The sequence below is a fragment of the Nicotiana tomentosiformis genome, chromosome 11 (genome assembly GCF_000390325.3).
Source record: "Nicotiana tomentosiformis chromosome 11, ASM39032v3, whole genome shotgun sequence".
Lineage (NCBI taxonomy): Eukaryota > Viridiplantae > Streptophyta > Magnoliopsida > Solanales > Solanaceae > Nicotiana > Nicotiana tomentosiformis.
The window spans coordinates 1,925,090-1,997,178 of NC_090822.1; the positions used below are offsets into that span (position 1 = coordinate 1,925,090).

General features: G+C 36.1%; 4 protein-coding genes across 4 annotated transcripts; 2 read left to right on the plus strand and 2 right to left on the minus strand.

Moving 5' to 3' along the window:
- Positions 1-12,418: 12,418 nt before the first annotated feature.
- LOC104088477 (protein SUPPRESSOR OF MAX2 1-like) lies at positions 12,419-16,566 on the plus strand. Its single transcript, XM_009593150.4, has 3 exons — positions 12,419-13,843; positions 14,255-14,555; positions 14,648-16,566. Exons 1-3 carry the CDS (start codon positions 12,591-12,593, stop codon positions 16,253-16,255), a joined length of 3,162 nt encoding a protein of 1,053 aa, XP_009591445.1. The 5' UTR covers positions 12,419-12,590; the 3' UTR covers positions 16,256-16,566.
- A 10,246-nt stretch (positions 16,567-26,812) lies between these two features.
- LOC138900847 (secreted RxLR effector protein 161-like) lies at positions 26,813-28,691 on the plus strand. Its single transcript, XM_070188478.1, has 2 exons — positions 26,813-27,058; positions 28,341-28,691. Exons 1-2 carry the CDS (start codon positions 26,813-26,815, stop codon positions 28,689-28,691), a joined length of 597 nt encoding a protein of 198 aa, XP_070044579.1.
- A 24,197-nt stretch (positions 28,692-52,888) lies between these two features.
- LOC104086293 (zinc finger CCCH domain-containing protein 49-like) lies at positions 52,889-58,297 on the minus strand. The gene is made up of 5 exons (XM_009590528.4): positions 58,127-58,297; positions 57,911-58,036; positions 56,107-56,376; positions 55,161-55,384; positions 52,889-53,868 (listed from the first exon to the last, which is right to left on the minus strand). The coding sequence occupies exons 2-5, from the start codon at positions 58,013-58,015 to the stop codon at positions 53,037-53,039; spliced, it is 1,431 nt and encodes a 476-aa protein (XP_009588823.1). The 5' UTR covers positions 58,016-58,036; positions 58,127-58,297; the 3' UTR covers positions 52,889-53,036.
- A 4,287-nt stretch (positions 58,298-62,584) lies between these two features.
- On the minus strand, positions 62,585-64,429 carry LOC138900848 (uncharacterized). Its single transcript, XM_070188479.1, has 3 exons — positions 64,105-64,429; positions 63,439-63,633; positions 62,585-62,916 (listed from the first exon to the last, which is right to left on the minus strand). The coding sequence occupies exons 1-3, from the start codon at positions 64,427-64,429 to the stop codon at positions 62,585-62,587; spliced, it is 852 nt and encodes a 283-aa protein (XP_070044580.1).
- Positions 64,430-72,089: the final 7,660 nt, after the last annotated feature.

Consider the following 72,089-nt stretch of genomic DNA (forward strand, 5'->3'; position numbering starts at 1 on the left):
TACCACTACCTTTGCGTCACTAGTAGGAAGAGTAATGGCCTCCACCCACTTAGAAACATAGTCGACCGCTACCAAGATGTACCTGTGCCCATTAGAATATGGGAACGGTCCTATGAAATCAATCCCCCAAACATCAAAAAGCTCTACTGCCAAAATATTTTGCAAGGGCATCTCGTGCTTCCTCGTGATAGTTCCAGTTCTTTGGCATCTATCACAATTTTTAACAAAGGCATGTGCATTCTTAAATAATTTTGGCCAATAGAAACCTGATTGTAGTACTTTTTGGGCGGTTCTATCCCCGCCGTGATGACCTCCATATGGCGAAGCATGGCAGTCATGCAGTATAGCATTTATCTCTTCCTCAGGAACACACCTTCGCACCAACTGATCTGCGCACTGCCTATATAAGAATGGCTCATCCCACATGTAGAGCCTCACATCATGTAAGAATCTTCTTCTATTGTCAGGTTTCAATTCTAGTGGCGTCACCCCACTTGCAATAAAATTCACATAATCTGCATACCATGGGGCTTCACCTGAGGTGACTGCTAATAATTGCTCATCAGGAAATGTTTCTTTGATTGACCCTCCTTCAGCTACATGGTTCCGACTTTCTAATCTGGACAAGTGATCAGCCACTTGATTTTCTGTCCCTTTTCGATCTCGGATCTCTAAGTCAAATTCTTGCAAGAGGAGGACCCAACGAATCAGCCTCGGCTTGGCGTCTTTCTTTTCAAACAAGTATCTGATAGCTGAATGATCTATGTAGACGATGACTTTGGTTCCCACTAGATAGGATCTGAACTTGTCAAATGCCCACACCACTGCAAGCAACTCCTTTTCAGTAACTGTATAATTCATCTGAGCTGGATTCATAGTTTTGCTCGCATAATAAATGGAGTGAAAGATTTTATCCCTCCTTTGCCCCAAAACCGCTCTGATTGCTATGTCACTTGCATCGCACATCAACTCAAATGGTTGTGCCCAATCTGGGCCAATGATAATTGGTGCAGTCACCAATCTTCCTTTCAGCTCCTCAAATGCTTTCAGACATGCATTATCAAACTTGAAGGTGACATCTTTCTCTAGGAACCTGCATATCGGAGAAGACATTTTCGAGAAATCTTTAATGAATCGACGATAAAAACCTGCATGGCCCAAGAAACTGCGAATGCCTTTGACGGATGTCGGTGGGGGCAATTTTTCAATCGCCTCCACCTTTGCTTTATCCACCTGTAGACCATCTTTTGACACCTTGTGCCCCAAAACTATACTTTCACGTACCATGAAATGGCACTTTTCCCAGTTTAGCCCCAAGTTCGTCTCTTCACACCTAGCAAGCACTTTATCAAGGTTCATCAAACAACTATCAAAAGAACATCCAAACACAGAAAAATCATCCATGAACACTTCTACAAATCTTTCAACCATGTCAGTAAAAATAGCCATCATACACCTTTGAAAAGTCGCAGGTGCATTACAAAGACCAAAGGGCATTCTCTTGAACGCATACGTGCTATAAGGACACGTAAATATAGTTTTTTCTTGGTCCTCTGGGGCTATAGCAATATGATTATACCCCGAATAACCGTCCAGGAAATAGTAGTATTCCTGGCCAGCTTACCTATCAAGCATTTGGTCAATAAAGGGAAGGGGAAAGTGATCTTTCCGGGTGGCATTGTTCAATTTTCTATAATCTATGCAAATTCTCCATCCAGTGACAGTTCTTGTAGGAATTAAGTCATTATTTTCATTAACTACTACAGTCATCCCCCTTTCTTTGGCACACATTGAACGGGGCTTACATATTTGCTATCAGAGATTGGAAATACAATACCTACATCAAGCCACTTAATCACTTTTTTTCTTACCACTTCTTTCATGATTGGATTTAGTCGGCATTGATGCTTTACACTTGGCTTGTGTCCGTCCTCCATGAGGATTTTGTGCATGCAGAAAGCTGGACTAATGCCTTTAATGTCAGACATTGTCCACCCAATTGCTCGCTTGTGCTCACGTAGCACTCTCAATAGCTTTTCTTCCTGCAATTTAGACAAGTGAGAAGAAACAATAACAGGTAAAGTGTCAGAACTACCCAAATAAGCATATTGAAGGTGAGGGGGTAGAGGTTTAAGCTCTAGTTTTGGAGCTTCTTCAATTGACGGCTTTGGAGGATGCCCGCTAGGCTTATTCAGGGGCTCAAACGGGTGTATTCTTTGTATGTAAGTACATGATGTATCTAGGATATGCATCATCTCCTCAACCTCATCATCAATCGTCAAGCTATCGAACACTATGAGTGCTTTTTCTAGAGAGTTGTCTAGATATACACTTGTGTCAAGAAGTTGCTCGTCCGCCTCCACAACAGATATCATAGAGAGCTCCTCATAGTGGCGGGAAAGTTGGATTGCTTTGTAGACATTAAAGACTGCTTCCTCATTGTCCACCCTCATAATCATTTTTCCCTCTCTCACTTTAATTATTGCATCACCAGTAGCCAAGAGAGGTCGTCCCAATATGATTGGAACTTGTTCATCAGCCTCAAAATTTAGAATAATGAAGTCAGCTGGGAAGATAAATTTCCCAATTTGCAGCAGCACATCTTCAATCACTCCTTCCGGGTAGGCTATGGACCTATCAGCTAATTGCAACATCATAATGTTTGGTCTTGGAGCTCCCAAACCCAATTGCTTAAACAAGGACAGGGGCATTAGATTTATGCTTGCCCCCAAATCACAAAGAGCACGACCCACATCACTATTACCGATTCAGACTGGGATAGTGAAGCTGCCAGGATCCTTAAGCTTTTGGGGAAGCTTGTTTTTGACCCTTGAAGTGCACTCCTCAGTAAGTGCAACTGTCTCGAACTCAGTCAATTTTCTCTTGTGAGTCACTGTATCTTTTTTGTACTTAGCATACTTTGGAATTTCACGAAGTACATCCACCAATGGAATATTTAATTAAACCTGACTCAGCATAGAGAGAAATTTGTTGAACCTTTGATCGTCATTCTTTTTCTGCAATCTCTAGGGGAAAGGTGGTGGTGGCCTTATAGCCTCCACTGGCTCTGAACTTGCATCATTTTTCTTTGACTCGTGTATTGCCTTAGGGGTCAGCTCCCCCTCAGGTATAGGTTTGTCCTTTCTCTTCTTTGGCACTTCCTTTAGTTTCCTCCCATTTCTAAATGTAACTGCATTAACTTGAGGGTTCTTCTCTGTATCACTGGGAAGAGAGCATGTAGGTCTAGTATTTTGATTTGCTGCTAACTGCCCCATTTGCCTCTCAAGATTTCTGAAATCGGTCCTGAGATGTTGATTGTCTAGCAACAACTTTTTCAGCAAGTCATTCGTACTCTCTTCTATTTGTTGGGGTGGCTTCTGAGGATGATTAAAATTTCCTTGAGGCCTATACTGATTCTGATTCTGTTTATTTCCGCCCCATGAGAAGTTAGGATGATTCCTCCAATTTGGATTGTAAGTGTTCCCATATTGTGCATGTTGATTCATAGGACCTCTATTTTGTTGCCCCACATAGTATATAGATTCATGATTCGTGGGGCACATGTCACTCATATGACTGTCACCACATATTTCGCAACAAATAGACATCTGTTGTACATGTTGCGTTTGTTGTGTTGTCATTCGGTTCATCTGATTTGTCGGCTTTGCAATATCTGCTCTCATGGCTGAGAAGTCATCAAGCTCAATCAACCCGGCTGACTTCTGTTTAATTGCTCTTCTTGCATCCCCATCTCCTTGCCAATTATGATCATTAGCTGTGAAGTTGTTTAGCAAGAGTTGAATTTCACTGTACGGCCTCGCCATGCAACTACCCCCACAAGCTGAATCCAGATTCATCTTTGATGCCTCGTCTAGCCCATCAACAAAAGTGTGACCCAATACCTCATCAGTCTGACAATGATGCGGGCAGTCTCTGAGTAGCTTCTTGTATCTTTCCCAAGCTTGACGAAGTGTCTCGCCATCCCGTTGTTGGAACCCAAGAATTTGGCTCCTTGGCGATTTTGTCTTCTTAGTAAGGAAAAACTTGATTAGGAATTTCCTTGCTAAATCATCCCAAGTGTGGATTGAGTTTGCGGGATCCTTTTGCAACCATTCCTTATCTTCCCCCAACAGTGAAAAGGGAAATAATGTCAGCCTAACATAGTCCTTGAAAACGTTCGGATAATTGTAAGTGTCCATAATTTCCAAGAAGTTCTGAATGTGCCTCTGCGGGTCTTCATGAGATAGACCCACATATTGTCCTGTGGATTGAATCAGCTGTACCATGTACTGTTTGAGTTCAAAATGCCCCGTGATGTTAGGCTTCACGATAGCCTGAGTCATATTAGCAAGATTGGGCCTTGCGGCTTCTATCACCGGACGCTCTTCATTACCTGCCATCTCTATTGGTTGTGGTTGAACTACGATGTCCAACTCCATTTCTATTCTTGTTCTAGCTTCGACTTCCTTTCTCACTCTATGAAGTGTTCGCTCAATTTCTGGATCAAAAGGAAGTAGGTTGTTTGCACTTCTACTCCTCTGCATTCAAGAGAAGAGCCTGTGTTAACACAAACAAGGCAAACTGAAAATTATAACTTGAACAAATAAGTAATAAAAGCTTAACTCAGTCAAGTAGCTAATTTCTAGGTCCCCGACAACGGCGCCAAAAACTTTTTGGGACCAAACGCACACTCACACAAGTATACGTGGTCGTCAAGTAATAGAGTAATGAGTAGAGTATTGTTCCCACGAAGACCTATGATTAACTTTCGACTGATTCTAACTCAAATGCCTTATTGATTCCAAAGATTTCTCACAAAATAGATAATTTTCTAAATTACTACCTAAAGACTATCAAGTAATGAAATACTAGGAATCAACCACAACACTTAAATAGTTTTGAATAACAATCAATAGGATATAATATTCCAGGGTCACGGGTTATCTAACAATCATATTGCATTCTTAGTTTAAAATAACTAATTGATTTATCTGGATTGTTGATTGACAGGGTTGATATTACTCATAAAAATCTGTCAAGTTCTTACTCGCCTATTCAAGCTAACTTAATGCCTATATGTCTATGGAATTAAGATTAACAAGAACGCATTTACAATTCCTGTATTGCAACCGAGAAAGGCAATTAGGTATATTTCTATCCTAATTGCGAATCCGTTCCCCGATGTCCGGGTTCAAGAACTTGCTCTATTTAATTCTATATGCAATCTAGATTTCCACTTTCGAGTTCAACTCTAGATTCGTAGATAGTAATTCACTGTTAGCTACTCAACAAATTAATTAAAAACAGAATTAAATAAGCAACCCAATATGATAAAATCAACTTTGTCAAATTAAACTTCAAACATCAACATTCATGTATCGCCCATGACCCTAGAATAATAGGGTTCTTAGCCACTCATGTTCATGCAATCATCAAATAATTCACCAGAGTGCATAAGAATCAATAAAAGAAGGAAAAATAAGAACTCAAGATGAATTCTGTGGTTCCCCAGCTTTGTCGTGGCTTTTCCCCCCTTCCCAATATGTTAGATGACCTAAAGGAGGCGTTTTTGGCTTATATATTGCGTACAAAAGTCGTGGGCCAAAGTTCTCCTATTCCTAATCCAAATTGGCTTCAGGGATTGATGCTAAGGTGGATGCGACGCATCCACCTCGTCCTCCATTTCTCAGCTTCACATGTGAGGGTGGATGCGGCGCATCCACCTCGTCCTCTACTTCTCAGCTTTGCATGCGAGGGTGGATGCGACGCATCCAACCCTTGTTCCTCCATCTCAGCTTTGCCCAGGTGCGGATGCTATGGGCCGACTTCACTGCTAAGGATGCACGAAATCTGATTTTTTTCTAGATTGGATGCGACTCTCTTCCTCTACCTAGAGCACCTTTTCTTCATATTTTTGCACTCAAAACACCCTAATTCACCACACACAACTCAATTAGTCATAAAACCAATAATTAAACCATGTTGGGCATTTTAAAGATCAAATAACATCAAAAACGGTTAAAACATGAGTAAAGTAACATCAACACATATCGAAATATGCCAAATATCAGTAAGGTTGTTTGCTTTGTATCGAATTAAACCACATGTTTCAGCGCTTGTGTGCCCCCTTCAATTCATTTGAGTTTTATTTTTGGAGAGATAACTTTATCGTTGCTTCAGGACTCTCCTTCAAAAGTAAAGATATCGTATTAAAAAGTTGAGTTATTACCGTCTAATTTCAAATTTCTCTTAGTAACAATATCATCTCTTCGTTTAATTTACAACATTATCTAAAACATGGATTGCCTGAATAATGAAGTGTATAAACTATTTTCAAATAAAGAAAAAGGAAGAATTTCTCTGTTTTTTTTTGTTCTTTTTCCTTTTTTTCGGGGCGGTAGAAAAGGTGGGAAAAGGAATGAAAAGTCAGGAGTTCGAAAAACGCGTAAAAGGCAAGTGAAAGCGTGCGTTACCAAAAGGGAATATGATGATGATTTTTGTTTGTAAAGACTTCACAAAAAGTAGTGATCTTTTTATTTACATTTTCTTTTATTCTTACAAAAAGTTATGTAAAAAGTTAAGAATCCCAAAAAAGCTTACCATTTGTATCATTTGAGGGTACAATTTACTGCTTGAATATTAGCAAGGCCCACACCTACATAAGTACATATACTTTGTTTTACCTAGAGCCTTCCTTTTTCAAATTGACATTTTTTATTTTACAAAAATGATGCCCAGTCTTATGTCGCATTCAGGCAAAGTTTGAGAAAGTGTCGCACTCTGAAAGAGCATGATATAAGCAGCCTATTTGGATGCAAACATCAATACTTGATTTTACGGTTCGAACCCGTGACAAATAAATCACACAAAAATAATTTTACCGTTGTTATTAGGTTCCCCTTCCAAGTTGCTATTTTTTATAAATATATTATATTCGGTATACACCGACCCGACTAAACCAAATTTCCATAGAATAGAGTTTATTAAAGGAGAAAACACTCTATGCTGAGGAGTTCTCCATTCACGGAGTACAAATCCGAGACACTTGTAACTGCAAGCGTAGAATTTCATCCATCTCATCACACTCTTTAGTAATGGTGTCCTTATCTAAAGGGTATAATTGACACACCGAGTTAAAAAAATTATAATGTATAAATAGATAATTTTTTAATAATATTAAATGTTTTTGATTTTTTATATATTTACTTTTCATATTTTAACACGAAAATATTCTCCTCGGTGGTTCGTTTTCAAATTGATGCTTCTATTTTACACAAAGAAAAGGTTAGTTGAAAAAATAAAAAAGGCAAAAGTAAAAAAAGGGAACAAATTTTATTAAAAGGGTACATGAGAATCAACCAATGGTTTCTACTTTTCATGAAAATTCCTTTGTTCTCATGCTTAGCTTACAACTTTCCCAATGATATTGGACTATCCATGATCTTCTAGTGGATTTTATCTCATTAAATAATTCAATCTCAAATTTCTATGAAATTCCTCTGTTTGCTTTTATTGGAGTAATTTATATATAAAAACATAAAGTAATATGAGGAGATAAAAGTGGATGTAGGTAAGTAGCTCACTTAGAATCATTAATTTATTTTGTTCCATTCTATAATCTTGATAATCAAATTGTTATTATCTGTATTAACCTCCAAATAATTAATACTTGGCATATTTATGACCTTATCTATAGATGTAAGTTTTGAAGCATAATTTCAAGACCTTAATTGTATAGGTATGTAATATGACATAAATTCAAACACCTAATTTAAAGTTAGATTACCAAAAAGTCAAATGTAATAGTGATAATCATGAACTTTCTTTAAGATATAAATAAATGAAAGTTAGTTAGGAGCAATAAAGGTACTTGAAAGCTCTATTCCAAGAAAAAAAAGAGAAAGGAATAACTTGTTGCTTAGTACGCCAAAAAGATGATAAATCCTTACACGTAGGGTGTTTTTTTATATTAATTTTATAAATATAATATGATTTGATATAAATATAATAATAATTATTAAATTATTTTTAATTAATATATATTTTATCTTAATTTATTATTTTACGATAATAAATTAATCTAATTTGATATAAATATCATTAGTGGATAAAAACTTACCAAAAAAATAAGGTAGGCTTAACAAGCCTCTTAGCTATTTAATTAAGGGATGTTTACCAAAAATGAAAGTCTAAAATAGACTAATGCAAACGAAATAAATGATAGAGAAAAGATGTTGAGTAAGAGTTAAGAGATTACTAATTGAAGGCATTTGTCGTTTTCTAGCAAATAAGGTTTTCTCCTAGCAATTTTGTTTTTTGAAATTCTTATTTTTGTATTTAAATGGCACCATTAGAAGAATATAACATTAATTTTATAATAATAACTATAAGCCATATACTATCACATGAAATGAAAATTAATTTATCTACCATATAAATCTATTTTCTCTTTATTTGTAATTTTGTTGTATTTTTTGGCTTACTATTTTCGAGGGCACTTTCCTATTTTAATGTCAATAATAAAGACTTTAAGTCAGAAAATACCTTATAGGAAAATATTTTTTGGCATGTTTACATAAATCTAATTATTTTTGTCCAAAGTCCCTCTCTTTCTGTCTATATATAAAATAACTATAAATAATTTACTGTAAATTCAATTAAAGAAAAGAGCAGCTCGATATACAAAATATTTTGTATTAATACAGAGTCTGAGGAAGGAGCGCACTCAAAAAATATGATATAGAGAGCTTATATTAATACAAGTGTTAGTAACTATTTTTACTGATCGAACCCGCGACCTATAAATTAAATTGAGTTAGCTATAAAAATACCTTTTAAAACCGTACATTAAAGGCATTTATTGAATTTTAAGAAGAGAGGTGGTCCCCGGAGTGGTTGGGGATGTAAAAGATAAAAGTGAAAAAGGAGTAAAGTATGAATATAGCCCGTGCGATGCCTTTTTGCAGCAGTTGCGTGTGAAAAGCAGAAAATTGGTTTAAAGGTAAACACGAGTTAGTGAATCTCCACCTTACCTCACGCTTCTACAACTTTCGTGTAACTCACTCTCTTCATTTGGTCTTGAAGACTTGACCTTAATTTTTTGTTTCTCACCTGGTATCCTCGCTAAGACCCGATTAAATTCAGATTCACAATTAAGAGTCCCATATTGAAGATAAAATATTGCCTAACAAAAGCGATTTTGTATCCAGAACTCGAATTCGAGACATTTGGTTAAAGGATAAAAGACCTTTGTTATTTTATTATTCATTTGGTTTATTATTTTAAATATAATGATATTCCTGGTTATTATAAGAGATTTTATTAATAATAAAATAAAAAATTTAAAATTTAAAGAAGTTAGAAGCAGAAAAATATAATATTTTTTTGAAACATATTAAAAATAAAAGACTATCGTATAATTTTTTTTGAAGTACTACTATTTAAAAAGAGAGGAAGGGGGAGGAGGTAAATTATAACATACTTTCTAAAATTATTATAAGCATACATCAAACGAATCACAATTTAATGCGGAGGGAAGACTTTGTCTTAGATATGAGATAGCTATAGAAATAAAATCTTAAAATAGAATTATTTTGCATTAAATGGAGGAACCCACTAAAATTAAGAGCAAAAAAGTTTGTGCATTGTAATATTTATTAAATGATTTTTAAGGGGTGCGGCTCCACTTTCTCATCTTCAGAAAAAGAACAAACTAAAAATCAAGTTATAATAATTTTAAACAAAAAAGGAAAAAGAAGAAGGAAATTGTAAAGTAGATACACGCGCCAGAAAAGTGTTTGGGATACTTGTGTATGAATCAATAGTAAAGAAGCAACTAATTGCAAAACAAATGAGGGAACTAAAAAGGCAGTCAATCTAGTCATAGTGAATGAAAAAGGAAGAAGAAAAAGCTTTTTAGAGATAATAAAAAAGCAATCTTAGCTACTCATGAATCTCCTCATCTCACTCTTTAAAAAGGTTTCAACTTTTAGTTACTATTATTTTATTTCTTGCTTCTTTCTTTCTCTCTCCCCCATTATCTATTTGAAAATAATACAATGACATAAGATTGTTTTGTTTATTAGTGAAAAACAATAAAAAATAATAATGAAGCCATTAAAGGTGCTTCTTAGTGGTCAACAAAATGAATCAAGGATCATAAAGTTTCTAACTTCACGTCTTTGTGCCGGGAGTCTTTCAGAAATAATTTTTTTATCTTCATGAGATAGGAATAAGGTATGTGTATACACCATCCTCTACAAACTTCACTTGTGAGATTACGAATCAGCTGAACCTTATTCAGGATTGATCTTTCTTAATTGAGAGTCTTATCGTTATTGAGGAAGCATCTAATTTCTAACTTCGAGGGTTTAGTGCCAAGACCAACGAATGTCTCCTAGCAAACTTTTCCACTATACCCCAAAGAACCAAGCGACAATGTTGTTCTTGTGTTCAAATCCTACTAGTTGATAATACTAGGTGATTTATTCTTACTGTCTAATTTTTAGTAAATAAAGTTATTCGATATCTATATTGGTAAAAAATAACAGATTTTTATAAAATCAACCTAGATGCGCATAAACTAGTCCAACACCACAATATAGAATAACAATAAAGCAACAATGAAAAGGGGAAACCATTTTGATTAAAGAATTCAGAAAAATGTTGTTGTAATAAGAAAAAGATGACACAAAAAGTAGGGCAGGTTTGGTTTTTTCCTCTGTCCACAGAGCATTTTCCAGAAATCTTTGCAACTGAAAGTACTTTCACTTATCTCCCTTTCTTCCATAAATTCTCTCCCCCCTACCCCCCTTAACCCCCCACCCACCTAAAACTCAAAAAAGGCACATACAATAAAAACAAACAATGACATGCCCTCCTTTATCTGCCTCGTTAACTTTTTTATGCTTTCATACAATTAGCAATTATTTATCATACATAAAATTTAAAATTTAATAATATGATAATTTATCATAAATTATTTAATTTTACGTTGATCGTCAATTTAACAAAAACTTTCTTCTTTTTCAAATTCATATTGGTTACGTGAATGAGCTCCTCATTATCATTTTATTTGTGATTAAAGCATAATTATTGTAGTTTGAAGATAAAATTTTAAATTTTGATGTAATAACTTTCTAATATATAGATTGTTACTTTATTTAATATTTTATTTTGTTGCTATTAATATAAATACATATATCAATTATTAAATGATATTGATGTAGTCCCACATATTATTTCATATGATGATATTCGAATTTAAGAAAAAGAGAAGGACTTCTCACACTTAACTAACAACTAGTTTGGATGATTGTTACATATTGTATTGTGTCGTATTGTTATTTTAAATATAATATTTGTTTTGATTATTACTTAAATTTTATTGTATCGTATCGTTAAATCCGTCTTTACGTAACAAAGTGCCACTTTATATAGGGGCAGGCATAAAATCCGAAAAACCGAATTTCGAACCGGACCGAATTAATTCGGTATTTCGATTTTTTCGGTATTTCGGTATTAAATTTTCGGTATTTCGGTATAAAGACTTTATGAAACGCCGAATTTGGTGTGGTGGCGTCGTTATCTTTCTTTTTTCTCCGGCTTACCCTTCCTTATTATTAAATAATCATATTTTATACTTTGCCCTACTCTTTAATATAATAATTCTACTTCGTATCATATATTTTCTTAGTAATATAGCAAGTTTATTTTCACATTATTGGTGAATGATATTATGAAATGATGACAAACGATACAATTTATCCAAATATTATATTTATCAAACAATACAATATAATGCAATATGATACATTATGAAACGACATGTAATAACAATCCAAACAAGCTGTAAAGTATTATAACTATCAAGTTTTATGGTGAGATGAATAAGATCTTTATATTTTTAGTAAATATATCGAGTTCGAGCATGAGTATGAATTTTTTTTTGATAAGGCGTGTTTCACCCTTTAAAGGCGCAAATTCGAATCAATTAGGGTCGCAATACGAATAACCAATGAAAAAGGTAGGACTAATTTAAAGTTCAAAAGTTTTCAAACATAGGAATATATTATTTTCTCGGAACAACAAGAAAATAAAAGCCATATAAAATAAAGGGCATGTCCTATCGCTATGTACAGGATTTGGAAAGGATCGAATCACAAATATTTATTATATGCAACTTTATCTTATATTTCTACGAGAAGCTGTTTTTAACGCTCGAACCCATAACCTCTTGCTTATGTCACTAAAGCTCACTTTCAAAGCCATATAAAATAAAACAATAACAATACTATTATTTTAATCTTTTAGCTTATGTCATAGTAATAGTAGCAAGTAAAAAGGAGATATTTTTGGAGGAAAGAAGAAGTGAAGTGGGTATTTAATGAAAAAGAAGAAGACGGTGTGCATGTGTTGTTTATTTCCTTTTATCATCTTCATCATCATCTTTCCTAGAGAGAGAAAAAAAAAACAACTCAAAACAACAAGCACAAACTTAGCTGTAGACATAGAGAGAGAAAACTCAATAAAACTCTCTCAAATTTCATCTTCTTCTCAAATTTCATTTCTATTGAGTAATTTTGTTCGGTATGAGGGCAGGTTTGAGTACGATTCAACAAACGCTAACGGCAGAGGCAGCAGCCGTACTAAACCACTCAATATCCGAAGCCGGTCGCCGTAACCATGGCCAAACGACGCCGTTACACGTGGCAGCAACCTTGCTCTCTTCACCTTCCGGATTTCTCCGTCAAGCCTGTATCCGTTCACACCCTAATTCATCTCACCCGCTCCAGTGCCGAGCGCTTGAGCTTTGCTTCAGCGTCGCGCTGGAGCGGTTACCTACGGCACAAAATATGCCATCAGGGACTGAGCCCCCGATTTCTAATGCGCTTATGGCCGCTTTAAAGCGGGCACAAGCGCATCAACGTAGAGGTTGTCCTGAACAACAACAACAGCCGCTTTTAGCTGTGAAAGTTGAATTAGAACAATTGATTATATCTATTCTAGATGATCCTAGTGTGAGTCGTGTTATGCGTGAGGCTAGTTTTTCTAGTCCAGCTGTTAAGGCAACAATTGAACAATCGTTGACACAGACTGTTTCGACTCCCTTGAATCATAATTGTCTTACTGCTTCTCCCGGTTTTCTTGGTGGTGCTCGCAATAACAATAGTAATGATGTTACTTTGGCTACTTTTAATACTTCTCTTGGTGGTTCTCGAAATATGTACTTGAATCCCAAGTTGCAGTTGCAGCATCAGGGTGGGGGTTTGGGTGGAGGGGGTGGGTTAGGGGTAGGGGGATTGGGAAATTTACAAAGGAGTGAAGAAGTGAAAAGGGTGTTGGAAATTTTGTTGAGAAGTAAGAAAAGGAACCCGGTTTTAGTTGGGGAAGGTGAGCCGGAAAGTGTGGTGAAGGAAGTTTTAAGGAGGATTGAGAAAGGGGAATTGGGAGAAGGGGTTTTGAAGAATTTACAAATTGTTCAAATGGAGAAGGAATTAGATAAAAACGAGATACTGAACAAGATTAAGGAATTGGTAGGGGTAATTGAGGGGAAAATTAGTAGTGGAGGAGTGATTCTTGATTTGGGCGATTTGAAATGGCTTGTTGAGCAACAGCAGCAACAGCCAGCTATGGTTTCTGAGATTGGAAAAGCAGCAGTGGCTGAAATGGGAAAGTTATTAGCGCGATTTCGAGAGGGTAATAATAGATTATGGTTGATTGGTACAGCAACTTGTGAGACTTATTTGAGGTGTCAAGTTTATCATTCTACTATGGAAAATGATTGGGATCTTCAAGCTGTTCCCATTGCTTCAAGATCTCCTCATCCCGGAATATTTTCAAGGTATTTGGTTTGCATTAATTCTATTTTTGAGTCACTAAATTTGACAATTTGGGATAAAATTGAATCTTTGAATGTTGAATATTGATCTTTGGGAACATTTTTGAGTCACTGAATTTGACAATTTGGGATAAAAATTGAATCTTAAAATATTGAATATCGATCTTTGGGAATATTTTTTGAGTCATTGAATTGACATGTTGGGATAAAAATTGAATCTTCGTATCTTGTGTGTGTGTGTGTGTGTGTGTGTGTATAATCCAGTAAGATGCTCTTTCTAGAATTATTCTGTTGAAACTATTTAATTTTCCTCCAGAATTGATTGGATTGGATGTTTAGTATGTGTATATGTTCACTTTCCGATTTTGTTTTTAGAGCGATCTTTTGATTTGGTTATTGGTTTGAACCTTTTAGGCTTGGAAATGAAAGAATTCTTGGAAATTCTTTGGATCCTATGAATCCGCTGAAGAGCTTTATTGCCGCCCCAGTGCCTGCATTACTGATGCGTGTACCGGAGAATTCAAATCCGAGATTGAGGATGTCGTGTTGTCCTCAGTGCAAGGAGAAGTTTGAACACGAGTTGGCGAAACTTGTATCCAAGTTTGAGAATTCATCTGCTGAAGAATCTAAATCAGAATCTCCTCGACCTCAGTTGCCTCAGTGGTTGCAAAATGCCAAGCTAAAGAATGATACTAAAGTAACTGCTCTGTCACAGGTATGTGTTACTTACTTGATTAATGAAACCTTAGGATGACTTATATTGTGTGCGAGCGGATGAATCAATTCTGTCTTTTGATGTCTTCGCAGAGTAAGGATCAAGGACTTTTGCAGCAGAAGACTCAAGAATTGCAAAAGAAGTGGAACGATACATGCTTGCAACTTCATCCGAATTTCCAGCGCAATGTTGGTCATGAAAGAACAGTACTATCCCCTGTTCTCTCTATGCCGGGGTTGTATAATCCGAACCTGCTTTTGCATCAACCTTTACAGCCTAAGCTACAACCGAGCAGAACCCTAGGAGTGAGCCTGCAACTGAACACCACCCAAATGGCTAGCCAACCACCGGAAAAGGCAGCGGCTAGTCCGCCACGCAGCCCTGTTAGGACCGACTTGGTTCTAGGTCAAAAACCGACTGAAACTACCGGTGAGAAAACTTTGGAAGATCAAGCGAAGGACTTCCTCAGCTGCATATCTTCTGTGCCTCAGAACAAGTTACTTGACAAATTTGCTAGTGCATTAGATGCTGATACATTTAAAAGGCTTCTCAAGGGTCTAATGGAAAAGGCGTGGTGGCAGCGAGATGCAGCTTCTTCTGTAGCTTCCGCTGTGTCAAGGTGCAGATTGGGGAACGGGACACAGCGCGGTGGTGCACCAAAGGGTGACATATGGCTGTTATTCACTGGTCCTGACAGATTTGCCAAGAGAAAGATGGCATCAGTTCTTGCTGAGCAAATGTGCGGAAACAGTCCTATAATGATATGCCTTGGTTCACGACGAGATGATGAAGAGTCCGACGTAGGTTTCCGTGGCAAAACAGCTGTAGACCGTATCGCAGAGGCTGTTAGGAGGAATCCACTTTCAGTTATTATGCTCGAGGATATTGATGAAGCAAATGTGCTAGTTCGCGGAAACATAAAACGAGCCATGGACAGAGGTAGGCTTACTGATTCACATGGCCGTGAGATAAGTCTCGGCAATGTTATATTCATCCTTACCGGGAATTGGTCTGCAATGAGCCCTGAGAGCTACAGGAATGAGTATTTGATGGAAGAAAAGAAGCTCATCTCGCTAGCTAGTTCCAATTGGCAGTTAAAGTTAACAATGGGTGAAAAGAGTGCTAAGCGAAGAGCGAGTTGGTTGCATGATGAAGACAGGCTTACAAGACCTAGAAAAGAATTGAATCTAGGACTTTCGTTCGATCTTAACGAAGCAGCAGATTTTGAGGATTATAGAACTGATGGATCGCACAACTCGAGTGATCTAACTGTTGAGCATGAAGAAGAACCCGGACTTGAAAACAGGCGATTCTCACTTGCATCAGTTCCTCACGAACTCGTCAGTTCAGTGGACGATACCATACAATTCAAGCCGATTGAATATCCCTTTGCTCGACGTGAGATCAAGAAAACAATAAGCACGAAATTCTCAATGGTCGTCGATGACAAGGTCTCAATCGAAGTGGAAGACGATATAGTAGACCGGATCCTAGGTGGATTATTTCGTGGTCGGACAAGCTTAGAACAATGGGTTGAGAAAGTTTTAGGGCCAAGTTTCGATCAAATCCAGCCGCGTCTATCCTCTTCCGATGAGAATGTTATCGTTCGACTTCAGCTTGAACTGCATACAGACTCCAATGTCCATAGCAATGGAGAATGTCTACCTAGTAAAGTCACAATAGTAGAAGATGGGCAGTAGTGAAATGGTATTTTCCTCAATTCCTCTTGGGTACATTTGTAAATAGGAAAGACTTTGTGGCTGTGGAACAAACAAAACAGGATAGAGAGGGGGGGTAAAGAAGCAAAAGATTTACCACAAAAGAGTGAGATGTTGATAAATTAGAGAAAACCTTGAAATGTCCCAGGCACTTTTTTTCCATATTTTATTTTTTTTGTTTTTAATATTTTTGTTGTTATAGTAAATCTTGTACTAGATATTTATTATTATGAGCCATGATTAATAAGATAGAGGAATTCCTCCTTTGGAAATTCTCCATTTTTCCTCTGTAAGGATAACTTTGTATACATCTCTGCATTGAATGGGTCAAAAGACTTGTTAATGCCAACGTTTAATAAGTCAACCATTTATCAACTTCAATATCTCTCACACATTTGACTATAAAGGGAATACCAAGCAAACACACTATTTATGGCTGTTACCTGTTGTATCGTATCTGTTATTTTAAATACAATATTTGTTTTAAATATAATATTTGTTTTGGTTGTTAATTAAATTTTATTGTAGTCTATCATTAAATCTAAATGTGTCACTTTATATAACAATCGATTTGGTATAGTTGCATCGTTATCTTGTCTTTTTCTCTCATCTCACCCTTCATTATTATTAAATAATTTTATTTTATCATTTGCCCTACCTTTTTATATAATAAATTTAGCCAATATCATAATTTTTCTTTATAATATTGCAAGTTTATTCTTCATATTGTTGATGCATGATATCATGAAACAACAAAAAAACGATACAATACAATACGATACGATACATTATGAAACGATGTATAACAACCATCCAAACAAGCTGTTGGTCGTTTAAAAAAGAATGATATGTTTTTAAATTTTGAAATAATTAATTGTATACTTCCCTGAGATACAAAAGATTTTATAATTATCACAAATATTATGGCATATTTAAAGTCAAAGATTTCAAAATTGTTATAATCACACAAATGCTAACATATTTTAGATCATTAATTTCAAAAATTTTACATTTTAAACGCTCTGTTGGTTCAAAATATATTAAATAAATTAAAACAAGAGGAGTAAAGAGTTAAAGTTTCAACTTTCAATCAAAAGGGATATAAATATACGGTCAAACTTTTTTATAAAAGTTATTCTTTATATATAACAATACTTTATTATAACGGTTAATTTGTTTTTTTAGAACCAGTTTTATATGTTATCTTATAACAATACTTTACTAGACAACCAATTTTGAGTTTGAATATCTTCATTTCAACTCATAATCAAATAGAAAAATTAAAAAGAATTAAAAACATAGCAGAAGGAAAAAGAGAGAGATTTCTAAGTGACAGGTCAAAGGTAGAAATACAAAGGTATAGCAGAGATCAGATGGTCAAAAATGAACTTTTTAGTTTGATGGTTTTTGGTGAAAGAAAAAAAACTTAAAAGGTACTATTAATTATTAATTAATGAGAAAATGAAAGCGCATGCTGTTTTGTACACAAGTCACGTTCTTGCATGTGTTACGTGTCGCTACCCCTGTAAAAAGCTGTAACATTAGAAAAAGGGGTATTAACACTTTTTAGTCCGTATCAGAAATTATTTATATTTGATAGTCAAAAAAATATATAAAATTTATATAATTTTTGTATATAACATACAAAATGTATATATATACAAAAAATATATATATTTTTGACTATTATTTTTACAGCAGCTATACAGTATCATTTTTTCCTATGAAAATCCCCTCTTCTATAAATTGTTTGAGTGTATAAATTTGGACCATGCAAAGTGATATTCTAACTCCAACAGTGACTTGTCCACTACGTGTGTGATATAGAGACTTTTTTTTTATATAGTCATTTTAAGTTATTAATTTCTAAATTTAAAGAAAATAATTCGGCAGGAGCGTATTTAGTGTAGAGATTATGGATTTATCTAAGTATGTAGCTTTCGCTCATACTTCATATTTTTGCCTAAAAAATTATTAAATATATACAAATAATAAATTTTAGACTCATTAAATTAGATAAGATGAGGTAGAATTACGAATCTGAACCCATAAAGTTCAAATTCTCGATCCGCCTTTGTAGTCAGGTGTACAAAGCACCGCATATTTATGCAAATTTGGGGCAGGGGCAGCTCTAACGGCTTGGGCAGTGAGGTAGTCGCCTTAAGCCCCCAAAAATTTGAAAGCCCCAAATTTATTTTAAATTATTATTATTATTATTATTATTATTATTATTATTATTTAAATTATATAAATAATTAGTATAAGGAAATGTGTAACTGTATTTTTTTTTTTTGGTTATTTGATTGTTATTTTTTATCACTAAATTCATAAATTATGATAGTTTTCTTTACTTGATTAATTAGTATATTACTATATTTGCTTCAGTCTTCAATTTTAATTTTATCTTTTTATATAGGAATTAAGTTATATATATCGACAACATAATGAATTTCTTTTACAGAATTAATAATTTATATATATTTAATAATTTTTTAAAAATAAATATAAGAATTTGACCAGAATTATTGAGTTCGACGAAACCCGCGACCAACATATTAGCTCCCAGAGGGATGGAAAGGATCCATATATATATATATATATATATATATAAAAAAAAAGAGGGGGAAAGAATCTTTTAATGAAAATTATGCCTTTGTTGTTGTGTGCAATGGAATTTATTTCTATTCTAATTAAATGTAATTTTCTATGCTATCTGTATATTTGAATATGTTATATTACAAATAATTTACCTTTTATTTTAAATTATTACACTTATTATGAACGATGATTGATAGTTAATTTTAAATGATCTTATAGCATATTTACAATGTCGTTTATAGAAGCTAATTAAGCTCTTTGCATTTTACCAAATTGTCTCTTGTGTGAACACAGTTGCTTTCTCGAAGATTCTTCTCATTGTCACAATGACCATTACATATTTTCTTTTCTTTTTTTCTTTTTATGAGAATATCAAATTTAATTTCGGAAATATTAGAATTTTTTTTATAGTCATCTCATATTTAATACGCACTAGCTGAAAGTTTCTTCATTAATATGTGTATACACAAAATTTGTTAACAAACAATTATTCATCTCTTGTTTTTTGGAACTTGCGTATGAATCGTTTTATTTTTCTTTTATTTTTCAATATCTTCTATAAATAGAAATTTTAATTACAAAATAAAAATCAGGAAATTGCCTTTTGCGCCATTCGAAATGGTATTCTCTTGATATCAGTTGTCCCTTTGGATATAACAATAGCAAGCTTTGACAATATCGTCATTTCTAAGATGAAAATTTCTAATTTAGTAATTCAGAGTTCCCACGCAAAATTAAAAAAAGAAAAAATAGATCGTCAGCTAAAAAGAGCTAAAATAAATAATTTAAAGTCTTAAAGAAAAGGCCGGCATAATTTTCAAGTAAGGCTTGCGAAAATTTTAAAAAAAAAAGGAGGAAAGAAATTAAAGGTGAGGCCGGCAATCTTTCTTTTATAGCGGTTAATACTCACTAGCATCGAGTGTTTATACCAATTCAATAAATACATTACATATGTTTATAAAATTGGTTATCTTTAAATCATATTTAAATAATATACTAACTCACTTCAGTATTCGTTGACCCTAATTAATCTAAATTCCCACGGCATATGACCCTAAAAGCTAACGCTTTCAACCAGAAAAAAAAGGGGCAGTCCGGTGCACGAAACATTCTGTATTCATGGAGGATCCAGGAAAAGGTCGCATCCAAAGGAGTATGATGTTAGGTAACCGACCTTGATACAAGCATCAACAACAGATTTCACAACTCGAATCGATGACATATAGATTGTATAGAGACATAGGTGTAACGGATATGCACAAAATTTTGATCATCATCTAAACTAAAAATACTATTGATGGTAGGCTATCATCCCGTGTTTTAGTCGCTTATTATACTCTAATTCACTGCACTTTACTTATGTTGAGCTTTAATTGGTAGTGTTTTGTACTTATTGTGTGTTTTATGCCTTGTATGAGTGATTCCTAGTTATGTAGATGTTGTGGAGCTAATTCGAACTATTTGGAGTTTTGAAATCTGAGTAGAAGCCCAAGCAATTAAGCCGGGATCACGTTTGGGGGTCGAAAATCAAGTCTGGATGTCAAAAATTTGAAAAATTCATTTATGGCCACAATTTGCACTACCGCCCCGCGACATGCCCTGTGGGGTACGGGGTGCTAGTGCAAAAAGTGACAAAAAATTATATTTTGGCACGTTCTGGAATTTCCTACATACGCGCCGCATGGGGTGGTGCGGTAGCCCAAAAATATTAAAGTGACTTCTCAATTCCGCTAAAAAGGGGTAATTTCGTCCGGGGATTATTGGGGGATGGCTTAAATATACGAAAAAATACCATTTTCGGGACTTTTGATACAATTTCGACCTAAGGAGGCCAAGGAGGCTAAGGAGGAGTTGGAAGAACACAAGCACAAGAATTTCATCATTCATTCCTCACTCAAGATCCCAGTTTGGATTGAATTTATGTTTTCCTATACTTTAGTTACATTTGTGAAGAACTTCTCCATGTCTATGGAGTAGATCCTTTTGGGTTTTGATGGATTTGGTGTATTGATGATTGTTTATGGATTATAACTCTATTTTTATGTATTTGAATCATTTTTGGAAGATTTAATTGTTGCATCTATATTCACTTGTTCTTGCAATCGAAAGAGGCATAACTTGTGATATCTTTGCATAATATTGTTGGTTGAGTTCATAGATTCTTCTAAGTAATCGAAAGAGGCTAGTTAAATCATTGATTAAACCTAGTTAGGAGAATAATCGAAAGGGGTTTTCCTAAAGATCGATCCATTACGCATTCTTGCATATTTTCACAGAGCTTAAATTGGTTAATATTGAGAGGTTGAGACTTAATTGAGAGAGGAGTTTCTACTAAACAATTGTAGTGATAATTAAGCGAATTCAAGAGACTCGCTTGAATATTAGAAGTGAATTATCTAGAGTTAAATCCCTGACAATTATTTTATACCTATCCTATCAAAACTCCATTTTCTGCCATTGATATCTTCCTTTGCTTAGCCCTTGCTTCGATTGTCATTAGTCAATTAGCTCTAGATTCTTAATTAATTTTAGTATTAACCACATAAATTTAAATTGTTGATCATCTTGGATAGCGATCTAGTTACAAACTACGATAATACTGTTTAACTCCAATCACTGTGGATACGATATTATACTATCTTTGACTAGCAAGCACAATTTAAGTGTGTGTTTTATGCTCGCCAACTATACATAACATCGATATAATTTTGTGCCTATAATCCTATCTTTCTAAGTTATTCAGTAATTCTTTTTGGTGATCACTTTTTTCTAGCCGATCTTAGTATTTCTCCTTTGTCAAACACTTTTACCAGACCAAGCAAATAATTTAATGGGAGAAAATAGAAAGAAAGAACATTGGATGACAACTAGAAATTTAATTCTCGACTATAGAAAAGAACCTGCAAAACAACAAAGCCTGCCTTTATTATCGTTTTTTAATAGATAAGTCGTTATACAAGATGAACAACTTGATTTTTTAAAATATATTGCACTAGAAAAATTGGCTGTCTTTCATTATTGTGAATTATTTTAATCTTAGATTTATTTGCCCCCCGAGGAATAGGGGAGTTATTCATCGTCATGAATGATGCAACTTCAAACCTGTATATAATATATGCTCATTAATTGTCACTTTTTGGACAGTTTAGATATGGCTGACATAAGATAAGTATTTTCCAAACTTAAGAAGGTAGGTTTACTTAATTATTATACCAAACGAAATAAGTACCTATCAAACAGCTCGCCCTATTAAATTACTAAATGTGTGTTCGGCCGCCAATAAAAATTATTGTAGGGTGGTAAATATTTTTTCATCATTACTTAAAGGTTTCGAGTTTGAGCTCTAGATATGAAGTCGCCTTAAGTAGAAAGCGTTTCACCCTCCAATATGGGACTTTCCGGCGCGGATTCGAATTTAGTCGGACGTCAATGTGAATGTCGGACAGCAAGTAAAAAAACAAAATAAAAATATGTGCGTGAATAAGACATAAGTTGCCCTTGAATTAAAGAGATTAGGTCGGAAAGAGAGATTATAATTTAATATATTAAGACTTTTCTTAGTCAGCCCTATTATCGACCTTTTTCTTTTACGTATACTTAAGCCGGCATAGTCTTAAATTTATGGAGAAATTGAAGTGATAGCAATTGATAGAAATTGAAATTGATTATTGTTGACATTTTAGCATTTTCAAAGGAAACTACAAAGAAATTTCTGAAGCAAGGGATTTTTTTTTTACAATTTTTGACATGGTGAAATGAACTTTGAGTCTAAATAATAAAAGGGATAAGTTTTGTGAAGAGAGTTTTGACTATGATTTTCAAACATCAACGTTTGAGCCTGTATAATATAATCGTATTCACATTTTAACTATGGGGCAAAAAGTATCATATATTTATACATTGATCTGAATACACGTGTGTGGTGTTTGGATTTGGTTTTTCTAGTTTAGAAAGTTTACGGCTTTGGGTTTGTGGTTGAATTACACTTTGATAAAATGTGGTGGGATGATTGAGATTTTATCCATATTTATTCAAATATTTTGAGTTCGAGCCTTTAGATTATTGGAAAATTTCTTGAACCATTTAATCTTTTGTAGGTCTCCGAAATGGATTAGAACTAGTCGAACCAATAGTTGTCGAATAAGGACAGTTTCGTACACAAAATATCTCGCGTTCACGCAGTATTCATAAAAATACTGTAACTCAAGAATGTGATGTAGATAGTCTATAAGGACAGTCTAGTACACAAAGTATCTCGCGTTCATGCAATATTCATAGAAAGACCGCACCCCAAAAATGTGATGTAGATAACTATCTTAATACAAACATTAATGACTGTTTTCACGATTCAAACAAATGACTTATAAGTCATCATACGAAACAACTTTATTGTCGCTCCGAGACTCTCTTTCAGCCGTTCAATATGATATATTTTTGTTTTTTTTTCTTTCTCTAGAAGGTGTTCTACTTTAGAAGATCAATAGAAGCCACATATGAAAAGAATATGATACAAAATAAAAGAATCCCGCTTCACAAGAAACAGACAACCGACCTCTTTAATGCATTACCAGCTTGAATTTGGAGACCACTATTGTTTGGCTCAAAAAACAACAAATAAAACTATCACTCAATAAATGTATACTTTTCTTCCCCTGTCCATTCCCCTAACCCCACTTACAATACCCAACCCCCCGCCTAATTAATGGCAAATAGCCTTTCCACAAAGGACATTTTTCTTTGAATGTAGACACCCTCTCGCCTACTCATCCACACCTTTAAGAAAGATCAATTAGAAAGTGAAAGCCATTGCTTTTTTAACTTATAGTAACATGACAAAAAGTGTTGCTATCTTCTGATTAATCATATGGTATTAGTAAGGTAAGTGTTGGAGCAATAGTAAAATTATTTTTGTGTGATCTATAAGGCAAATCACTATATAAGTTGTTGGCGGAGAAAGCTCGAAGAGCTTCCCTTCATTCATTACTAAGCCAAGGTACCAAGTTTCCGCATCAGCCAGCGCTTTTTCGAAGAATCCTGCACCCATGGGTATACAGCCTGGTAGGCCTTACCTTTCCGCCGGAGTCGTGAAAGCAGTCACTAATGCTTGCATTGGATAGACTGTCTACATCACACCTCCTGAGTTGCGGCTTTTCTCCACACCTTGTGTGAATGCGAGTTACGTTTTGCATCAAGCTACTCTTTTTTATTTACAACTCACTGATTCGCCTAATAGATTTGCGTAATGGTATTTAAGGCGAATCGCTCCCTGTTAGATTTTTTTATTTTATTTTCAAAACGAAAATATTTAATTAAGGGTGAAGTAATCTCATTCATTTTATTATTTTTATTGATCGAGAAAGTGTCACTCCCTTGCCCCTATCCATTTTGTGTGCTCTAATCTTATTAGTTGGTTGATAGGTAATATATGCACTCAAAAGGATTAATAAATTTCTAAATTGACAAGCTTCTGAAAAAAATGATGTATATGACCCCTTGAGTAAATCTCGCATTAAAAAGGAAAAGAAAAGTGAAGTACACATAAGGTATAATATGACCATTAATTTGGCTTATTTTCAAGTGGGGGGCACTCATGACAAAATTTGTCATGACATAATATCCATTATAACACAATTTGTGGACCAAATTTTCATGACATTTGTCATGACATAATATCCATTATAACACAATTTGTGGACCAAGTTTTCATGACATTTGCCATGACATAATATCCACTATTAGGCCAAGGATTTCTTGCTATAAATAGAGGAGTTTCTCCTCATTTGAGAACACACCAATTCAAGAGATTTTCACTCTTGCCTTTCTTTCTCCTCCTTTATTATAGAGTATTTTGTAAAAGAGTGAGTGTTGGGAAACACTTGTGTGAACCTTTCTTTAGAGTGATCTTGTGAGGTTATTCTCTTGGGGTATTTGGGAATTAGAGTATTTACTCTAATTTTGTACTCTCTTTTGTACTCTTGTTGCTATAGTAAAATTGCTCCTCTTCGCTTGTGGACGTAGGTCACCTTGACCGAACCACGTTAAATTTGTGTCTTCTTTATTTTCTTTAATTGCCATTATTATCAGCTTGCATTGTCTTTGTTATTGTCTTTATAACGTTGTTTGGCTAAATTATGCACTACTCGATTTTTCGATCCTAACAAATTGGTATCAGAGTCATATCTAATCGGGTTAGTTTAAATAGCCAAAATGATTCTAACAAAGTCTTATGTTGAAAATTTTGACCGAAGTGTAAACTTCAAAATGTGGTAATTAAAGATGGAAGTTATCTTAATTCAGGATGACTTAGATTTGGCACTGCAAGGAAAGGAGAAGATGCTCGATAAAATGACGGACAAGAAGTTTGCCGTCATAGACAAAAAGGCAAAAGCATGTATTATTTTAAATATTTCAAATGAGATTTTGCGTGATGTTGCAGCAGAAAGCTCAGCCAAAGGCATATGGGAAAAGCTTAAAACCCTATATATGAAAAGAACAATAGAAAACAGGTTTTGCCTAAAGCAAAAACTCTACACTTTTCGTATGGCTGAAGGTATCTCTATACTTACACATCTTGATGCTTTTGATTCTCTTCTTATGGATTTAAGTAATATAGATGCTGAAAGCAAAGATGATGATCAAGCTGTGTTATTGCTTGTTTTCTTACCTCAGTCTTTTAAACATATAAGAGATACTATGCTTTATGGAAAGGATAATATCTCTTATAAAGATATCAAATCTATTTTGAAATTAAAAGAACAAATAGATAGAGATATTACTGGGGAAACTAGTGGGAACCAAGGGGAAGGCTTATTCATAAGAGGTAGATCCAATAAGAAAGATTCAAGTAGTGAGAAACCTAAATTAAGATCAAAATCCAGATACAGAAATGTCATGTGCAAATATTGTCATAAGAAAGGTCACATTATTTCTGAATGCTTTAAATTAAAAAACAAAGAAAAGCATACAGAAGAAAAATAAGCACAAAAATACTGACACTGCCGAAGCAAGTGTAGCTACTGATGAGACTGAGGGAACTATTTTTTTAGCAACTAATAATAGTTTCAAATCTAACAATGAGTGGATTTTCGATTCGGGTTGTTCTTATCATATGTGTCCCAGTCAGAATTTATTTACCATATATGAATCTATTGGAGGTGGAGTTGTATTGATAGGCAACAATGCTGCCTGCAAAGTTATTAAAAAAGGTACAATCCGAATTAAAATGCACGATGGTGTGGTAAGAACTCTCACCGATGTTAGACATGTTCCTGACTTGAAAAAAAATCTCATCTCTTTGGGCACTCTAGAATCTCTTGGGTGCAAGTACACAAGTGAAGGTGGAGTTCTGAAAGTTTCTCATGGTGCTTTTGTAATCATGAAAGCATGCAGATCTGGTACCTTGTATACTCTTTTGGGATCTACTGTTACAGGTACTACTGCAGTTTCAATATCAAATTATCAGATTCTGACATCACCAAATTGTGGCATATGCGATTGGGGTATATGAGTGAAAAAAGTCTTTCCATCCTCAGCAAAAGAGGTCTCTTATGTGGCCAAAGTACCGAAAATATGGAGTTCTGTGAACATTGTGTGTTCGGGAAGCAGAAAAAAGTCAACTTCAAATCTCTAGCGATTCATAGAACAAAGGGTACTTTGGATTACATTCATTCAGATCTTTGGGGTCCTTCACGTACCCCATCAAAAGGTGGTGCCAAGTATATGTTAACTTTCATTGATAATTATTCAAGGAAAGTTTGGGTTTATTTCCTGTAAAATAAAAGTGATGTTTTCTTAAATTTCAAATAATGAAAAGTTTTGATTGAGAAACAAACAGAAAAATAAGTTAAGCGGCTTAGAGCATCTAATGGCTTGGAATTTTGTAATGATGAATTCAACGAATTTTGCAAGAATGAAGGAATTGCTCGACATCGTACTGTAAGAATGATACCTCAGCAAAATGGTATGGCAGAAAGGATGAATAGAACTCTTTGGAAAAGGGCTCGTTGCATGATTTTAAATGTTGGGTTGACAAACGTCTTTTGGGCAGAAGCTATCTCTACAACCTGTTATATTGTCAACCGTGCTCCTTCTACACCTTTGAACTTTAAGGCTCTAAAGAAAATATGGTCATGCACTCCTATTAATTATTCTGATTTAAAGATATTTGGTTGCCCTGCATACATGCATGTAAATAATGAAAAATTAGAGTCAATGGCTAAAAAGTGCATTTTCCTTGGGTATGCATCTGGGGTGAAAGGATATCGACTATGGTATCCTGATTCCACGATACCAAAATTTTTAATTAACAAATATGTAACCTTTGATGAATCCTCTATGTTATATTCTAGAAAAGAGTCTTCTAGTTCTTGTAATATAGATAAAGGAAAGAGTACATAGAAGCAGGTGGAGGTTGAGATTGGCATTCGTTCTGAGCCAAGCTCATAAACTTTGGAGCAAAATACAGTTGAAACTCCTGAAGTTGAGACTACTGAAGTTGAACCAGAAGAAGAGGAGTATTCTATAGCCAAATATAGACCAAGAAGAGAAGGTAAACAACCATTAAGGTTTAGAGATTATGTTGCATTTGCTTTTTGAGTTGCACAGGAAACTGAAGAAATTGGAGAACCATAAAAAATATTCAGAAGCAGTTTTTGGTGCTGACTCAGCCAAGTGGCTGATTGCAATGAATGAAGAAATTGAGTCTCTCAACAAGAATGGTACCTGGTCTCTTGGGAAGCTGCCATGAGGAAAAAGAATTGTTGGTTGCAAATGGGTCTTCAAGAAAAAGGATGGCATTCCAGGGGTTGAAGATGCGAGGTATAAGGCACGATTAGTTGCAAAGGGCTATAGTGAGGTACAAGGAGTTGATTTTAATGATATTTTCTCACATGTTGTTAAATATAGCTCTATTCGTCTCATGCATGCCTTTGTTGCCACGTATGATTTGGAATTAGAACAACTTGATGTTAAGACAGCTTTCTTACATGGCGAACTTGAAGAACAAATATACATGCATCAACCCGAAGGATTTGAAATTGAAAGAAAAGAAGATTGTATTTGCTTGTTGAAGAAATCCTTGTACGGATTAAAGTAGTCTCCAAGACAATGGTATAAAAGGTTTGATTCCTTTATGTCGGGCCGTGATTATTCGAGGAGCATGCATGATAGTTGTGTTTACTTTCAAAAGTTAAATGATGGTTCATTTGTGTACCTATTATTATATATTGATGACATGCTCATTGATGCTAAGGATTTAAGAGAAATTCACAATTTGAAAAGTCAGCTAAAAAGTGAATTTGAGATGAAAGATTTGGGAGCAGCTAAGAAAATCCTTGGCATGGAGATCAAAAGAGATCGAAAAGCCAACAGGTTATTTCTGACCCAGAAGAAGTACTTGGAGAAAGTCTTGGAGAGGTTTGGCATGAAAGATGCTAAACCAATTAGTACCCCTCTTGCTGCTCATTTTAAGCTATCAGCTGCTCAGTCCCCGCAGTCAGAGGAAGAAAAGAGGTACATGGTGCAAGTTCTTTATTCCAGTGTAGTCAGCAGTATTATGTATGCAATGGTCTGTACACGTCCAGACATTTCACAAGCAGTGAGCGTTGTAAGCCGATTTATGACTTGCCCTGGTAAAGCGCATTGGCATGCTGTGAAATGGATTCTCAGATACTTGCGAGGTACTTCAAACACATATTTGGAGTTTGGGAGAAATACTAATACTTTGGTTAGTTTTGTAGACTCAGATTATGCAAGTGATCTTGACAAAAGAAGATCACTGACAGGCTATGTATTTTGCATTGGTGGTTGCGCTATTAGTTGAAAAGCTACATTACAACATGTAGTTGCTTTATCTACTATCGAAGCATAATATATGGCAGTGACCGAGGCGATCAAAGAAGTTTTATGGTTGAAGGGTCTATATGCGGAAGTCAGTTTACACCAAGGTGGTATTACCATTTTCTGTGATAGTCAAAGTGCCATTCACTTGACTAAAGATCAAATGTATCACGAGAGGACGAAGCACATTTATATAAAGTATCATTTCATCCGAGAAACCATTGTTGAAGGAAAGGTGTCTATTCAGAAGATCAGCACTAGAGACAATCCTGCTGACATATTCACAAAACCTCTTCCAGTGTCCAAGTTCAAGCTTTGCCTGAACTTGATTGGCATTTATGAAGAATGATTTTGCCCATTGGGGTTTTTGCGGAGAAGGTGGAGTAAATTTACTATATATAAGCCAAAATTAGGCCAAGGTGGAGATTTATAATATGGCCATTAATTTGGCTTATTTTCAAGTGGGGGCCAAATTTTCATGACATTTGCCATGACATAATATCCACTATAACACAATTTATAGACCAAATTTTCATGATATTTGCCATGACATAATATCTATTATAATACAATTAATGGACCAAATTTTCATGACATTTGCCATGACATAATATCCACTATTAAGCCAAGGATTTCTTGCTATAAATAGAGGAGCTACTCCTCATTTGAGAATACACAAATTCAAGAGCTTTTCACTCTTGTCTTTCTTTCTCCTCCATTATTATAGAGTATTTTGTTAGAGAGTGAGTATTGAGAAACACTTGTGTGAACCCTTTCTTTAGAGTGATCTTGTGAGGTTATTCTCTTGGGGTATTTGGGAATTAGAGTAAAGAGTGATCTTGTGAGGTTATTCTCTTGGGGTATTTGGGAATTAGAGTATTTACTCTAATTTTGTACTCTCTTTTGTACTCTTGTTGTTATAGTAAAATTGCTCCTCTCCGCTTGTGGACATAGGTCACTTTGACCGAACCACGTTAAATTTGTGTCTTCTTTATCTTCTTTAATTGCCGTTATTATCAACTTGTATTGTCTTTGTTATTGTCATTATAACGTTGCTTGGTTAAATTCCGCACTACTTGATTTTCCGATCATTACATAAGGTATATATATACATGTTCACATAGTACACATGTTTTAGGACTCGATTTGACTTAGCTCGAGAAACAAACTCATATATAAAATTTGTTAAGCTAAAACAAACAATACTTATTTTTGAATTTGGAATTTGACAAATAGAGAATTCCCTACAAGATCAATAATTTAGCGCAGCTATCTAAGGAGATGTCATTGTGAGATCAAAACACAGTTTGGTTTTAGTTACATTTGCTGAAAATGGAAAGGATAAATTCTTGGCTTGTCTAAACTTCACCAACCACATTTAAACAAATTCTATAATTAACTAGGTGGACCTTAAAAAAATAGATGGACCTTTTTGCCATCAAACCAAAAATGATTTTTTTGGTATACAAGTTAGTTTTAGGGTTGCTTATTTTTGTAAGTTCTCTATTAATACAGGTAATGATCACTTTTATGTACTTTAGCTGTTTAAAATTGAATATCAAACTTCAATCTCAAAACATTTAAATGGTTTTGGACAGTATGAGAAAAACGGATTCACTTTAAAAAAAAATAATTGCGATTCTGATAGTGAAAAAGAATTTGGAAACTTGACTTGTACAAGGGCATAGTTCGGTGTACAGTGGCGAAGCCAGGATTTTCCTCAAGGGTATTCAAGCTTGAAATAAATAAATAAAAATCCGATAAAGGGTGTTCAATATATGTTATGTATCTCTAAAACGTAATATTTTACCTATATATGCAGTGTAATTTTTCGATAAAGGGTGGTCAATTGACCACCCTAATCATAGTGTGGCTTCGCCCCTGTCGATGTATTAAGCTCCCGTTATATGCGAGATTCAAGGAACTGAAGGAAGAACTAAACCATTTTTCATGGCTTGAACCTATGTACTACACGAAAATGGAATTAGTTGTGAACTTTCACCAAGTTCGTAAGAGTTCGATTCCCGACCTTGTAATCTCCTTCCTCATTTTCCCTTCTCCTATCCCCTATGTAATTAAAAATAATTTTATAAAATAATTTATCGTTAACCCATCACAAAATTCTAATACGGTTCCTTTTCTTGTAGTCTTCTAATAAAACGGTTATTTGGTTTATTCGTGAAAAATGTGGTGAGACAGTGAGACTTTGACATACTAATAATTTCATCTTTATTAGTCGGCCTATTGAGAATTGATTTTAAGACCATGCATGTGTTTTCATTTATTGACTGCTCTTCTTTTTTCATTTTCTTTATATTCTAAATCACCAATGGCTTCACATTTGTCCCTACAACAATACCACGGCATGTTGGCCAATAGCATTAAAATCATGCAAAATTTTGCCTAGCAAAAAGTCCACTTGACAATAAGTCTATCATCCAAAAGTAGAAAGAATCTTTCCAAATGGTAATAAGATTTTCAGATACTCCTATAATTTATTATTGAAAAATAAGAGAAGAGTGAAAAAGAACTATCTTTTTCATTAAACGTTTATTGTGAAGCTACAAATGACAATATGTTAGGTCTTTCTTAATTGCTTGCAATAATGACCATGCATATATACCATAGTTTTGTGTTCATACATGCTAGTATTTTTTCGAGTTTAGCTTATATATTTCGACATTATAAAAGAGAATATTGCACTATCATCAACAACATTAATAATCACAAACCTCGTAAAATTTCACGAGCAAAGTCTGAGAAGGATCGGTGTATGCAAATCCTATCCCTACTATATGAGGTAGAGAGATTGTTTCCGATAGAACCTCAATAAATTTTTACACTATCATATTCTCCAAAAATCTCTCTAGATAACCCTTTATAATAAGTGATATGTTACTTACTATAGAAGATAAAAATGATCTGGTAAATGTTTTATGTTGTCTGTGTATACAATGGCGGAAGCAAAATTTCTATTAAAGGAGTTCATAAAAATAGGAAAAAGTTAAAAAATTAAAGAAACTTATGGCCAGGTGGGAATTGAACCAGCAAGGCAGCAACCTAACAAAGATTTTGAACCCCCTTGATCATTGAACTTTATTTTTTGGCTGTGTCAAAAGGATTCAAAATATAATATATAAATATACAAATCGAATTTTGCAGTGTAATCCCCCCTGCGTGTATATAAGTTAAGCTAGTTTTATTTAACAGACATTAAATAGGTATGGGGGAAGGATAAGACTGTTTCTTTCTTAGTCAAAGGCAGAGAAAGTGCACAAAATTGTGAAATTATACGCGGAAAAATTAATGGGATGTTTTAAGAAGTCCAAGATAGCTACTTGTAGTTTGGTGTTTTGCAGGAAAAAACCATTATGCAAAAAGGCAAAAAGTATACATCTTTTGAATGTCAAATTGAATTCTAGTCTTCTACCAATTAATTGCTATCAAAAAGTATACATCTTTTGAATGTCAAATTGAATTCTAGTCTTCTACCAATTAGTTGCTATAGTCTAGTGTTTTATTTATTCAATATGATAGCCTCTTATATTGAATATGAATATGCACATTCGGTTCTTGAAAGCAACTCTTGAAAGTGATGGAGGGGAAGCTCGGAAATTAATTAGAGAATCGTGAGAATGAGATAAACTTCTAGAGAAGACTACTAAAAAAAAAAAAAAATTAGCGACGGTCAAATTTTGTAGTTAAATAAAAAAGTTCATTTGCTAGAGATAGATGAGCGATCGATTATAAAGAAATTTTGTTAGTTACAATCGATTTAGCGGCAGATTAGCGAAGAAGTTCGTAGCTAATTTTAATTTTTTTAGTGAATAATTTTGTCATGGTGGAAGAAGACGTGTTATCAGGCATTAAGTTCTAATATGTATATATATTTAATAAATTACTTAACACAAATATATTATTTAAATAAAAGCTACTAAGTTAAGCCTTTGTATTATTTTTTAGGTAAAATAATTAATGAGCAAACTCACTCCACTCCAATATTGCCTTTCTCTATCCACTCCACGCAAGTAGCCTTTATTATGGCCACTATTTCCTTCCTCATTACATGATCATTCACATAGGAGTAAAAAATTAAAAGTTTCACTAATATTGTTTAAGATTTAATATATATAAATAAAAAATAATTTTGATCTATATACATAATATAATATTTCAGCAAAAAATATTCAATAATTGCTCTTCGGCCATTGTAGATTTGCTTTGGCACAGAGAAAATGAGAAAGAGACCAAAGCAAAAAACAATATTACTCCCTTCATTTAAAATTATTATTGTTTTAGCCACACAAAAATTACACAAAAGTAATTAGTTGTTTTCAGTTCTACACTTACTTCAATAAAATGATCTCAATATTCTGAGGAAAAATAATGAGTAACTTGACAATATATGAGGAATAAATTAGTCAAATAATCCTTATAAAGTTCAAGAAATTCATAAAATGTGTTATTGTACAATAAAAAAAATAGTATTATCCAGATTAAAAAGAGAGGAATTGAAACTTGAACATACTTTAAGGGACTTTGTAATAATGTCAAATAATTTAATTTACAAATAATTATCAACATGTATATCTTCAGAATATTCTTATAATCAGCAGGCAAGAAAGCTCCCACATGTTTGTCTGAGAAAAAGAATATTTTATTTTGGATCAGAAAAAAGTAGTTTAAATGTGGCTTTACAACTTTATATTATAGTTTATATGTATTGCAGCAATACTTGTAAAAGCTAAAGCCATTACATTATTATTTGTCCTATGTCTCTGTCAAATCAACCTTTTTAATATAAAGACAAACTACTCTTCCACCCACTCTATTCTTTTTATTTATTTTTCACTCTTTTACCTAACCAAACCCTACTTATTTCATCTGTTTTTTCAGATAAAATTAGAGTCTTAAAATGAATATTTTATTTGATTAAATAGTGTTGATAGATTTCTTGCTAGTGTTTGGAAGAATGCCATTTGTTTTTTCTTACTTGTTTCTCCCAAGCATTTTTTTAAAATATTCAAGTTGGATTTTAAATAGTTTAAAAACGATTTAACGTATATTGACTGACATGTAAAAGTTTTATACTATCAATAATTTTTATACCATCTATAATTTAACATATTATGATATATTATCGATTATATATATATTTAAATTGAATAGAATAATTATATTTTAAGTAATTCATGTAATTAATAAGTTACAAACATTAATTTCATTTGTTTTGTCATCCTATAAAAATAATTGATCCCAACTTAGATCCTCCACCTTATTCCAAGCCAACAACTATGAAATTGTCCCACATGTCATGTTCACACTTCATATTAATCCATCCTTAAAAATCCCAATCTCCCTAACCTAATACACTATCAAAATTAGGAATTAAAACAATCCAAAATGTCACATCGATAGTTTATTTTGTTAATCCACAAATGAAAATAAATGTGATCTTGGCGCAAGACTAACAAAAAATCGTGTTATCAGAAGGTTATGCGTTCAAATCTAGAAAACAATCTAATATAAAATTACAATATAAGATTGCGTGCAATAAATTCAATATGGTTCGGCTAATTTATGAACCCTAAAATAACAAAAAAGCTTAATGAAGGGAATCTTGAATCAATGGTAAAGTTATCATCTTGTGACCGCTAGGTTCTTGGTTCAAGATATAAAAGCCGTCACTAATGCTTGCATTAGGGTAGACTGTCTATATACCCCTTGAGGCGCGTCATTTCTCCGAACCTTGCGTGGTTAAGATACTTTATGAAGCGGATTGTCCTTTACTATAAAATAAAAAAAGATAATAAAACAAAAGAAAGAAAAAGGGTTGGACCTAGGCACTCTTATCTCATTCCTGCACAGTTACACTATAGATTGACAACAAAACAAGACTTTTTTGGTAAGCTTTGTTGGAAAAAAAAGTATATAAAAACGCGTTTAGAAAAAATTGGAAAGTCAAATAGATTGGAAAGATTAACTAAAAAGCCAAATATAATTTTCTAGAAGAAGAATAAAAAGGTGATAAGCCCTTCGGCGCCGACAGATAAATCAAAAATGAATACCAAAGCTAAAGTGGGATTGATAATCATTATAGATCCTACTTAGGTCCTGTTCGTCCTTTTATAAAATAAAAATATTTGAATTTAAATATATATCTTGTCTTTAAAGATTATTTATTTTCTTAATATTTGAATTGCCCATAGTCATTAATATTGTATAACTTATCTTTATTTAAAATTAGCAAGTATTAAAATTCAAAGAAAATTAATTAAATATTTACTAAAATAATTTATTGTAATTTACATGGTGTTGTAATAGTCTTTACCGTTGCTCCAAGCTCTACTTTTAGGGGCGGAGTTATATATGGTCGAGGGTGGTCAACTGAACATCCGTCGCCGAAAATTATATTGTGTATAAGATAAAATATTACTTATTATTAATTAAAAAATAGGTTCTAAACACCTTTACCCCACTATTTAATTTTCTGGCTTAGCTGCTATCCCTTTCTATATTTGCTTCTCCAATAAATCCTAATAAAAAACACATCAAATAGGGTAATTTACCCGTTAGAATTCACGTATCAGTCTCTATCATTAAAATTCATTTTTCTTAGCTGCCTAGTCTACAATTCAACTGGTTTCATTTTTGTAATTACCATATAGTTATTAAATTATAAATTAATTTAGTGTACTATTTCAGAGGTACATGCCAAAGTGTAGTGATGATATAAATAATATTATTAGTCAACATCAAAGTATTCTTTAATTAATCTAATTTTCTTCAATTCTTAATTTATTAATTAAGACTAAAGATGACTTTTAACCTAACACACAGTCTCTTCTCTCTCTCTCTCTTCTTTTTATTTTGTTTTATTATCTCTCTCTCTCTTCAAAATCAATCAATCAAGTTTCACCAGAATAAAGATAAAAATAAAGGAAAGAAGCTTTTGGTTACGTAAACATTTAAAAAGTAAAAGAATTGCTTCAGAAGAAAAAAGATAAAAGCATAAACTTTTTTCACCTTTGGCTAGAATTAGAAGGTACAAAATGACATCCCTTTCTTTTTCTATTACATTTACCCTTTTGCTTAATTACATTTCACCTTTCTCCTTAGAAAGTAAACTCCCACTAAAAATATTAATTAGTTATTCATTCCGTATCAATTTAAATAACCACGTTTGACTAGACACAAAATTTTAAAAAATGACACTTTTGAAACAGAGGCGATTTTCCAAAAGTTATATGATGATGTTCGAAATATTTGTTTAGTCAATACGTTCATGTAAATTAAAACAAGGAGTAAATTAAAGAAATATCGGTGTGTGATAATACTGTGTATGTTGTTGTTATTGAGTAAATTAAAGGAATATGCGGAGTTAGCCTATTAGGTGCGGGTTCGATCGAATTTAATATTTTTGATTAAATACTACATTTTACTAGAAATTTTATTTAATATGTATATGAATATTAATTCTTGAGCCGAGGGTTTATTGTAAACAACATTTCTATCCTCACAAGGTAGGGGTAAGGTCTGTGTACACACTACCCTCTCTAGACCCCACGGTGTGAGATAATACTGAGTATGTTGTTGTTGTTGTTGATGTATATGAATATTAAATTGCACATCCAATAATTAAGACAAATTATGAATTTTATGACAAATTCAAAGCCTATAAACTTCAAATTCTGACTCATCTTTAATAGAAAAATAAGTTTTTCTATTACTTTTAGAAAACAAACATTAAGAAAGTGTTATTAACCACCTAATCAAGGAACTGGATTGTTATCTTAAACAATAAATAAAATAAAGATGTATCTACTTTATAGATCTTCCTTTAATCAATGAATAAGATACAATTTGATTAAAGAATAATAAAATGGAATGTTAACACCTTTATGTGAGAGCCATTGAACAAGTAAAAGACAAATCAGAACATGCCTTTTTATTTGCTCATCTTTTTGTAGATATGCAGGCTTTTTGAGTACCATGCTTACCTGTTCCCTCTAACCACACTCCATATATTATTTATTTCTATCACCTTTTTCTCTCACTTATTTTTGTCAATATATTACTACCAATTTGTACCCCACCCCCCATTCTCCCCACCCCATCTTGCTAGGGACATTCTTGTAAATTGCAATCCCCCCCCCCCCCTCGCCCCCCCAAAAAAAAAAAAAAAAAACAAGATGAGTAAAGGTACTATTAAGTAACAACCCCTCTGTCTCCAATTAATTGTCTCATTTTATTTGCCCAAATCGTGGTGCATGCTCTCTTTATTTTGTAAATAAAAGACAGTCCCGTACACATATTTTATGTTCACATAGGGTTCGAAGAAGTGTCAAATCTCAAAAAGTATGATGTATAAAGTTTACCCTAATACAAGCATTAGTAATTATTTTTACGGTTCGAACTCGTAACCTATAAGTCACACGATAACAATTTTATCATTGCTACAAGATTCTCTTTTATTTTCTTTATTTTGTAAATGTGACAATGAAATGGAAATCAGACCTTTTTTTATGTAGATTGATCAATCTCACCCTATTCAAGTGATAGTTCAGAACCAAGCGAAAATAAAAATCACCCTAATGATTAATCGTAACAGACCGATTACATTTTGAGCACTTCCTAATATGTCAGATAGCTACTTTTATTATCATTAAAATATAATCTTTCGTAGAATTAGTCATACATTATTATGGATGACCATGAAAAACGAAAAAAAACTATTATTCCTATAGAAAAAAGAGATTTTACACAAATAGCAAGTCACATTCCCATCCAAATCTTGATACCATCCCCACACAAATTATCTAAAGATTATAAGGAAAAACAAGAAACAATTTTATAATTATAATGAAGGGATCTAATCGATAGTTTGATTGAGTCTTATATAAGAGTAAAGAGCCCATGTGTGTGTTGGGTGAGGATTTAAATAGAGGGGACAATAACTAAAAAGGGCAAGTAAAGGCACAAATCCCAAACACATAAAAACAATCTTTACTTTTTTTTTCCAGGTGTTAGTTATGCTACACAATTGAGTTACTAACAAGGATCTAGACAATCAAATAAAAAAGGATCAACCATAGGTTTTAATATGTGGGGAGCCATAGAGGAGTTGGCTTTGGCATGGCTTAACTTGCCAACTTGTCCTTTGTATTGAGGGCAACTTGACATAAAAACATTGACTACTACTTTTTAGGAACCGGTATTCAGAATTCACTGACTCGATTAATTCAGATTCGTATCAAATGTAAATCTATTAAGGGAGGGTAAAATACTTTCTACCAAGAGGTTTATCTATTCTTGTTGTTAGAACTCAAGACTTCTATTTAAGTATGGAGGGATCCCGACATCCCAGTACAACTACAACAATAACCCCAGTGGAATCCCACAAGTAGAGAGGCTGTTTCCGATAGCGACATCCCAGTACACCTCTCAGGACTCGTTTGGTACGAAGATAATCCCGGAATTATATTTGAGATGAGTTTATCCCGCGTTTGATTGAGATATAATCACGGTATAACTAATCTCGGGATTGTAGTGTTATTTTTATCCTTATGAGAGGGTGAGATAACAATCCCGATATAATAGGATAACTTGTTTCCAACCAAACCACCCTTAGTAATAAAACATTGACTACTTCAAAGCTTCAAAATAGTTGATAGAATTTAAGATAGAGTATTGATCTAGAAATAGATGCATGAAGTGACTGAATTGGCCTACCTTCACGTTCCTTGCTATTATTAGATTATGACCCTTTTGGATTTCTGCTATATTTAGAATGATACAATGTGGCCCAAATTTTGTACTTATCCATTGATCTCTGGCCATCTGTGGCCAAAAATATCTTTACAGCTTGATGTATGTCGATTATTTAGTTCAAGAGGTAGTTTTGTGAAATAAATAAAGTGAAGAAAAAGAAAGACTAAAATGTAGATCCCTTGGCACACCCTATTGTTGACACTAAAAAAGATATTGGAAAAGGTAAGACTAAGTTTAAATTCTTTAACAATAATAAGATTTCTTCTCAAATTCAACAATGGCGAACACATAATTTTGCCAAAAGGACTTAGGAGTTCTTATTCCATAGTTTTTAGCACATAACAATCGATGCAATACTGAATCATAGCAGTTGCTAAACTTTCGAAATCCTTTTCTCGTGCGACGTGACAATAGCACACCAATAGCGTGTGTTGCGTGATTCTACTGTATTTTTTGCGATCTCGCTCGTCATCCCCCCCCCACCCCCCAATCTAAACAATATTTTATATCCCTTATTAGTTTGTGCTATAGGTTAAATTGATGATGGTAAAGGCAAAATTACATGGGCCGTCTTATGTGGAGATATAGGGCCTTCAAACAATTTGAATTGGGCTTTTCATATTGGGCTTCCTTTTATAGGATTATGTTTTTAAGCTGAAGGTTAGTCCAAGTCCATTTTTTCATGGGCCGAGATTATGTGTTTGGTTGACACGGAGCCCAAGGCCAGGCCTATTTATGAAAAAAAAATAGTCAATTTATAAAATGTTACCAATATTAGCCAATTAATTATTTATAGCTAAAAAGGTCAAATTTTTGCTTTCTTTGAGACCGAAGGAAGTACATATTAATTTTATTTTAAAAACTTTAGCTCTTCATTTATAATTCTTCAATAAATAATAAATTTTTAAAATAAAAAAAAATGAGTTTCTCCTATACAGAGGAATGATTTATTTTTCAGAACTAAACAAATTTAACTTATAAAGCATTATTGAGTTTACATATGCATCAATAAATTTCTATATTTATTAAAGAGCATAAGTGAATTTCAACATTTATCAAAGAAATTGGCAAATTATTTACTTCATTATATAAGGGTTACACCATAAAAGAGAAACCTTGTTTTTGTAAGTCATTATCTGTTGGAGAATTATAAATAACAACAGCAGAACCAATATAATCCCATAAGTTGGGTTTGAAGAGTGTAGTATGTACGCAGACTTTACCCCTACTTTCAAGAAGGCAAAGATGTTGTTTTCGGAAGACCCTCGGCTTAGAAAAGATAAAAGGAAGAGCAGTAGCAAGCACACCTTAGAAACCGAAGTTGGAGAATTATAAATAAAGAATTAATTTTTTTTTTTAAAAATCTATATATAACTACTAAGAAAGTCCAAAACGAAAATGGAGAATGGAAAAATATTTAAAAAAAAAGGGAAAAATCATCATAAATATAAGTCGCATCTTTTTATGCGAGGTACTAAACTGAAATATTTACACACTTTGAGGGACCAAAGTAAGTTTCTCGATCTTCATACTCATCTGTTCCTCTGTTATGTTATTCAGAAATGGCGATCAAAACATTTAAACACTCATACTTAGAGTTGCAGCTTAAACCATAACTTTACGATGCTTTTGCTTCACCATTATTTTCCTCAAATGGGTTTTCTTTTTCTACTCCAAAAAGTTTAAGAAACTCAGTTTATTCTAAAAATAGACCTTTTGATGTTCAGGTTTGGGTCATAAAAAATCAAGCCTCAAGTGCGCTATTGAAGAAGCTATGATTCTTCAGAGGTAAAGGAATTCATGGGAATATTGAGCCTTCTTTTGTTGTTGTATAGTTTCTAAAGTTTGATTCTTTTCTAGGTTGAAGTGGGGTTTTACTATGCTACATGTTTGTTTCTTGATTGCTATAAATTGGAGAAATATTTGGTTAGTATTTCTCTTTGTAGGTTGAAGTGGGGTTTTACTTTGCTACATTGTTTGTTTCTTGATTGCTATAAATAGGAGAAATTTTTGGTTTAGTATTTCTCTCATATCGTTGAGCTGCTCCAGCAAGCACCCCTTTCGGAAGCTCAATTTATAGGACCAGGGAAAACAATGGCAGGCGTGCTGGCGTTTTGGTCCACCAGTGCACACAATTATTCTGTTATTATCTCCTTCCCGTTTAACTACTCCTCGAGACATTTCTGCTGATGAGTGGCTTATCTGTCAGTCCGCTCAGTTGAAAACTATGAAACAAGTCTGCGGTAGGTCAAAACTGGAATTGGCACAATATCGCGAAGTGGCCGCCCTTGCTCAATTTAGCTCAGACCTTGATGCTGCGACTCAGGCATTACTCAATAGAAGTGCAAGGCTGACAGAAGGACCGAAATAACCACAATATGCTTTTGGATATATAATCCAAGTCGAGAGTAGAGTTACAGGAAAAGCCGTCTGATGGAAAACTACTTTCACGTTCAGTTCAGAGAGCACTTTTTTCGTTGAGAATTCCTCGTTCCCTTTCGTATGAATTCCCCAGCCCTGCCCTCCTTGTTCAAGTAGTTCAAGAGTGACAGGGCGTAGTGAAAGAAGGGTTTTATGGCTGATAGGCCTACAAACGCTTGGCGCCCTGGAATAGCCTTGCCCAAGTTGGCAGCAAGCACTTCCTCCCCTCTTTGTATGGAAAAGCTTTTGAAAGCATATTAGTTAGTATTAGTAAAAAACCTAGTTAAGGGGCCTACGAGATGAATTGGACCTCAGCCCGAAGAGAACTTCCCTGGCGGAGAGATTGAAAGAACGGAACTCCAGCGCACTGATTGAGCTAGCTAGAAGCAGGAACTCCTATTTATTTAAGTAAGGCTACGACATTACTACTTTTATAAGACTATAGACTTGGAAGGCATTCCCAGTTCGCCATAACACAGTCTTAGGGTCACTACGAGCTGGACTCGTCGTGAAACTCACTTATTCTTAGAGAAATGATGTGTGCTAGCCTTCCCTACCATTGGCTTATCCACTTCCAGAACTTATTCTTTAAAAGGCAGGTTTATGGTGAGCACATGTACGACAGAAGAGGGAGCTGGAGGAGAAGCGCGAACATAACAAATCTTATTCAAGTTGTTATGGGAGACGAGGCTTTTCTAATTCCAGGACACCTCCAAGATACCTATTACGATGTTCTTTTAAGGGGGTGTTCGAGTTGGCTTTTAGAAGATCTCTTCCATTTTCTCGATTTAATCAACTATGTCTTCTAGTATGAGGGTCCTTATTAGCCCTTTTTCGTTTGTGCATATTTCTCTCATGTTTTCCGTTTAATTCAAGACCAGAAAAGCAAGTTATATCGAAGCCCAATGCCAAGCAAAGCCCTAGACTATGATCAGAAGATCCTTTCAGTTGGCTAAAATTCGTTACTTGAACGAAACTAAATCTTATGGAATCATATTGAATATTTGACGATATATTGCTAAAATTTGATCCTTGTTTACTAACCACACATTGTCTAACTAAATCCAATTCTCTCTCGATACATTCCTCAAAAAATTCGATTCTGGTGGATTCTTCCCCCAACTAATGAAGAGATCGTGGCGGAATTGCCACATATGAAATTGAGCACAGTTTTGCAAAGAAATAGCCCGCTTCTTTCTCGAGAGGAGATGGTAACGATTCTCAATATCATTTGATTGAATAGTTGACCCAGCCACTTGTTGTTTTAAGAAACCCTCCACTTCAATTGGTATTTTTTCACGAAAAGCATACATGAGATAAGAAATCCAGTCTTTCCCCAATATTTCGAATAGCGGTCCCGAATTCAAGTTGATTCTATTTCGACTCTTCCTTAGAGAAAGACAATCAAACAATTCCCAATCATGGTCCTTGCGGATCGGATCATCCATATAATATATAAAAAGAAACTCCAGATATTTGAGATCTTTCTCTTTGGCCAGCCAAGGGAAGGATCTCAAGTCCGAGTGAAAGGTTATCCCACTATCCTTCGTGAAAACCCTCTTTAAAGCCTATATCGCATCGTTTAAGGCATAATAACCGTCTTCCATATTAGATTCATCGTTGTACCTTGTTACCGTGCCGAAAAAAGACGTTATAGCGACCATCCTGGGCCTTCTACGATTATTGACCTATCTCAGACCGGGAAAGACGTTCTTCAAGACAGGACATACGATACAAAAGGATCATCTAAGGATCTTGTCTGGACGGAGATGTGTCTTTCCTAAGCAAGACGGTAAAAAAATAATAAAGACTTTTAAGAATACATAAGACTTTTTTAGGAAAGTCTCTATCCTTCTCTTACAGTCAGTCATTCCTAAAGTCAAAACATTGAAGACAGTAAAGGGGAATCTGCTATCTGATTGCCCTGTAAGTCCCATCTCCATTGAAGTATTAGCTAGTACTTGAGAAGAAAGAAAACAATTATCTCTTTTTATCTTAAGGCTGCTACCGATTCCTTATCTGTTATCGTGACGTCCTGTATGCATTGTTGTTTGGAAATCCCTTTGTAACTTCCTGGACGTTCATACTTTGTTATGTAATATTTCAATTATTTATACTGGTTTCTCATGTGGAACCATAGAAGGAATTCAATCGCCTTGACTTGAGTCTCCACCACATCTATTTCCTGCCCTCTTCTAGCGGTTGGTTAGGCTAGGCCGGTTAGAACCTCTTCGCAGTTCTCGATTCTGATGGAACTCGATGAATCGAGGAGAAAAGCATCTACCCTTTCGAAAAAGAATGGAATGACGACCTGTGGTAAGAGAGCTTTTAGTACAAGAGCAAAGGATGATGACTGATTCAATTGCCCTCTCTACTCAATTGATTGGACTTAATACCAAGCAAATCTCCTTTCTAGTCTAGGACTTATAGCTTTGGAAATTTAATTAGTCCTGCAACTCCCCTAGCTGTGAGTGAAGAAGGGCAATGCCGCTTGTAAAGCTCTTTCATCGAGTGCGCGATCATGACTTGTTGGTTGAAGTGGGGTTTTACTTTTCTACATTGTTTGTTTCTTGATTACTATAAATATAGGAGAAATTTTTGGTTTAGTATTTCTCTTTGTAGGTTGAAGTGGGGTTTTACTTTTCTACATGTTTGTTTCTTGATTGCTATAAATAGGAGAAATTTTTGGTTTAGTATTTCTCTTTGTAGCATTATTATGCATACGGAAAAGGTCCTAAAATACCCCTTTACTATATGAAATAGGACAGGCTAGCCATCCGTTAAAAGCTGGTCTCTATTATGCCCTTGCCGTCAACAAATAGGCTCGTATATGCCCTCCATCCCTAACGGGAGACTCATAAAGCCACATCGAATATATGTGAGGGAAAGTTAGACCTAGTTCGAATTGTACAGGGGCATATATGAGTCAGTTATAATAGTCATTTTTCAAACACTTCACAACTCCATATCAGTTTACTTAGACACCTATTTGACAATACCAAACTAATTATCATAGCAAATAAACTCAGTCATAGACACAACAAATGAACGACAATGAGTTCATTAAATCCTTGTACAAAAACATAATGCTTTATTATATAATAAAATACAATAATTAAGCCACAATAACACTAACATTACATATTATTTCCCACGGATCCCAAGAACATAACAAAATATCCCAATATCACACACATGAAATCCACATTTTCTTCCAAAATTTAGCATCAAGCACAACTAAGTACTCTAAATTGGTCACTTTGTTTATTAGAATATTTCTTTCCAATTCCAAGGCTTCTATTCCTCCATGATCGACGAGCATCATAACATTTCAAACTTTTCTTTGGAGAGCATTTCTTTTACGGATTAGAGCTTCCGTTTCCTTCTTTAAACTACATATGAGATTTGAAACTCTAGGAGGAATATCTTCATATTGCCATTCCCAAAAGGAATATTTTTCATCCTAAAAACCAAAAATAAATAAAACAAATTTACAAGCAAATCGGAATAATTAAAAGAACCCATCAAAAAATTTACTTACCTCATGCTTCGGGCACTTGAAAAACCTTCTCCCAGCAATTAAAGGAGTCCATGCCATGAAATAATTGGCAGCAAGTCCGCAACGACACCTCCTATTCGACCCCTTTGATCTACTAGAATATTCCGACAGTGTCTTTTATTATGATTCCACCCCTTTGAGTTACTAGGATTTAATGAAGTCATTGCCGTTCATTTGAATATTTGTGTCTATGACTTAGTTTATTTGCTGTGATAATTAGTTTTGTGTTGTCAAATAGGTGTCTAAGTAAACTGATATGGAGTTGTGAAGTATTTGAGAAATGCCCATGTACAATTCGAACTAGGTCTAACTTGCCCTCACATATATTCCACTTGGCTTTATGAGTCTCCCGTTAGTGATGGAGGGCACTGTCACGACCTCAAATTCCCTCCGTAGGATGTCGTGATGGTACCTAGTCTCTAAGACTAAGTAAGCCTATCAATGCAGAATAACAATAGAAATCTGAAATAAATAATCTTCAAATTCACATAATTACAACTCCCAAAACCCGGTAGAAATAAGTCATAAGCTTCTAAGAATTTATCTTCGATGTATCAATATATATCGGGATCTAAGAAAAATAAGGAAGCAACATAATAATGATAGAAGGGGACTCCAGAGTCTGCGGATGCTGGAAGATATACCTCGAAATCTACGTACACAGGTAGCTCACTGATGTATGGACTGGTAGGATGTACCTAGATCTGCACAAAAAGATGTGTAGAAGTGTAGTATGAGTACACCACAACGGTACCCAATAAGTGCCAAGCCTAACCTCGGTAGAGTAGTGACGAGGTCAGGTCAGGCCCTACTGGAATAATAAAAGACAAGGTGAAATATTTAACAATATAATAAAAATAAAATGACAATGGAAATGAATCAAGTAAGTAGTATGTCACCAATTAACTACGCAAAATAATGGCAAATAATAACTCGTGGAAACAAAACAGAATCATTTTCAACTTTAAGAAAATCACAACAATAATCAAAGGAAACTGCGGCCATGAATCAATATCAACAAGGGCACTCTCTAGGTACCGCCTTGTAGTCCCAAATCATAAATAAATTCACAATATCTCATTTTCTTATATCACCGCGGGAGCCTTCCCATATAATTTTAAAGAAAAATATTTTTTTCGAAATAGCATCCCGCATTTTAGCTACCCTTATCACACCGCATGATTTCTAGTAGTTCCCTACTAGCCACGCGTATCAAGCCACCCTTATCTCACCGCATGCGTTTCAACACCCAGACCTTATACCACCGCATGCGTATCAATATCACAATATATCACAATTTACACCTCAAGTGCCCAAATAATTTAATTTGCCAAAATAAACAACATCAACAATACTTTCCGCAACAGGGAGCTCACGACTCAATCACAATGAGTACAAAATCTCACAAAATATTCGGGAATAAATAACTCAACAAAATAATATTTAAAAGTTTTTAATACGTTGTCTCAGTTCCAAATTCAAAATATCAAATACTTCATATTAATAATATTTAAATCAAAAAAATTCCACCTTTAAATAATGCACAGAATAAAAGAAACCAAGTTTCAACTAAACAAGTAAAAACAATTAGCAGGAGAAGGTCAAGCAAATTTAAAGTATATAAATCAGATCAATGATGGAGAATATAATAAGATTTAATAATTTAATTAATATGCAACAGTGATCTACACAATTTAAAAATATAATCTTGCACATTTAGCCCGTGTACATACTCGTCACCTCGTGTACACGACTTTCATCACATTACAATTATCAAATCAATACCAATCCTAGGGGAAATTCCCCCAACACAAGATTAGACAAGTTACTTACCTCGACTTGCTCCAATTTAATCAAGTAGTATGCCTTTTTCCTTGATTTTCTGACTCCGATCAACTCGAATCTAGTCATAATAATTTGATACAGTAAACAAAAATTATAGGAATCAATTTCATAAGAAAATACTATATTTTTCAATAAAACCCCGAAATTAACTCAAAACTCGCCTGTGGGGCCCACGTTTGAAATTCGGTGAAACTCACAAAATCCGACAACCTATTTAATTACGAGTCCAACCATACCAGTTTCACTCAAATCCGACTCTGAATCGACACCGAAATCTCAAAAATTCATTTATATGAGATTTCTAAAAAATTTCCAAATTTCCATCTCAATACACTAATTAAATGGTGAAAACAATGATATATTCGTGTATATTGACCAAATCCGAGTTAGAATCACTTACCCAAATATTTTTCCTTGAAAATCTATTAAAAATCGCCTCTCCTCAAGCTCCAATTCGTCAAAAATGGCAAATGGGACGAAGTCCCCCGTTTTATAATTCTGTCCAGGCAGCCCTCGATCCCGGGCCTCGATCATGGCCCTCGATTCTGGAGTTCGATCATGGCCCTCGATCCTGAGCCTTCGATCATGGCCCTCGATCCCGAGCCTCGATCATGGCCCTCGATCCTAAGCCTCGACCCTGGCTTTGATCCTGGTCATCGACCCTGGGATCGATTTTTGGGCTTCGATCATGGGCTCGATTTCCGAGCTTCGATCCTTGGCTCGATTTCTAGGCTTCGATTTCTGCATTACTAGCAGAAGAAAATTGCAACAGTTGTTTAAGTCCAACTTTTGATCCGTTAACCATCCAAAACTCATCCGAGGCCCTCGGGACCTTAGCCAAATACACCAACAAGTCCTAAAATATTATACGAACTTATTTGAAACCTCAAATCACATCAAACAACGCTAAAATCGCAATTCACATCCCAATTCAAGCTTAATGAAACTTAAGAATTTCAAACTTCTACATTCGATGTCGAAACCTATCAAATCAAGTCCGATTGGCCTCAAATTTTGCACACAAGTCATAAATGACATAGCGGAGTTATGAAAATTTTCAGGACTGGATTCCGGCCCCGATATCAAAAAATCAACTCCCCGATCAAACTTTCAAACTTAAATTCCTATTTTAGCCATTTCATGCCTAATTTAACTTCGGACTTCCAAATAAAATTCCGAACATACTCTTAAGCCCAAAATCACCATACGGAGTTGTTGGAATCATTAAAATTCTATTACGGAGTCGTTTGCACATAAGTCGACATCCGGTCACTATTTGAACTTAAGCTTTAAAACTTGGAACTAAGTATTCCAATTCATTCCAAAACCTCACCGGACCTAAACCAATAACTCCGGCAAGACATATATCAGTTGTAAAGTACAGAATGAGAAGTAAATAGGGGAATGGGTCTACAACTTTTAAAACAAATGGCCGGGTCGTTACATCCTCCCCCTCTTTAAACAATCGTTCATCCTCGAACGAGCATAGAGACATACCTGCAGTGGTGAAAAGATGAGGATAATGGCTGCGCATATCCTGCTCGGTCTCCCAAGTCGCCTCCTCAACCGGATGACCCATCCATTGAACTTTCACGGAAGTAATGTTCTTTGACCTCAGCTTTCGAACCTGCCTGTCCAAAATAGCCATTGGTTCCACAACATAAGATAGATCCTTGTCCAATCGAACTGAACTGAAGTCTAACACATGAGACGGATCGTCGTGATACTTCCGGAGCATAGAAACATGGAATACCGGATGAATTGCAGAGAGACTAGGCGGTAGTGCAAGTGTGTATGCTACCTCTCCAACTCTCTCAAGAATCTCAAAAGGTCTGATATACCTCGGGCTCAACTTGCCCTTCTTTTGGAACCTTATAACACCCTTCATAGGCGAAACCCGGAGCAAGACCCGCTCACCAACTATGAATGCAACATCACGAACCTTCCGATCCGTATAACTCTTCTGTCTAGATTGGGCTATACGAAGTCGTTCCTGAATCAATTTAACCTTTTCCAAGGCATCCTGAACCAAGTCTGTCCCCAATAGTCTAGCTTCGCCCGGTTCGAACCAACCCACTGGAGACCAATCAAGAACGACCTAAGGAATATATTAGTCATCGTTTCACCATGACCGTTCCTCATTTTTGGTATTTTATCACATAAAATTTTGTAGTCCCATCAAAAATGACCTAAGGAACATTAGTCATCACCACGCCATGACCGTTCCTTGTTTTCTAGCGTTTCAGGGCCATCTGTATGGGCTTGGGCGCCCTACCCAGATTGACTAAAATTTTGTCGGCCCATAAAGAATGACCTAAGAAATTTTATTCATCGCCTCACCAGGACCGTACCTCATATTTTTAGCGATATAGGGCCATAAAATTGGAATTCTGCCCGATTTCCAAATTTTCGTGTAAAATAACCCACGCCATCCGTGTAGGCCCAGGTACTTGGACTTGGATCGCCTGGCGTGGGCCCGGGCACCCCGACCTGGATCGCCTAAAATATTGTCGGCCCAACAAAAATGACCTAAGGAACATTAATCATCGCCTCGCCATGACCGTTCCTTGTTTTTTTGCGTTTTAGGTCCATAAAATTGAAATTCCGCCCGATTCTTAGATTTTAGTATGTTATATCCCATGCCATCTGTATGGGCCCGGTGCCCGGACCCGGATCGCCTAAAATTTTGTCGGCCCAACAAAAACGTTATTAGGAACATTAGTCATCGCCTCGCCATGACCGTTCCTTATTTTTTGGCGTTTTAAGGCCATACAATTAGAATTCTACCCGATTATTAGATTTTCGTGTGGTATAGCCCACACCATTTGTATGGGTCCGGACACCCATACTCGGATCGCCTCAAATTTTGACGGCCCATCAAAAATAACCTAAGAAACATTAATCATCGCCTCGCCATGACCATTTATCGTTTGTTAATGTTCTGGCCATAAAACTTGAATTCTTTCCGATTCCCAAATTTTCGTGTGCTATAGGCCACGCCATCTGCATGGGCCCGGGCGCCCGGACCTAGATCGCGTAAAATTTTGTCGGCCAATCAAAAATGACCTAAGGAATATTTGTCATCACCTCGCCGTGACCGTTCCTCATTTTTTGGCATTTTATGGCCATATAAGTAGAATTCCGCCTGATTCCCAGATTGTCTTGCGCAGTAGCCTACGCGATCAGCATGGGCCCGGTTGCCCGATACCGGATCACATATAATTTTGCCGGCCCATCACAACAACCTAAGGAATATTAGTCATCGCTTCGTCATGACCCTTCCTCAATTTTTGGCATTTTAGGGCTATAAAACTTGAATTCCACCCGGTTCTTAAATTTTCATATGCTATAACCCACTCCATCTGCATGGGCCCGGACTTCCGGACCCGGATCGCCTAAAATTTTGTTGGCCCATCAAAAACGACCTAAGGAATATTAGTCATCGCCGCGCCATGGTTGTTCCTCATTTTTTGAAGTTTTAGTGCCATAAAATTGGAATTACGCCCGATTCTCATATTTTCATGTGCGAAGACCACGGCATCTGCATGGCTCGGGTGCCCAGACCTGGATCCGCCTAAATATTTGCCGGCCCATCAAATAGGCCCTAAGGATAATTAGTCATCACCTCTCCATGACCGTTTACCATTTTTTGGCGTTTTAGGGCCATAAAACTTGAATTCCACTCGATTTCCAGATTTTCGTGTTCTCTTGCCCACGCCATCTGCATGGGCCCGGGAGCCTAAAATTTTGCCAGCCCATCAAAAATGACCTATGGAACATTTGTTTTCCCCTCGCCATAGCCGTTCCTTGTGGTTTGGCATTTTGGGGCCATAAAACTGAACTTCTGCCCGATTCCTATATTTTCGTGTGTTCTAGCCCGCACCGTCGGCATAGGCCCAAGTAAATTTAAGCTCATATAAAATGACCTAAGGAATATTAGTCATTTCCTCGCCAAGATCGTTCCTCATTTTTTGGCGTTTTAAGGCCATAAAATTAGAATTCCGCCCGGTTTTTAGGTTTCGTGTGCTATATAGCCCACGCCATGTGCATGAGGCCGGGCATCCGTACCCGGATCGCCTAAAATTTTGCCAGCCCATAAAAATGACCTAAGGAACATTATTCATCGCCTCACCATGACCGTTTCTCCCTTTTTGACGTTTTAGGGCCATAAAACTGGAATTTCGCCCAATTCCTAAATTTTCGTGTATTATAGCCCACGCCATCTAGATGGGCCCATTCGCCCGGACGTGGAATGCCTACTAAAAAAATTTCGCCCCATACAAAACGACCTAAGGAACATTAGTCATCGCCTCGGCATGACCGTTCCTCATTGTTTTGCATTTTAGGGGCATAAACTTGAATTCTGTTAGATTTTTAGATTTTCATGTGCTAAAACCCACGCCATCTGCATGGGCCCGGGCGCCCGGATCCGAATCGTCTAAAATTTTATCGGCCTATCAAAAATGACCTAAGGAACATTAGTCATCGACTCGCCATGACCGTTCTATTTTGGCATTTTTTTGTCCATAAAACTAGAATCCCGATTCCCAGATTTTCGTGTGCTATAGGCCACACTATCTGCTTGGCCCCAAAATGCCAAAAAGCGAGGAACAGTCATGGCGAAGCGATTACTGCTGTTTATTAGGTCATTTTTTATGGGCTCGCAGAATTTTAGGAGATTTGGGGTCGGTCGCCCAAATTTATGCAGATAGCGTAGACTATGGCACAAGAAAGTTTGGGAATCATCATGAACTCATGTTTTATGGCCCTAACGCCAAAAAACGAGAAACGGTCATGGCGAAGCGATGATTATTGTTCATTAGGCCTTTTTTATGGGCCCGCAAAATTTTAGGAGATTCGGGGTTTGTCCCTCGAATTCATGCAGATGGCATGAACTATAGCAAACGAAAATTTTCGAATCATCCTGAATTTCTGTTTTATGGCTCTAAAACGCCAAAAAATAAGGAACGGCCATGGAGAGCAATGAATATTGTTCATTAGATCTTTTTTGATAGGCCCATAAATGTTTTGGAGATTCGGGGTCGACTGCCAGAGACGCGAAAATCTGAGAGGCGTCCTCAATTCTTGTTTTATGGCCATAAAATGCCAAAAAATGAGAAACAAACATGGCGAAGAGATGACTATTGTTCATTAGGTTTCTTTTTAGGGCCCGCAAATTTTATGAGATTTCGGACCGGTCGCTCAAATTAATACATATGGCGTGGACAATAACATACAAAAATCTGAGAAACGTCCTGAATTCTTATTTTATGGCCCTAAAATTCCAAAAATGAGGAAAAGTCATGGTGAAGCGTTGACTATTGTTCATTAGGTCATTTTTATGGGTACGAATAATTTTAGGATATTCGGTGGCGGTCGCCCGAATTCATACATATGGCGTGAATTATAACACACGAAAATCTTGAATCGTCCTGAATTCGTGAATTCCAGTTTTATGGCCATAGAACGCCAAAATACGAGGAACGGTCATGGCGAAGCGATGATTATTGTTCATTAGGTCATTTTTTATGGGAACGCAAAAATTTTAGGAGATTCGGCGTTGGTCGCCCGAATTCATGCAGATGACATGGACAATAGCACACGAAAATTTGAGAATCATTCTGAATTACTGTTTTATGGCCCTAAAACGCAAAAAACCGAGGAACGATCATGGCGTGGCGATGACTACTGTTCATTCCGACGTTTTTTATGGGCTCACAAAATTAAGACTCGCGGTTGGTCCCCCGAATTCATGCAGATGGCATGGTCTATAACACACGAAAATCTGGGAGTCGTCCTGAATTCCTGATTTGTGGCCCTAAAACGTCAAAAAATGAGGAACGATCATGACGAAGCGATGACTATTATTCATTAGATCGTTTTTGATAGACCCACAAAATTTTAGGAATTTCGAGGACAATCGCTTGAATTTATGCAGATGACGTGGACGGCAAAAATCATCCTGAATTCCTTTATTATGGCCCTAAAACGCCAAAAACGAGGAACGGTCATGGCAAAGTGATGATTATTGTTCATTAAGTCATTTTTTACGGGCTCGCAAAATTTTAGGAGATTCAGGGCCGGTCGTCCAAATTCATTCGGATTGTGTGGACATGTGGGAATTGTCATGAATTTCTATTTTATGGCTCTAAAACGTCAAAAACGAGGAACGGTCATGGCAAAGCAATGACTATGATTCATTATATCATTTCTCATGGGCCCGTAAAATTTATTAAGAAGAAATAAATTTCTTAACCATAGATTTACATAAATATTTTCTAAAGGCGTTCAATTAGGATGGCGATGATAATATAAGCTCTCACTGATCATTGTGTACTTGCAATCATATGACATGTGCCTACCAAAGAAAATACACATAAGCTCGTGTATACGCTTAGCAAGGTGCATTTATACACATTTATATGCCAAGCACAAATATAAAATTCATAAAAACCGCGGGGAACTTCTTCTATGAAGGGGGAAAAAACGAGGGTAAATTGCGGTTTGCCCAAGAGCTGAAAGGGTTAAATGAGGTCATATTGTAGAAAACTTGAACAGAACCAAATTGGCAGTGACGAGAAACATAACACCAAAAATTTTCATTGACACAACAGAATCAATACTTAATTCAAAATGGCTAAAAGAGTACAGACAACTTTCAGCAGTAACAGATATGCTGGCCATGTTCACATTGATCTCCCTGATTGCAGATGCCTGACAAAACTGCAAAGATTAAGGCTGTTGTGCGGCTGCTGCCGCCGACTGAGGCAGCTGCAGATGTGCAGATTGCTGACCACCAGGTGGTGGGGGTGCTGTAGCTTGATAAGGTTGAGGAGGATACTGTTGATAAGGTGGAGGAGGTGGTGGCGTATACCCATAGGGTGGATAATAAGGCGGATAAAATTGAACTTGAGGTGGTGCCCCAGGTGGATATGCATAACGTTGTCCTTGTTGATTCTCAGAACCACTCCTATTTTCACCGGGACCGGACCCAGTAGCTGAACTAGAAGCCCCCTCCTGGGATTGAACTAGGGCACCCATCCTTTGTGGATCCATTGATGGATAATATGGTCTGTCTTGCTGAGGCATCGGGGGTATGTTGAAGTAAGGCATGGATGGGGGTTGGTCCTGAGTTCCTGGTGGCTGAAATGGCTGATTTTGCTGCTGTGATATGACTGCCCTAGGCAACAATCCACTGTGAGTCACAGCAGCCTGCTGCCTTGCTTCATCGGGGACCTCAGACTCTGGCTTGGGTGCTTGAGGTCTCCCCCAGAGTAGCTTCAGTCTCAGGCCCTTTATCACCAGCTTGTTTGCTAGTTCCTCAGCTGCCTTCTCTGCACCTTCTCTGGTTGTGTAAGTTACGAAAGCACAACCACGTTGGACCACCATTTTGATGGACTCAATTTCACCATGTGCATAAAAGTGGTCCCTAAGGTCCTGTTCGGTGATTCTTGCATCAACACCACCGACATAGAGGGTTCTAATGCTCTCATCATCAGGGGCCTCCAATGTAGGCATTTCACCTGCTTTATTCAGTAGCTTTAAAGCCACTGGATCATTGACTCTGCAAGCATTACAGTACAGTGAAAACTTATCAGTTGAAAACAACATAAGCCAATGAACATTCAGCAAGATAGTAATACAAATCATTTTTTCACTTTAAGTTAGGAGAATAATGTAGGATTAAATAGATCTTTGTAAAAGAGGAGGAGATATATGTAGCAGACATTTTATAGTCACTACAAACCACAAACCACAGTGTCACAAATACATGGATTCTTCCATACAACCAACACAGCAAAGATAAGCAAAAGAAAAGTGACCAGCAAATTGATGCCATCAGTAAACAGCCTAGTCATCATGTAATCATGGAGAGACAAGGCAAGGTGTGTTTCAAAAGTGCATAGAGTATTTCATTGATTGCTCATGTGACAAAGGAATTTTTCTAGATTTACGTATCTAACTTAGTTATGTCGATAACCATAGAGTTGACTGGGTTGTAACAAGGACCCTTGCTAGTTTCGGTAATCCTCCAGCTTTTGTTCAAACCTTAACCAAATATTGAAACGCATGAAAAAGCATTCACCCAAAATTTTCTTCTTAGACTTCCGCTGGTTGTAGGATGCAAGGATTTGAACAAGCATAGTAAGTAAAGATATCTAAAGAAGGCATAACCAATATACAAGCGGAAGGGACTAAGAAACCAGAGAGGAATAAGCCACTAAAAAAGTATAGAACAAAGACTCCAAGCAGTAGAAAAGCAATTACAAAACATCAGCATTTTTTAGCTGTAAAAACTATGAAAAATGTATACAGTATATTGACAGCAGGAGGACTTAAATGTCAGATGTGAGGTATTCACATGTTCACATATGATATTTTTTTTTTTATTTCAACGAGGTTAAAAGAGCAACTCAAGACAAGCTATTTGCCTCCTGACTTGACCAAGTCCAAGTTACTGCCTTTGCATATTGAGATATATTTCACTCGAGTTGTTTTGCTTCTCCTTCATTCCTTCTTACATGATAAAAAGAGGAGATCTAAGCTCCAGGTTATTACCTATTTTACTCCCCACTTGTTGTACGAGAGTACTATTTTATATAATATCTGGTGGCCATGATACAACACTGTCCTTCATCCTATATTAGCATTGCAGCTAAGGAAAACAGATAGCGTATTACAGTGACAAGTTAGCCTCCATGGACTTATCAACAGAAAAGTGAACCACCCTTCTCTCACCCAACCACTAAAATTTAAGATCCAGCACCCAATCAGAAACATGTCAATACAGATATGTGAGCATCAATGGAAAGAGGAGAAATTCACATCAGCAATAAAGAAATCGGTTTGACATACCCATAGTAACGGTCTTTAATATTTTGCTGTGACAATTCTCCTGTCTCAGGCATCTCATGCCTGTAAGGACACTCCAGACCTCTTGTACATTGACCACGTATATAGAAACTGCAAACATGTGCCCGATTTCTCTTGTAGTATGGACTTGTTCTTTGAAGCTTCATGATAGTGTCATTTGGACGGACTTTCCCATATGAAGATTCATAATCAATACCAGCTCTTGCCTGGTCAAACATTAAACTATGAGTCTATGACCTGGGGGGAAACCAAAATGTAAAAAGAAAAAGCATCACAAACATCAGCTTTTTTGTCAAGGTGCTTCTTTAAGTTTTATAAACCCTTGGTTTCACCAGGTTTAATCTCTTCCTCCTAATCTCAAAAGTACGTCATCCCTAAGTTATTCCCTGCAAGACCTGGAGGAAGGGGGGAAGGCGACAAGACCAATAATAAAGACAGCTCCCAAAATTGTCAAAACTTAAGCTTAAAATAGTTTCAGCTCAAAATTTGGACACTTATCAATTAAGCAGTATCAATTTCTCGCCTTTTTTTGTGAGGGGGTGGGGTGGGAAGACACTCAAAAGTATTTACTGGTAAGTATATGTCCTCTTTAAGAAAGTAAATTCAGTTTTAAAAAGAGAGAGAGAGAGAGAGAGAGAGAGAGAGAGAGAGAGAGAGAGAGAGAGAGAGAGGGGCCTAATGCTTCAGCGAAATAATTCTCTGTCCTTACTTATATGAATATATTCTGTGTTGCGCGGACTCTCCAAAATAGTTGTCGCATCCGTGTCGGATCCTCCAAAAATACACTATTTTTGAAGGATCCGACACGCACCCATCGATATTTTCGGAGAGTCCGAGCAACATAGAATATATTAAATTGCCATGCAAGTAATGAGGTAAAAAGCATGTCATAACAATAAATTGTGCTTCCACTTAGTAATTCACGTACCCTGCGGTCATGTTCCTCTGCAAAATATTCTCTATTTACGTCACTCTTCGGGATGGCATCATTCGAGTTGATACTGAGAGCAGTGTCTCGGACCTGAACTGGCAAACCATATTCAAGATCCAATAGGCAAACTTGACAAACATTCTTCAATTTGCTGCAGGTCTGACAGATCTCAGTCTTTTTGTATCTTGCATCCCGACCAGGCCTCCATCTAAACACTGTGAAGGGTCGTGTGCAGATCTTGCACTCCTTGTCATAGTCTGCTTTTGTCTGTATGAAATCCATAACCAGATCAAAAGTCAGATAGTGAAGTTGGAGAAAGAAAGATTAAAGTAGAGAACGTGCAGCTGAAACAAAGTCAAACATCCAGACTGATTCTACCGCCAAACTAGAGATAATCTTGAAAGAAATTAATCCTTACAACTATATGAAGAGAGTCAATATCGTAACAATGTGCCAAAAAGTAGCAGTGAATCAGGAGAAGCTATAAATAGACAAAGGTCCAAACATAGAGCTCTTTCAGACTGCCACAAAGATTCGAATGGAAGTGGTCCCACCTAACTATGAGCAAATGGAATTTAAAATACAGTTTGCTGAAGCCTGCACAAAACCAAGCAATTAAATAACTGCAATGAATTAACAGTTCTTACAAAAAGGCTAACAGCCTCTCCTGTAGAAACAAAAATCAATTCAAACTTCACCTAGGAATTTGGAGAAAACATTAAGTTGTGCTACCTCTATCAAAGGATCCAACCACATCCCCACACATTTCACATTCTTAAGGAAGAAATACATGTTACATATAACTTAATCCCACACGATTTCGAAATGGGACTGCGACCTTTCATCAAGATTGATGAAATGACAGATTTTAACCTTTTAAACTTGAATAGAGATATCCTTCTTAACTTACTTTTGTACAATGAAACACAAATTTTCCACAGTTACTAGTTATTCCTACTGTATTAATAAAATTGGGGTATGCAAAACAAGTAATTTCTTCGGAATTCTTGAAAATCCACCCAAAAATTTCTGAAAATGAACTTTCAGATGTATTCAAAAAGTAATATTACTATATTCACCTAAAACCATAACAATCAACCAATCATTTAACTACGCCTCAATCCCAAACTTTACTGTTGGTTATATGAATCCTCAATATCCATCTGTTATAGCCTCTTCGCACCTATAATCACCTAAAACTACGGCCAGAATTTTCGCAAGTTCTTTGCCTAATACAGTTTTCTACACTTCACCTCAGTAGCAGGTAGGAGCAGTGCAAATATGAAAACTTTCCTCCAGTCAGTGGAATTTATTTATTTTTAGGACGGTGGTGTCTGGGCCAGTTTCGGCACACCTCGACAACTCCACTGGATCCCTGGCTACCTGCTACCTCCCACCAGCACAGGTACCCAGCAACTTAGCCCACCACGGCTTAGGTAGATAGGAAACAAATCACCTAGTATTTTTTGCCTTTGCTGGTATTTGAACCTAAGACCTCATGGTTATCCTCCCACATTATTAACCACTAGGTCACGCCCTTGGGTGCTACTGTCAACGAATTTCAACCTGTTGTACAAGGTTAGTTACTATTTTTACTAGGTTACTAATTACTAAATGTTTAATTAGGACCAGATTCTGTAAATATTTCTTACACCCGTCATTCAATTAGCAGCCAAGCAACCAAAGGCACTAAAAATCATAACTTAGCAATTCTGCTTCAAAATTCACAATGACGAGAAAATAACAAACCCTAATATCATTCACGATCTCTATAACAACAAAATTGAGCCAAAAAAATTACCATCCGCACGTAAGGACTGTCGCCAAGACACGACTCGCATATAATAGGGAAATCAGATCGTTCCCATCCATCAGCTTCTGCATCTCTCAGCAACCTATGCGCCATCGATTATTTCTATATTTCAATCTGCCAAACGAACAAGTATGAGAAAGCTCATTCCAAACGTTTTAATACAGATTCGAGTTGAATCTGAAAAAGTTTCGAAATTAATAGTACCTGATAAAGGCAGTTTAGGCTAGTGAAATTCAGTTTAACGGTATCCTCGATGGTCGGCGTCGTAATCCTCGGCGGTCGGCGTCGGTGGAGAGAAGAAGCTTCCGATGAACGAGAACGAAGCAAATAGCCCTGCTCGGCGGGAACAATAGCGAGATAAGATCATCTCTTTCTAGTGGATTTCTGCTATCAATAAGTGTACATATTCCCCACAAGTTTCGTAAATTGTAAAACTACCCCAACTTCAAACTAAATATTTACCCTGTTTACATCAAACAAATAAAATTTAATCAAAATCAAGTGATAAATATGTGTACTAAAAATATATACTTTTTATTTATTAATTTGGTGTAAACATAGAATGCAAATAAATTTCACGAAGTTGACATTTTCCTATTGTCCTATATTTTGTTCATCCATTTACAACTTGTTTGGATGGTTGTTACCTATTGTATTGTATTGTATTGTATTATTATTTTAAATATAATATTTATTTTGATTGTTACTTAAATTTTATTATATCGTATTGTTAAATTCGTCGTTACATGACAACGAAAAGTGTCACTTTATGTAACGACCAATTTAATGTGGTCGCGTCGTTACCTTGTTTTTCCTCTGATCTTATCCTTTTTTAATATTAAACAATCTTATTATATCCTTTACCCTACCTTTTTATATAATAATTCTACATTGTACCTTACTTTTTCTTTGTAATGTTACACGTTTATTCTTCACATTGTTGATGCATAACATCCTGAAACGACAACAAACAATACAATCTATCCAACCATTCTATACATTAAAACGATATAGTACAATACAATACAATACAAAACATTATGAAACGATACATAACAACCACCCAAACAAGTTGTTATGTGGTGTGATATATATTTTCTTTTAGTTTGTTTTAAAAGGATTATCATATTTTCATATTGATAAATTATTTAACCATGCAATTCTCATTTTAGCCTTTGTTACATGACTTATTGGAACCCACTTGATGTAAATGTTTATATTATTTTTATTAAGAAATGAACATGTAAAAAGACACATGAAATTCTCATCATCTACTTTGCGTATTTAAATGTGTCAAAAGTTTTCATTTGCTTCTTAAACTCCTCTACGTCCAGAAACACCTGGCTCCATGTTGGTCAAGAAATCAAAATTATGAGTTATTAAGGTTACGGAAAAAGAAATTTGTTCAACATGCAATATCTGACTTACTACAATATCACGACCCAAATCGATGGGCCATGACGAGTGCCTGAGTCCTACGTGTCGAATACCCCTAAGCATGCGTCTAAGATATAAACATGAATTAAGGGTAGGTCATGAATAACATCTGTCAATAAACTGCTGAATCACGTGAATAACATATGTGAGGAAAACATGTCCAAAAGACATATATACATATACATGCAGAATACGGTAGGGCGAGCCGACAAAGCTGTTATAGACAACTATATATCCAAAATTAGAAGCCGACAAGGCCACATATTATCCAACTATATATGACTGTCTACAGACCTCTAATAGAGTGTACAACTATATAAAAGACGGGACTGGGCCACGTCGTACCCATATCTACATACAAAAATAGCGTACCAAAACTAATAACAACTTCGGATCAAGTGGAGCACACCAACTCTCGTTGATCAAGGATCCTAAAAAGGGGAACTGTCAGCCTGTCTACTTGCACCTGCGGGCATGAAACGCAGGCCCCAGGAAATAGGGGTGTCAGTACGAATAATATACTGAGTATGTAAGGCATGAAAATTAGTACATATAAGTCATAAAAGAAGATGGAGTAAAGGAATCCGCCTGTAAGCCTAAATAACTTTGTGAATCCTAAAATATTTATAATGTCATGCATGTGCGTATAAATATCATATTATGCATAGGTATATGCGTACATAACGTCATCAAGCCTCTGAGGGAATCCCACCATATCATCTCGGCCTTAGTGGGCGAAATCATTAATGTATACCAACTGATCAGGTGGTGGTGCGTATATAACGTTGTAACCTTTCTCCATACCCCATATATGCGTATATAACACCATATGGTCATGGGTCAATGTACATGTATAAATGAATGCAATGCATACTAAAGTAAGTCAATAAGATCTCTCGGGATGTCATACGATCAATATGCCTTCGGGTAATATCACGAAATAACTTTATCAGCTTACATATTTTCTAAAACCCATGAACAGACGATATAATAATAAGACACGTGGGGAATCAACAACATTGGCATCCCTAGTGTTTCTTTGAATATAGGCATTTATGAAAGTTGTGTGTTTGCTCGTTTCGTTTGTATCGTATAGATCATGCCAAAATGAAAGAAGGGATAGCCTTAACATACCGAGCAGATTCTCTTGACAATCCCTCTAACACACGTCAATCGCAACAAAACACATAACGGCGAGATCGAAGTAGTGAAAAATCCGTATGATATTCTTGAAAAAAGTTATACCGAGCTCCCTCAGAATTTGCAATTCACGCAGATATAGCATTGTAGGGGTTCATAAGAATTCTTTTTTGAGAATTTCCATCCGTTACTAGCAAGAATATACCTTTCCCTTTAATGATATAGGGATGTGTATCTATCATAGTGGGTGGGGGACTGACTTTATGTGATGACTTAACCAAAGAATTCCTTAAATATGTCACCTAGCCTCATAACTCACCTAGCCAATATTAGGCTTGATTAAGAACCCCTACTTGCTGCCACGTTGGGAGGTATTAAGCTTATCTACAATTTCCTAATTAGCTTGTTAATCTCCCACTAAACCAATAATTAACCAATTACCCATATAATTAAGAATTATCTCAAATTACTTAAAATACTAATCACTTTTAACCCACTTTATATACCTTACTATCATGGTCATGTGGTACCTTGTATGCCACTAGTCCATAAATACGGGGTATTATAGCTTGGACCATATTTTATCCCAAACTGACAACATTCAACGAAACTAATACAAGGCCATACAGGGCCATATTCATCAACAACAACAATGGCCTCATACGACCAATGATAATAACTAACACGAGAATCCATATACACACCTTAAGGCTGTGATGTCTCAGTCTGATCCTCCTCTGGAAGAGGAAACAAGTGAGGATATCTAGACTTCGTGTCTTTTTTGGCGTCCTAAGTCATTTCTTCCACATTATTGTTTCTCCAAAGTACTTTCACCGAAGCTACGTCTTTAGTCCTCAATCTCCGAACATGTCTATCTAGTATAGCAATGGGAGTTTCCTCATATGATAGTTGTTATGTGACCTGAACATCGTCAACTGACACGACTCTGGAAGGATCTCCGATACATTTACAGAGCATAGACACATGAAAGACCGGATGTACTGATTCCAAGTCAGAAGGCAAGTCTAACTCATATGCTACCTGGCCTACCTTGCGTATGATCTTATATGGTCCAATGTACCGAGGGCTAAGTTTTCCTTTCTTACCAAACCTCATAACGCCTTTCATCGGTGATACCTTTAGGAATACCCAGTCGTCTGAAACTCCAAGTCTCGTCGTCGATTATCCGCATAAGACTTCCGATGGCTTTGAGTTGCTAATAGCCTTTCATGTATAAGCTTAATCTTCTCGATTGCCTGTTGTACTAACTCTGGTCCTACTAACTTTGTTTCCCCAATATCGAACCATCTTATAGGCGACCTACACTTCCGTATGTAAAAAGCTTCATATGGAGCCATCTGAATACTGGAATACAATAACAACAACAACAACACAACAACCCAGTATAATCCCACTAGTGGGGTATGGGGAGGGTAGTGTGTACGCAGACCTTACTCCTACCCTGGGGTAGAGAGGCTGTTTCCAAATGACCCTCGGCATCCTTCCCTCCAAGAACTCCCCACCTTGATCTTGGGGTGACTCGAACTCACAACCTCTTAGTTGGAAGTGGAGGGTGCTTACCATCAGAGCAACTGGAATGATAACTATTATTATACACGAACTCAATAAGCGGAAGATGATCATCCCAGCTACCCTTGAAGTCTATCACACTAGCCCGTAACATATCCTCAAGTGTCCGAATAGTACTCTCAGCATGTCCGTCTGTCTGGGGATGAAATGTTGTACTAAGACTTACCTGAGTCCCTAATCCTTTTTGGAAGGACCTCCAGAAATTAGCTGTAAACTGAGCACATATATAGGGACACCATGAAGTCGTACTATCTCCTTAATGTAAAGCCTTGCATAATCCTCTGTGGAATATGTATTCCTAACGGGGAGAAAATGGGCTGATTTTGTAAGTCTATCAAAAATCACCCATATAGAATCGAACTTATGCTGGGTACAAGGTAAGCCTATGACGAAATCTATATTAATTACTTCTCACTTCCAAGTCAGAATCTCTATATCCTGCAATAATCCACCGAATTTTTTATGCTCAATCTTAACCTGCTGATAGTTAGGGCACTAAGCAACAAACTCCTCTATATCCTTTTTCATTCCGTCCCACCAATATATTTCCTTTATATCATGATACATCTTTGTTGCTCCTGGATGGACAGAATAACAAGAATAGTAAGTCTCACCCATAACCTGTCGGCACAACCCTGCAACATTAAGGACACATAATCGTCCTCGATATCTAAGGACTCCATCTCCTGTAATCTCAAATGATGTCTTCTCCTTATGAGGGGTTGTATCCCTGTAATGAGCTAACACAAGATCCTCGTACTGGCGTTCCTTCACTTCAGTTACTAAAGAGAATGTTGTCGTGTCTTGAATAGTAACTCCGGTATCACCTGAGTCCAGTAATCGAACTCCAAGACTATCTAGCTGATGAATCTCATGGGCTATTCCACTCTTCTCTGGCTGTAAATATGACAGGCTACCCATAGATCTACGGTTGAGGGCGTCGGCTACTACATTCGCCTTCCCCGGATAGTATAAAATATCAACGTCATAGTCTTTTAGTAGCTCCAACCATATCCTTAGGTGAAAATTCAATTCCTTTTGCTTGAAGATATACTGAAGGCTCATATGATCCATATAGATATCAACATGAATGCCATACAAATAATGCCTCCACATCTTTAGTGCATGAATCACCGCGGCTAACTCTAAATCGTGGGTCGGGTGATTCTTCTCGTGCTTTCTTAGTTGTTTAGAAGAATAAGCTACAACCTTACCACGCTACATCATTACACAACCCAATCTAACGCCCGAAGTGTCACAATAGATAGTATAACCATTGGTTCCCTCTGGGAGTGTTAGAACCGGTGTTGAAGTCAATCTATCCTTCAATGCCTAAAAACTCCGCTCACAAGCATCAGTCCACTGAAACTTAGCTCCCTTCTGAGTCAACTTTGTCAATGGTGCTGAAACAGAAGAAAATTCCTCTACGAATCTCCTATAATAACTTGCCAAGTTGAGGAAGCAACGAACCTCCGTTGGTGTCGTGGGTCTAGGCCAAGTCCTCACTGCCTCAATATTTTGGGTATCAACCTGGATACCCTCACCTGAAATAATATGTCCAAGGAAAGCTACAGAATTCAACCACAATTCACATTTTGAGAGATTTGCGTACAACTTCTCTTTTTGTAGAACTCTGAGCGCCATACGCAAATGATCTGCATGCTCAGCCTCTGAATGGTAGTAAACCAATATATCATCGATAAATACAATCACGAATAGATCTAGAAAGGGTCTGAACACACGGTTCATCAAGTCCATGGATACTGCTGGGGCATTGGTCAAACCGAACGACATAACACGAAACTCAAAATGCCCATATCTGGTCCTGAATGATGTCTTCGGAATATCTTTCTCTTTAACCCTTACCTGATGGCACCCAGACATCAAGTCTATCTTCGAGAAACACTTGGCACCCTGTAACTGATCAAATAAATCATCAATCCTCAGGAGCGGATACTTATTCTTGATCGTCAGCTTATTCAACTGTCTATAATCAATAAACATCCGCAAGGAACCATCTTTCTTCCTCAAAAATAACACAGGTTCTCCCCACGGTGATGTACTAGGTCTGATAAAGCCTTTTTCAAGCAAGTCCCTTGGTTGTTCCTTCAACTCTCTCAGCTCTACAAGTTCCATTCTATAGGGAGGAATAGATATTGGTCGAGTATCTGGTAATATGTTAATAGCAAACTCAGTTTCTCGCTCCGGCGGAAGACCAGAAAGCTCTTCAGGAAAAACATCGGAAAACTCATTAACCACAGGGAAAGATTGAAAGGTTGGTGACTCTACTTTCACATCCTTTACCTGAACTAAGTGATAAATATAGCCCTTTCTAATCATCTTCCTGTAAGTCCCCGTTAAAATTTCCTAATGATTTAAGATTTTAAAGTGCGCCAACGGTATTTGAGGATAACGTATTCGAGTATTAAAGGAGACCTATGGAATAGGACCACATCATTTTGAAATGCAAATATATGTTTAAGGTGCGTTGGAACATACTAAGGAGTTTTGTGAATGGCAAGAATTTGTGCGGAACAAGTTGGATACATTAAGTGGAAAGGATATCTCAATTTGCACAACATCCTACTTAAACCACATGATGATACCAAATTAAAAAGATTTAGGAGGTGATATACCTATCAAATTAAAGCTCTTTGAGTCAAGTTTCCAACGCATTAAACCGTTCATCATTCGGATATTTCTACAGAAAGTTATGGCCATTTTACCGGACATATGCCATATGCGCGCCCAGATGCGCGGCCGTGCATATTAGAGGGTATTCTGCCTCAGGTGCACGACCAGATGCGTAGTCACTTGCCCAGGTGCGCGACCGCGCACGTAGGAGCCCATTAAATAATCCCAATGACGGGTAGAGAGAGGGACTAAGTCATTTCTTCAAGACTAGGGCTTTCTCTCCATCATCCATCCGACCAAGGCTTCTAATACATACCTAAGGTGAGTTATTAAGTGTGTTTTTATGATGAATTCACTTCTCAATCACTAGTTACAACAAGGTTTTGATTGGATTTCATAGAATTTCTTCAAAATCTCAAGAACACCCAAAAAGTTATCTTTCAATATTTGGTCTACAAGAGGTATGTCCACCATCTCTAACTAATCTATAGTGATTATTTATGTATGAAATATGTGTTATGACTTATGGGATGGTGATTGGAAGCCATAAGTGCCTAACTTAGGTTGTGTTGGTGTTGTAGAGATTGTAAAATGGTTTAATTAATGAGATTGATGGTTTAGGATTAAATTGTTGGGCATGCATGTGCTAATGGAAGTTGTGGATGGCCTAGAGGCGATTGTGAGGTGAATCATTGGTGTGGAAGGTGGTTGTTAGGTGAAGAAATTCCATTGGATGGGGTTGTAGAAATATATGTACACTACATGTTTGATAAAAAGTCTAAATGACTTAAAGTATAGAAATCTTGCTAATATTGGTGCAATTGTGTTGCATTGTTGTAGATTGAAGTTGTTTAGTGTGGTGGAACGTCGTAGTATTATTAAGGGGTGAATTCCAGGTATGTTGGCTAGACTACTCTCTTAGAATTGAATTCTATGATGTTCCCGTAAGTTTCAAGCATGGTTGGATCAAGTTCCTAATTCCTATGTTCCGAGTTATTCCTTATAAACTTGACTATTCCGATTGAGCCTTATGTCGAAAGATAAATGTTCAAAGTACGGGTTGTGTATTAAAATATTATGGCTTTGAGTCGTGTTCCAAATGAAAGCTAGTATACCAAACTGTGTGAGAAAAACTCGTTATGCTTAAGACTCTTAATTTCTCATATGTGTACCTAAAGTCTTGGTTGGAAAGGCCTTGTTGTTGATAATCTATAAAGATGCTCGAAAGTGAAAGAAGTGAGTTGAAGATATAAAGTGTGGCCACTGTGCCAAGAATGAAAGTTATACTTGTGGCTAGAGGTGCCAATGAAATGAGAAGATATGAGAAAGATTATGAAATGAACTTTGATTCAACTGTTCCAAAATTGACTTCAAAAATAGAATTGCCTAAAAGCTTATGAACCAAGTGATGCCCATAGGTGGATGTTTTAACTAATGCTATGCTTTATAAGTAGTTTCGATGTGTTTTGCGTTCTTACATATTCGTGAGTTGAAATTATGTATTGCCCTTTTTGGGAAAAAGTATTTCAAGAATAAATGATATGTTACTTGTTTATGATTTTAACTTGTGCTTCGATTGCCAATCATTTTACTCCATTTCTTGGAAAGAAATTTATTGTGTTTAAAGCCATCATTACAAATGAACCTAAAGTTGTGATTTTCGGAGTATTCTATTTGTTGATATTTATGATGATGATCCATGAAAGGGAAGAAATGAAAGTATGGAATATGAAATACGGTCATTGTGCCATGAATGAAGAATCATATGTATGGCCAAGAGAGCCAATGAAATAATGATGTTGAAAGTCGTTGTAAGTGCTAATGAGGCTATATACGGTATGAAAGGTTATGGGGTAAATACAATTATATTGTTGTTTCCTTTGCAAGCAAATAAAAAAAAATTGGGAGTATCGATAGTCACCGATGAAGGGTAGGTTGAAATAACCTAGCCCCGAAACTACACGTATTGGTGTAGGAGTGGATTATAATTATTCCCCTTATTTAGGATGAGATTGATGCGATAAAATTATTCCCCTTAATTGGGATGCGATGATTGATAGAAAAGGATGATATCGATCGACACAGCATTGTAGTGAGATGGCCTAGCTGACCGGGTCATGATCGGACACTATGCCGCACATATGGTGGTGATTGTGCTGGAAATTATAATTAAAATTGTGATTGTGGTTGATGTCTCGGATGAGACAGCCTAGCCGATCGGTCGTGATCGGACTCTGTGCTAAAAATACGGTGGTATTGGTACAATGAGCATTGGTATTGTGAACAGTTGTATTGCGAATAGTGGTATATCGGTGCTAAAGGTCTCCCAACCAAAAATATTATTATTATCATATTTGTATTATCACTTCACAATGTTATGTTCCTATTTTGGAAATTATTATGTTTTAACTTGGCGTTTGAATATCATTGATTGTTGATTGTTGTTTCCATGATTTTTCCTTTCTTACATTGGTATTCTATTTTGAATGAGGACAATTAGATTGACATACTAGTACTATTCCATATGTACTAGCGTCCCTTTTGTCAGGGGCGTTGCATCTTTAATGGATGCAGGTGGTTCATCAGCGGGCAGCTTTGGTCCTCGTTAGCAGTCACCAGTGGTGAGCCCTACTCTATTCCGGGCCTGATGTCATTTGAGTTGTACATTGTGTTTTGAGGTATACCCGATGTTTTGTTGCCGGCACATCCATACTACTCTTGTGTTATACTTAGAGGCTCTGTAGACAGGTTGTGGGTGGTTTTCGATGTTGGGAATTGAAATAGAAATGTTGGTATTTGGCAAACATGTTTTTCATTATATCTGTAAACTTGAAATAATTTGGAAATTATAAATGAAGCTGCTAATGGAAATGAAATGGAAATCATTTCAATGTTTGATTAATAGAGTACATCTCCTCTTTATTCATGGATAAGTTTGGGTAGAAGGAAATCTAACAGACTTGCTCGGCCGGGATCACTCAATTGAGCGCCGGTCGCGCTCCTCAATTTCGGGGCGTGACAAACTTGGTATCAGAGCCTAAGGTTTTAAAGTGTCCTAGGATGTCTCGGATCCGTGTCTAGTAGAGTCCTTCTTATCGGTGTGTTGTCGATCACATCTATAATAAGGAGGCTACTTGGACATTTAGGAATGTCACCCTTATTTTGTATTCCAGATCGTGCGGTAAAGCATAAAATAGAAAGTTAATTTCCTCGTTATATCTCATTTTCTAGATGAGTAACCCACGAGTTTGAGGCAATGAGAAGGAAATGAAAGAACCAGTTACTAGGGGAAGTTTCCTTATTCCTATTAATGTCACTGCGCCACCAGATCATGTGGTGAGGGAACTTAAGAAATAAAAGAGGATTGTCGGCCCCAATAAGCCGGATTGTTTGATTTGTAAGAAGCACCACTTGGGTTTATGTTGGGTCACTCTTGAAATATGTTATAGTTGTGGAAAGAGGGGGAACAAGAAGAACAAATACCCTTAGGTTGGATACACACATCCCGGTCTACCCGATATGCAGGCGGGAATATTTCGCATCATGTTGTGAGTATGCTCAGAAGCGTGTTAGGGGTGGTAGATTTGGGCAATTCCAAAAGTCCATACAATGAGCTATTGCAGAGATTGTTAATCCCGCCATGGGGTCCTGGAGGAAGGATACGGGGAATACTTATGATGTATGCAAAAAGGGTAAATATTAGGTCGGTGGGGCGAGTCATTATTATGTCCTTGAAATGAGTTATAACCCTAGGTTAATACTTCCCACTGCTTCCCTAAATTCTCAACAAGGGACTATACCTGAATAATTTCTCATAGAACCTTTTGATTCAAATGGATAACATCTGCTCACTTATGCTTATGCATGCACCGTCATAAAGCTTACCTATGTGGTATCAAATCCAATGTATAGCGGCCTAGTGTTGAGATCCTTCTTGAGCCACTCTTTTTCTCTCCGGTGTATGTAGCTCCTATAGTTTGAACAATCACTTAACTCCTTTGTGAATATTATCAAGAATCCTTTTCACTGTCTAGTAACATGAGAGCATATCTCAGCACCTATCATATGTGTACCTGTAAATTGAAAGGGGTCACAGGTAGATGTTTTTGTTTTCCCATCTCAGTATGAATTTCATGTCCACTTAGATCATTCTGCAGTAAGTAGAATACTTTGTTCCTAGTATTGTAGTTGCCCATGAAGTGGTCTGGTATCGCAGCTTGAAAGTTATTATGGCGGAAATGTGTCTAGCTCATAGCAAAATGTTCATTCTCTCTAACCAATACATGATTTCATCCCAACATTAAGATGTCATAGCTACATGGTTTCCCTTGTGTGTGGTTGAAAGTTAAGTAGCCCTATCGCGACCTTTCCCTCCCAACCTCATGTGGATGTTTAAATTCTAGCACATATCATGAACATATTGATTTGAAAGACAAGTTTGTTATATCTCTAGTCCTCTCATATAGGATAAACTATTGTGAAGGGTTAAGCTGTCAGAATGATAATAATCTCACAAGTGTTCAACTTCTTTTTTCATCCTCATGGGCTTGTGTCATATCTATTCCTTGTGTTAGTTAATGTTAAGAGCGTAATGCAACTACATGTATTTTGAAACCCATATCACATTCAGGGTGCCAGAATATTCTCATTTCGAGTTAAGCTGATTTTCCCTACATTCCAAGAGGCGATTGGTGTCACGTACTTGGCTATTTCTCTTTGAGGCCTACTATTGCCGAACAAGGCACATATGGAATGAAACAATTGTTGTTGTCCTTTTCATGACTCATAGTATTCCAAGAACAACTGACGATATTGTCTTTATCCTCCCGACCATGCCTCTCATATGTCACATGTCTAAAACGACTCATTTCTTTTAAATCTCAGAATCACATGGTCCCTATATTATCAATGCCTACTAGGCAACTCTATGCCTCATTTGTCGAATCAATGACGTCATCACAATGATTAACCAAGTTAGCACTATTGGTAGTAACCTTCATGTCTCTTAGGATATAACCTCCTGAAATGCCATGCTCAGCATATTGATGGATTCTTGAAAACTTTCAGCCCAATCTCGGACCTCGTTGTTCCTATTTATAGTAACTTATGGGGGTTGAAGGTTCAAACATGTCAAAGAAGAAGCATCATCTCGTGATCAAATATATTGGATAGGAAGTTTTATAGTAATGTTCAAGCTAGCACATCTTAGAGTAATTGTTGGAGGTCGCCAAAGGTTTAGTCTAGGTGTTCGGGTAGGGATTTAGAGTTGAAGAAAGTGAATGGGTTATTCTCAAGATTTTCTCTATGAATATATTGGGTGAATTGTTAAGGAAGGTAAAGTATGTGTAGTCACATTAGTCCTTATGGAATATTGAAGGAAATAGGCCAAACTATGAGTATGATGTTTTCCCATCGTTGTCCTCCATACACCCGTTGCATCATGTATCTAAGTTCCAGAAGGTTGTTGGAAATCCTTTGCCTATCGTTCTAGTGGAAACTATTAAAGGTAAAGTTAATGGGTAATTGGCTTATAAGAGGTACCTAGTTGTCATCCCTGTTAGATAAGTCTGGAAATTGAGATCTGCCACGGTCAAAGTAAAGTAAGTATTCTCACTTGCATGTATAACCAAATGTTTATGGTTCAAAAGGGTACTTGTTATGTGTTATGATTTAAATATGTGCAACTCATGTCTAGACGCCACTTCTGTTAATGTAATGCCATTAATGTTGAGATCAATGTTGTTGATATATACTGTGATACTTTGTTGAGTTTTTGATGTGTTTTTAGGAGTTGTTTTGGTGGTTCTCTGGCAGGTGATTAGGCCCAATTACAGGGGAGACTCTGCCGAAATTTCTGGAAATTTGGGGAGTTAGTCAAATTTTGGAGCTTTTGGTGTGTGGATAAAGATTTATGTCATATTAGATGTCCATGGCGGACTCTAAATCTCATTCGAGGACGAATAATCCTAAGCAAGGGAGAATATAAGGCCCGTTAAAATTCCCTAATGATTTAAGATTTTTAAGTGTGCCAGCGGTATTTGAGGATAACGTATTCGAGTATTAAAGGAGACCTATGGTATAGGACCTATGAAATGTGTGTTACGACTTATGAGATGGTGATTGGAAGCCATAAGTGCCTAACTTAGGTTGTGTTGGTGTTGTAGAGATGGTAAAATGGTTTAATTGATGAGATTGATGGTTTTGGGATTAAATTGTTAGGCATGCATGTGCTAATGGAAGTTGTGGATGGCCTAGAGGCGATTATGAGGTGAATCATTGGTGTGGAAGGTGGTTGTTAGGTGAAGAAATTCCATTGGAGGGGGTTGTAGAAATATATGCATACTACATGTTTGATAAAAAGTCTAAATGACTTAAAGTATAGAAATATTGCTAACATTGGTGCAATTATGTTGCATTGTTGTAGATTGAAGTTGTTTAGTATGGTGGAACGTCATAGTATTATTAAGGGGCGAATTCTAAGTATGTTGGCTAGACTACTCTCTTAGAATTAAATTCTATGATGTTCCCGTAAGTTTCAAGCATGGTTGGATCAAGTTCCTAATTCCTATGTTCCGAGTTATTCCTTATAAACTTGACTATTCCGATTGAGCCTTATGTCGAAAGATAAATGTTCAAAGTACGGGTTGTGTATTAAAATATTATGGCTTTGAGTCGTGTTCCAAATGAAAACTAGTATACCAAACTGTGTGAGAAAAACTCGTTATGCTTAAGACTCTTAATTGCTCATATGTGTACCTAAAGTCTTGGTTGGAAAGGCCTTGTTGTTGATAATCTATAAAGATGCTCGAAAGTGAAAGAAGTGAGTTGAAGATATAAAGTGTGGCCACCGTGCCAAGAATGAAAGTTATACTTGTGGCTAGAGGTGCCAATGAAATGAGAAGATGTGAAAAAGATTATGAAATGAACTTTGATTCAACTGTTCCAAAATTGACTTCAAAAATAGAATTGCCTAAAAGCTTATGAGCCCAAGTGATGCCCATATGTGGCTGTTTTAACTAATGCTATGCTTTATAAGTAGTTTTGATGTGTTTTGCGTTCTTACATATTCGTGAGTTGAAATTGTGTATTGCCCTTTTTGGGAAAAAGTATTTCAAGAATAAATGATATGTTACTTGTTTATGATTTTAACTTGTGCTTCGATTGTAGTCATTTTACTCCATTTCTTGGAAAGAAATTTATTGTGTTTAAAGCCATCATTACTAATGAACCTAAAGTTGTGATTTCCGGGGTATTCTATTTGTTGATATTTATGATGATGATCCATTATAGGGAAGAAATGAAAGTGTGGAATATGAATTACGGCCATTGTGCCATGAATGAAGAATCATATGTATAGCCAAAAGAG

Bases quoted from the DNA above. Each gene is read 5' to 3' on its own strand.
- LOC138900847 (XM_070188478.1), top strand. From the start codon at position 26,813: ATGATACCTCAGCAAAATGGTATGGCAGAAAGGATGAATAGAACTCTT. The intron at 27,059-28,340 runs GTAAATAATGAA...GCTCATTTTAAG, and splicing joins GTTGCCCTGCATACATGCAT to CTATCAGCTGCTCAGTCCCC.
- LOC138900848 (XM_070188479.1), bottom strand. From the start codon at position 64,429: ATGATTAGAAAGGGCTATATTTATCACTTAGTTCAGGTAAAGGATGTG. The intron at 63,634-64,104 runs GTTCCTTGCGGA...ATATTATTTCAG, and splicing joins ATTTTTGAGGAAGAAAGATG to GTGAGGGTATCCAGGTTGAT. The intron at 62,917-63,438 runs GTGAGCGGAGTT...TACTGGACTCAG, and splicing joins GTTTCAGTGGACTGATGCTT to GTGATACCGGAGTTACTATT.
- LOC104088477 (XM_009593150.4), top strand. From the start codon at position 12,591: ATGAGGGCAGGTTTGAGTACGATTCAACAAACGCTAACGGCAGAGGCA. The intron at 13,844-14,254 runs GTATTTGGTTTG...TGAACCTTTTAG, and splicing joins CATCCCGGAATATTTTCAAG to GCTTGGAAATGAAAGAATTC. The intron at 14,556-14,647 runs GTATGTGTTACT...ATGTCTTCGCAG, and splicing joins AAGTAACTGCTCTGTCACAG to AGTAAGGATCAAGGACTTTT.
- LOC104086293 (XM_009590528.4), bottom strand. From the start codon at position 58,015: ATGGCGCATAGGTTGCTGAGAGATGCAGAAGCTGATGGATGGGAACGA. The intron at 56,377-57,910 runs GTAATTTTTTTG...GATTTCATACAG, and splicing joins ACAGTCCTTACGTGCGGATG to ACAAAAGCAGACTATGACAA. The intron at 55,385-56,106 runs GTACGTGAATTA...ATGTTTGACCAG, and splicing joins CAGAGGAACATGACCGCAGG to GCAAGAGCTGGTATTGATTA.